This window comes from Vidua chalybeata, chromosome 1 (assembly GCF_026979565.1).
Source record: "Vidua chalybeata isolate OUT-0048 chromosome 1, bVidCha1 merged haplotype, whole genome shotgun sequence".
NCBI classification, from domain to species: Eukaryota; Metazoa; Chordata; class Aves; order Passeriformes; family Viduidae; genus Vidua; species Vidua chalybeata.
This window is the reverse complement of record NC_071530.1, coordinates 2,383,207-2,444,154: the sequence shown is the minus strand read 5'-3', so window position 1 is coordinate 2,444,154 and position 60,948 is coordinate 2,383,207. Positions and strand designations below refer to the sequence as shown.

General features: G+C 50.2%; 4 protein-coding genes and 1 long non-coding RNA gene across 9 annotated transcripts; 3 read left to right on the top strand and 2 right to left on the bottom strand.

Annotated features, from left to right (window-relative positions):
- Positions 1–872: 872 nt before the first annotated feature.
- On the bottom strand, positions 873–10,593 carry GUK1 (guanylate kinase 1). 3 transcript variants are annotated; one of them, XM_053959599.1, is made up of 9 exons: positions 10,493–10,576; positions 9,329–9,389; positions 5,316–5,429; positions 4,564–4,605; positions 3,755–3,851; positions 2,771–2,909; positions 1,859–1,943; positions 1,467–1,552; positions 873–1,049 (listed from the first exon to the last, which is right to left on the bottom strand). In XM_053959599.1, the coding sequence occupies exons 3-9, from the start codon at positions 5,425–5,427 to the stop codon at positions 1,014–1,016; spliced, it is 597 nt and encodes a 198-aa protein (XP_053815574.1). In that variant the 5' UTR covers positions 5,428–5,429; positions 9,329–9,389; positions 10,493–10,576; the 3' UTR covers positions 873–1,013. The 3 variants fall into 3 exon arrangements, with proteins under 3 accessions (XP_053815574.1, XP_053815567.1, XP_053815581.1); XM_053959592.1 differs by lacking the exon at positions 9,329–9,389 and having other exon boundaries at positions 10,493–10,592; XM_053959606.1 differs by lacking the exons at positions 873–1,049; positions 1,467–1,552; positions 9,329–9,389 and adding an exon at positions 2,157–2,282 and having other exon boundaries at positions 1,857–1,943; positions 10,493–10,593.
- Positions 10,594–11,179: 586 nt separating this feature from the next.
- MRPL55 (mitochondrial ribosomal protein L55) lies at positions 11,180–11,995 on the top strand. The gene is made up of 3 exons (XM_053952657.1): positions 11,180–11,231; positions 11,396–11,561; positions 11,798–11,995. Exons 1-3 carry the CDS (start codon positions 11,209–11,211, stop codon positions 11,939–11,941), a joined length of 333 nt encoding a protein of 110 aa, XP_053808632.1. The 5' UTR covers positions 11,180–11,208; the 3' UTR covers positions 11,942–11,995.
- Positions 11,996–12,112: 117 nt separating this feature from the next.
- C1H1orf35 (chromosome 1 C1orf35 homolog) lies at positions 12,113–15,481 on the top strand. 2 transcript variants are annotated; one of them, XM_053935497.1, is made up of 9 exons: positions 12,113–12,132; positions 13,010–13,145; positions 13,249–13,402; positions 13,482–13,527; positions 13,604–13,686; positions 13,777–13,849; positions 14,186–14,265; positions 14,531–14,689; positions 14,883–15,481. In XM_053935497.1, the coding sequence occupies exons 2-9, from the start codon at positions 13,052–13,054 to the stop codon at positions 15,127–15,129; spliced, it is 936 nt and encodes a 311-aa protein (XP_053791472.1). In that variant the 5' UTR covers positions 12,113–12,132; positions 13,010–13,051; the 3' UTR covers positions 15,130–15,481. The 2 variants fall into 2 exon arrangements, with proteins under 2 accessions (XP_053791472.1, XP_053791466.1); XM_053935491.1 differs by lacking the exon at positions 12,113–12,132 and adding an exon at positions 12,173–12,360.
- A 1,690-nt stretch (positions 15,482–17,171) lies between these two features.
- On the bottom strand, positions 17,172–31,566 carry ARF1 (ADP ribosylation factor 1). Of its 2 annotated transcripts, none has more exons than XM_053935514.1 (5): positions 31,436–31,566; positions 21,733–21,912; positions 20,995–21,105; positions 20,309–20,433; positions 17,172–17,360 (listed from the first exon to the last, which is right to left on the bottom strand). In XM_053935514.1, the coding sequence occupies exons 2-5, from the start codon at positions 21,878–21,880 to the stop codon at positions 17,322–17,324; spliced, it is 423 nt and encodes a 140-aa protein (XP_053791489.1). In that variant the 5' UTR covers positions 21,881–21,912; positions 31,436–31,566; the 3' UTR covers positions 17,172–17,321. The 2 variants fall into 2 exon arrangements, with proteins under 2 accessions (XP_053791489.1, XP_053791480.1); XM_053935505.1 differs by lacking the exon at positions 17,172–17,360 and adding an exon at positions 17,727–19,330 and having other exon boundaries at positions 31,436–31,563.
- A 626-nt stretch (positions 31,567–32,192) lies between these two features.
- Positions 32,193–36,044, top strand: LOC128791611 (uncharacterized). Its single transcript, XR_008432087.1, has 3 exons — positions 32,193–33,254; positions 33,374–33,751; positions 34,020–36,044. It is a non-coding gene; the product is annotated as an uncharacterized LOC128791611 (long non-coding RNA).
- Positions 36,045–60,948: the final 24,904 nt, after the last annotated feature.

Below are 60,948 nucleotides of genomic sequence, written 5' to 3'. Positions count from 1 at the left end.
GGTGTGGTTTGGGTGAGAAAATATCCCAGCCCGGCACTGCAGGGCCCAGCTGCTCCTGGGCTGTGTGGTTTGGGGGCACAGCAGCTGAAGCCACCACCTGTGGGACAGGAGCTCTGACACGCTGGTCATTCCATGGAATGGAATCACACAAGGGATTGGAAGGGACCTCAAAGCCCATCCTGTTCCAATTCCTGCCAGGGGCAGGGACACCTTCTACTGTCCAAGGCTGCTCCAAGCCCCATCCAACCTGGCCTTGGGCTCTTGCAGGGATCCAGGGGCAGCCACAGCTGCTCTGGGAATTCCATCCCAGCCAGGAATTCCCAATTCCCAATCTCCCATCCATCCCTGCCCTCTGGCAGTGGGAGCCATTCCCTGTGTCCTGTCCCTCCATCCCTTGTCCCCAGTCCCTCTCCAGCTCTCCTGGAGCCCCTTCAGGCCCTGCAAGGGGCTCTGAGCTCTCCCTGGAGCCTTCTCTTCTCCAGGAGAACATTCCCAGCTCTCCAGCTTATCCCCACAGTTTTCACAGTGTGAGAAACCAACCCAAAACCACTCCCTATGTCCTGCTGGAGGGAAAAAGGGTTTGGAAGTTTCACAAAAACATCAATGTTAAAGCTAAAGAAAACTTGGGAAATGAAGTGCAAATCTCTCCAGGTCTCAGAAGAGAGACCTGTACAAGCAACAGTTACTGGATGCAGTGGATTCCCCCTAGGAAAAGGGATTTATTGCTGCCTTCAAGCACATCAGCCCAACAGCTTCTCTCCAGCCCTTCCAGAAGGGCTCAGCTCTTTGGCAGCTCCCAAAGAACCCGGAGGTACAAACCTGGGGGAGCACGTGCTGAGCATGCAGTGAACAGAAGCACAAGCATGAGCAGGTTTCCTTTTCCTTGCTTTTAATATAAAGATCCTAGGGTAAGTTGGGGGTAGGAGCAGCCTAAAGGGAATGTCTTTTGGAATAAAACGCTGTGACGTGCTTCGGGAATGATGTGCAAAATTGAAAGGCCCAAGCAGGGCAGCTCAGGACTTCCTGGATTCTTCGGTCTTCTTGATTTCCTGCAAGGAGATCAGGAAAGAGACTGAGAATCTGCCACTCTTTGGGAAACAACTTGTGGTTTCACAGCTTAGGAGACCAGGAGTGACCAACAGCTCAGACCAGTTCCACAACATTACAGGACCAAGCCCTGAGTTCACCTTTAGAGACATGGCAAGGTTTGACTTGGAAGCTCCAGAAATAGGAATCCCCTTCTCTGCTACACAGGGATGAATATTTCTTTTGCCCCAACTCAGGATTGTGTTGGATTCATTTCCCACTCTCAGGCCACTGATCCATCATCATTTGTATTCAATCTGTCCCTCAGCAGCTCAAAGCAGACCAAGTGTGGGATGAGGCGACATTTCTGTGGCTGCCTGAGAACAGACCCTCACCTATGTGGCCCAGGAACGAGGTGGAAAAAATCCCCAAGGACTCACCTCCAGCAGCACCTCCTTCAATTCGGAATAGGCCTTTTCTAAATCATCATTAATGATGACCAGGTCGAACAGCCCAGGCTCTTTACCTGGGGAAGGAGATGAGGACAGAGTTAGAGGACAATTTTTCTTCCCTGTGTCAGCTCTCGTGCACAGAGTCCCGTGGCATTTTAATATGATTTTTTAGTTTTATTATTAGATCAGCTGCTGCTAATGAACTGCTCTGCCAACTGCCCCCAAGGAACTGCAGTGGGAAATGCAGCAGTGATCCAACTCAGCTCATGGCCAGCCCTGCCAGCACTGCTGGAGAGCACAAATCAGACATTCCCACAAAAACCAGCTCCCAAATCACCCAGGCAACCTCTCTCCCTGCACACACCACTCCAAGGACTTACTGAGCTCCAGGTCCACGCGGGCTGCAGTCAAACGCTTCTGTAAACTCTCCTCTGTCTCAGTCTTTCGGTCCCGTAGTCGTTTCTCCTAAACCCAGGGACAAAGACATTAAAGAAATGAGTGCTCTGAAAGCTGCAGGCACAAACCACCCCCACCCTCAGGTCAGTGCTGTCTGTGACCAGGGGCACGTGAGAACACCCTGCAAAGGGCGAGGGGCCTCACTTACAGCCCAGTGCAAGCTGTGGCCAAACTGGCCTTGAGATCTCCTACCCACAGTTCAGGGCCCCAGGTTTCTTTTACCTCCCTCTCATTTATTTATTTTTCCAGGTACTGCTGGAAATGAGATCTCTCTGCTGGGCTCTGGCATCTGGTGCTGCTGGCTTCCTCCTCCACAAACTCAACGAGAAACAGAGCCTGCCTGATGTACTGAGAGCAAGAGGGGAGAGTCAGGAGTTGTCCTCACGTGTCCTCATCCCTCTCTGAACCATGACAGTGATTCCACTGCTGCAAGAGTCCCACTGCAATCACTTACATAGGGTAAGACCAGGGGGGCACAGAATTTAAGGTCCTGCACAGAACCAGCCTCCCTGGGTTTAATTTTAACTGCGGAGGCAAAACTAGCACAGCATGAAGCACAATTAATGCACTTAAAGACCGGCCATGCTGCGATGGAGTCCATAACCACAGCGTGCAAAACACTGAGGAAGGACTCACAAAACAAAGCAGGAAGATTTATCCCTGAGAGCCAGAGGCTGGGGAGCTGGGCTGGGTGGAGATACGCTTGGGAATGTCCTCCCCAGCTAGTGCAGGGCCCTGAGGAACACCGAGGTGGCCGAGGAAGGGGGAGCCCGTGGCTGCAGAGCCGGACGCTGATTACCTCTAACTGCTAACGGCAAAGCAAGGCGGGCGCTCACCAGGATCTCGATGGACGGCGGCTGCACAGAGATGTAGATGGGCTTCAGCTCGGTCTTCTTGATGTTCTTCACGCCCTGGATGTCCACGTCGAGGACACAGATCTGGTTCTGGGCCTGCACGGCCTGCACGGCTCCTTTGCTGGGGACACAGCACACAGGGGAGGGGTCAGAGCACCCAGGGGCGTTGGGGTGTCCCCCTCCAGCAGTGGGGGAGCCTCACAGGGCTCCCCTGTGCCCAAGCCATGGCAGGAAAGGACAGAGCCTGCTCTGCTCTTGATAAAGAGCTTCTCCAAGTGTCACTGCTCTGGGTGGAGCAGGGAGTTGCTCTCTCCTGCTAGAGAGGCTGGCAAAGCCATGCTGGAAGGCATGGGAAGGGATCATGTGTGACTATCCCACAGGATGGGGGGGGGATGTCAATAAACTCCTGCCTGGGCAGAGCTTCACCACCTGGAGGGAAGATCCCTGCTCACGGCAGGAGGTTGGAACTCAATGATGTTAAAGGTCCCTTCCAACCCAAACCATCCTGGGATTCTGGGACAAACATGGAAATAACCTTCACTGAAGAGCAAAACCACTGAGAACTCCCCTTCTCCAGAGATCCACTGACTCCACACGCTCTCCTGAAGGATGCTGGATGGACATGGATGCTCCATCTGGGTCACAAGATGCACTTAATTTTCCACTTAATTTTTCAAGTGGTAGCTTTTATATGCTGTAAAGACAATTTCTCTTCCCCAACACAGGGAATTGCCCCAAGCTTTTTAATCATTTATTATAATTCACTGATGAGACTTAGCAGAAAGGATTGGTGAGAACTTCAACTCTTCTGCTAAGCATGAGGGACTCTCCATTTTCTGACATCCTCAGGGGCTTGGAGAGATTGTCTATTTATTTTCTAGAATCCCAGAATAGCTTGGATTGGAAAGGATCTTCAAGACCATCTAATTCCAGCCCCTGTGGCAGAGGCAGGGACACCTGACCTACCTTGTCCCGTACATATTCCCGGAGAATTCCGCGTGCTCAATAAATTCACCAGCATCAATTTCTTTCTGCATTTCCTCTCTGGTCACAAAGTGATAATCTGGAGAAGGGGAAATGGGAAAAAATGGAGAGAAATTAACATTCTGAAGTTCATGGTCAAAATTACACCCACGAGTTTCTGAGGAGGAAGACACTAAAAATCTGTTTTAGACAATGATTCACTTCCTACTTCCACACCACTTGTCCAAACAGCTGCTCAAAACATTCTGGAGTTTTCTGTGTGGCCAAAAACATTTTTCATATCCTTTCCCATTCTTGGTGCAGTGGGAACATCTCCCCACTTGCCTACAGGTGTGGGACACATTACAGCAGGAATGGTAAGGCCTTTCATTGGAAAGGATTTCTAATTAAAGACCAGGATGGGATGAGAGAGAGGGAGATAAAAGGGAACATCAAAACCAAACTAACTACAAAGGAATATTTCTCTGTCTTCTGTTGAAATTTGTTCCTGTCACTTCAGAGGGAAAACTGCCATTGGAAACTAAGAACAAACCTTATTTGATTGTTTCTTAAATATGCAAATACATGAGAAAACAGCTGGGCATGAGGTATTAACACAGCTAAAACCATCTCATTAAGCAGCTGCACTTCCCAAAGCGGTGGCCATTGGAGTTATCTCCTCAGAACTACCTGGAACTTTGGAAAATCAAATCACCCAAGTTCAGAGCACAGCAGCTAAAATGAGAGCCCAGCTTTGAAAACCTGAAATATTTGGAGAGTCCAATGAGACAGACCCACTGCAACAGGCTCACCTTTGCCATTCACTTCTCCAGGTCTTGGCTGTCTTGTGGTATCTGCAGGAAAAAAAAAAAAAAAAAAAGAAAAACCAGCCTTATAAATTCTGTGCATCACCCATGGGTGTTGCAGGATCAAAGGAATGCCAAGGTCTAAGTGGCATGTGGATCTCTAGGAAAAAAATCTCTACCAAGAGGCAGTTTGGGAGAAAATAAAGTTTAGTTTGGAGTGAGATGAGAGATGCAGTTGAATAAGGAGCATAGAAATGGATAATTTTAAGTTTTTTTCTCCTCCCAGAGCATTAGATTTTTAAACAACCAGTGTTTGTTCTTTCATGGTGGAGTGAATCCAGATCTCAAAGAACAGATTTCACCTGAAGTACGCAAAGTGCTGGGACATTAAAACACATTTTGGAAATGGACCTAAAAACACCTTACAAAGCTTCATGGAAAAATCAAACGGCTTTTGAAGCAGAAATGTGGGGGGATTGCTACTTTCACAGTCAAGAATCACTCAGAAGAACCTTGTTTCCTCTCTGAGTTGTGTTTAGAGATGTGGGGAGTCACTAAACCTGGGAAGGTGCTACTCCAGACAAAGCTTAGACTCACCACTCAATACCAGGAGTAAGAGGTGCCCTGAATTATTTAAACATCCCCAAGAGCCCACAGGCAGACTGGGACACAGCCAAACCATTATTTGGGGTATAAATAGAGGCAGGCTCTGAGCTGGCACTGCTGAGCTCCCCCACAGCCCATCCCTGGATACTCACGGGAGACGCTGAAGCCGAAGATGTTCTCATAATCTTTGAACAATTTCTTTAACAAAGTGCTTTTCCCTGCACCTGATGGGCCACTCAGAACCACTGGCCTTGGTCCCTGCATGACTGGGGAGAGACAGAAAAATGTGTCTGGTTAGAAACACCCATGGAAATGCGGCTGTGGATTCACAGGAGTGCTCAGCCCCTCAAAACAGCACCAATCCTTTACCCCTGGGTACAAACTTCTGCAGGAAAATCTGAAATGATGCCGAATCACAAGCTTAGAGCTGATAAAAAGTACTGGGAGTGCAGAAACATTTGTCAAGAGACTGAGGTTAAACTCATAGGATGTAACCCAAAGAAGGAGGAAACTGGGATTTAGCTGCCACTAAACTGGGATGATTCAAGCCAGCTGTTTTCCCTCACAGCTGGGTCTCACTGGGACCAAAATCCTAAGGAAAACTCTCTCTAAAAGGGAAAAAAATCCTGGTTTTGGATGCCTGGTGGCATTTGGAATCATGGGACAGAGGTACAGTCCCAGCCCCTTCCCTCTCACAGGGAGAAAGGAGCTTCAAGGAGAGTTTGCAGATAAAAGTTTGTATCACCAACCCCCAAACCCTTGCAACAGCATCTGAACTCAGGTGCAATCACTGCCATGAACATGCCCAGGTGTTCATTCCCAGTATTTCCTGAAGCACCAACTCCATCTGCAGGTGGTTCACGGCAAGAAAGAGATCCCAGAGATCAGTTCCTGGTACAGGTGGAAAAATGCAGCCTGGGGCCACACAGAACTTGCTGCAGTTGTTTCTTCATACAGAAAGAAAGAAAGAAGGAAAAATATGTGTTTTCATGTTCATGTGTCTCTGGAGAGGAGGAAAAGTTAATTATCCACATCCATCTTTTTCATGTGAAAAAGATGAAATGTTATATAAAAGTGCAGGGGGTACCACTGCAGACCTTCATCCACCTTCATCCAGCAGCTTCCAAACCAGAAGTGATGGCAAGAGTGTAACAAATCAAACGAGTTCTTCCTATTTAAAAAGTTACATTCAGCAAGAAATGAAATAATTTCCTGAGCCTCCCAGGCTGGGTGTGGCCTGGGGAGCCAGCAGCCAAGAGGCAGATAATGCCTTTCCATTTTAAATTAGCTCATAGCAATGTCACCCTGACCTCACACATCACTTTTCAAACAGCCTTAAGCCAAATGCTGTCTCACCAGAGCGGCCGCGGGCTAATCCCGCCGGGCTCCCTGTCCCTGACCCCGCCCGCAGAGCGGGACGCATCCTCAGCCCTAAATCCCTCCTCCCTGGGGCAGCACGACAGCCGGGGAATTACACAACTTTTCCCTCTGCTCCCCGAGGGTACTTGTCTGAGCGCAGCTCATCCCAGGGGTATTAATACGCAAAGGCTGAGAGGTGCCAACAGCGGCAACGTGGGCGGTGAAAACCCACGGTCAATAATCGTCCGTAAGGAAATTCCTTTTTTCCTTCTTTTTTTTTTTGCTTAGTGCCCTCCGAGTGCTGCAGCCTTAGAGATCCAAGAGATGGAATCTTAACAGGACCAGTCTCATCACCACAGTGCTGGATCAGGCTCCATCATCCCAAAACCAGAAGGCTGAACAAACTCTAGGAAGTCCTTTGGGGACTTTCCTACCATTCCCTTGGTCCTTACACTTCTGTAATTTCCAAGATCCACAGGTTTTGCCTGGATGTTCAACACCAAAAGAAAGCACCAGGGAAATGCTACTCAGTGCTTGCAGCAAGGGAGCAGAGCAGTCACCCAAAGCACTTCCCTCTCTGTCCCTCACAGTTCTTCTCTCCCACATAATTCAGCAGGCGAGCCCCAAGCATTCCTTGGAAAACACAAATTCACCGCCCTTCAGACCTCCCAAAATGCTTCACAACACATCTGTCCCCAAACAATGCTGCTCCATCACACAGCAGCTTCCACAAGCACCCCAAAAACCCCACAGGTGACATCGGGCTGCCAGATGGATTTCCAGGCATTCCAGGTTCCCTTGCAGGATCCTGCTGTGCCAACACGAATTGTGCTGGATGCACAAATCCCAGCCAGAAGGAAAAGAGCTTTCCCCTCATCTCCCTCAAAATTTCATCTGCTCTTAGCAAACACCAGCAGAAATTTAAATCACTTCCAATCATTCCCAGACAAACTGGGAAGGGGGCAGAGGAATGGGCTGGGAGCAGGCTCCAACACATCCTTACCTTTTCCTTGTGCTCCCTTCCAGCCAAGGAACAGCAGTGCAGCCCTGGCAGTAGCACGGGCTCCTGGGGACAGAGCTGGGCTATTTGTGAGCTCCTAAAGCCTTAATTAACGAGCTGCAATTTGAAGGTGGCCAATGAGAACAACGGCGCTGAGCTTTAATCTCCCGCAGGGTTCCTCCTCCATTCCCTGCTCTCCTGGCTGGCAAAGCTGCAGCCAACACCCCCAAAAGGCTGAGGGGTGCCAGCCCCTGCTGGGCTGGGATTATGGGAAACAGCAAAGCTGTCCCTGTCCCTGCAGTCACAAGGAGTTTGTCTGTGTGGAATCCTGGAATGGTTTGTGTTGGAAGGGACCTTCCAGACCATCTAATTCCACACCCCTGCCATGAGCAAGGACAATTTCCACTGGGCCAGGCTGCTCCTCCAAGCTCCATCCAACCTGGAACACTTCCAGGCACTTTTCTTCTCCAGGAACACTGCTTTTCCTTTGGATCAAATCCACACAGCTTCACCTCAGGTCCAGGACCACAAAGGTGACAGAAAACTCCTTCTCCTGCTCACAGATCCAAACCACTCCCACACTGGGACCCCTCCTTCACTTCACTCCCTTTTCTTTCCCCAAAACACTCCTAACTAAGAGAAAAGACATCTGGGTTGTGCTCACATCTCACTTCTTTCAAAACAGCTAAAAATAAACCTAAACACTTGCAGGTGTTTCCTCCTGCCTCCCTCGTGAATCCCTTCTCTTGCTGCAGATCTGCAGAGGAAAACTGAGAGGGAACAAAAGCTCCCATGGAACCCCATCACGGGGCTGGGCCCTCACAGGAGGAATGATGGCAAACTGGGAATTTCATAGAATTCCAGAATGCTTTGGTTGGAAGTGACCTTAAAGCTCATCTTGTTCCACCTCTGCTATGGCAAACCCCACAGGTAAAGCAACAAGAAACCCCAAAACCCCAGATCTGGTGGAGATGGGGCTTTTTTCTCTCTCCTGTTTGGCTCCAGGAATGCATTGGTGCATCACATTTCCAAGCTGGCTGCAGCAGGAATGTCACAAAGATGTATTTATTTTAGGCAGAAGCTCGATTTTTTTATTCCCCCTTTTGTCAGATTTTGGCATTTTCAGAGCAGCCAATCTGCAAATATCCAGCACAGAGGGTTTCCTAAAAATGGGTTGGGATCCAGCCTAATCCACCAAAACCACTGCAGTGTTGATCAGCAAGAGAACAGCCCAACTAATTAACAACATTAATTATCTGCCACTCCTGGGCTCGAGGACAAACAGCCACACAAACCCCTCTGGGCTGCAAAAGGACAAGGTGGTCACAGGAGGTCATCCCCAAGGCAAGGAATGGTTCCTGGTCTGCTTGTGCTGCTAAATTCACCCTGGATTTTACCTCACAGGTGGCAAAATAACCAGGGAAGCAAAGGACAGACATCACAAGAGTTAAACAAATTAAAACTGATTAGCAGAGAGGCTTTACAGGGAAGGCAAAGCCCCCTTATGAAGAAGAAAAGAAGATTAAAGCACGGTTTCCCTGGAGCCTTGAGAAAGGTCTCCTGGATTAGGATTATAATCCCACCCCCTATTTTTAGCAGGTTTGTTATGAAGGTGCCAGCCCCACCTTTGTAAGATTTGGGACAGGTTCCAAAAAGAGAGAGAGCTCCTGCTGTGACACACAGGGAATTATCTGCAGGGAGGTTCCAACCTTCCAATTTTACCCATCTTGTGATTCTGTAAGGAGCACAGCACCCCACAGCAGTACAGAGCTGGAGCTCAGCCACCTTTCTCCTGGAAATAATTACCTACAAAGCACTAATTAGCCTCTCCACTGGCTGCACTCCTGGCTTGCAGGGAGCGGTGATGCTGCAGACAGAACACAAAGCACTTGCTCAAGGTCACTGCAGAAATCAGGGAGGTCCAAACCCATTATTCCCAGACCAGTTTAACTCACTGTGAGGATGAAACCAGTTTACCCACCTGGGGAAACCTCTAGAGAGGTGAAGAGAGGGAAACCTCTAGAGAGGTGAAGCTCACACAGGTGTGGTTTTACCATCCACCTCCCCACACGGGTTTGTTTTAGGATACCTGAGGGATGCTCAATCCCTGAAGCCCTCTTACCTCACCGTACCCCACAAACACGTCCCCGTCTGGCTCATGTAACCAGGGAAATCTGGGAGCCACCCTGGAGCAGCTCAGCGATGGGTGGATGTGGGGAAGGGCACGCAGCCAGCCCGGGGACAGCCCCGCGGGGCTGTGACCTGTCCCACCCCACCCCCGGCCATCCCACACGGTAACACAGGACATGCAGGGCAGGGCAGGGGCAGCTCAGCCTCCCCGGGGCCGGCTGTGGGGATCACAGGGTCCTGGGGGATCAGCAGCCCCAGGTCGGTACCTCAGTGTGCCGGCACCCCCCAGCCCAGGCACTGAGCACCCCCATGAGGCGCTCAGCAGCCGGGGGCCAGCTGGGCCCCCCAGCCCAGGGCTCCCAGGAGGGGCTGAGGGCCCTCAGTCCAGGACCCTGTGAGCAGCCGAGCATCCTGGGGCCGGCTGGAACCCCTGAGCCCAAGGCCAGGCAGGACTCCTCAATCCAGGGCCCCCAAGAGGGGCTGAGCACCCCGGGACCCCGTGAGGAGCTCGGCACCCCAGGGCAGGTTGGGCCCCCTCAGCCAAGGGCTTTTGTGAGGGGCTGAGAACCCCGGAGCCAGCCAGGATTCCTCATTCCAGGCCCACCGTGAGGGGCCGAGAACCCCGGAGCCAGCCAGGATTCCTCATTCCAGGCCCTCTATGAGGGGCCGAACGCCCCGAGGCCACTCAGCCGAGGACCCCTGTGAGTGACGGAGCTCCTCGGCCTGGTGGGACCCGCTCCGTCCACAGCCCCTGTGGGGGTCTCGGCACCCCGTGGCCGGCTGCGCCCCTCAGCCTGCGGTCCCGGTGAGGCTGCGAGCCCCGGCCCCATCCCCGCTCACCCGCCCGGGCGATGCCCGCCCCGCGCATCCGCCCGAGGATCATGAGGGGATTGGGGAGGGGGGGGGGGGCGGTCCCGGCAGCCCCCGCGCGCGCCCGCCGCCACCGCCGCGCGCCTGACGTCACCGCGGGGGCGGGGCCCTGCGGAGCGCGCGGTGACGTGAGTGCGGGGCGGCGGGACGGACCACGCGGAGGGACGGGCGGGGGGGGGACGGGGTGAGCGCGGCTGGGGTTGAACCATGATTTTGGGGGGGCAGCCCCGGCAGGGCCGTGATGGGCGGGGGGAGTTGGGGGAGAACGGAGGGGGCAACGTGGGCTGAACCACGGTGGGGCGGCGGGAGTCATAGTGGGGTTGAACCATGCTTGGAGAGAGGGGGGGAGGGCTGAACCAAGCTGTGTGCGGGAGGGGGGGGAGGCATGATGGGGTTGAACCATGACGGGGAGAGGGGGGAACTATCATGGAACTGACCCAAGGCTGGGCAGGGGGAGGTGTGGTCGGGCTAAACCATTGCGGGAGTGGGGGGAGCCATAGTGGGGTGAACCATTGCGGGGGCGGGGGGAGCCGTTCCATGGCCGGAGCTGCCGTGGTGGGGCTGCGGGAGCTCCGCGGTGATGGCGACACGGCGGTGTCGCCCCGCGGCCACGCCAGGACCTTCCCTTGTGCCCAGCGTGTCCCCAGGCTGCGTGCGCTGGACTCGCCCCTGCCAGCCGGGCTGAGATGGCGGCGAGCCGTGCGCTGAGGTGAGCGCGGAGTGCCCGTGACCCGGCGGGGCAGCGCCGGCCCTGCCGCTGCCAGCGGCCCCGGTGCAGCTGCTGTGACACCGGCCCCGGTGCAGCTGCTGTGACACCGGCCCCGGTGCAGCTGCTGTGACACCGGCCCCATGCCACCCTTCCCTCCCCGCCAGGGCCCTGCGCCTCCCGGCCGCGTCCTGCGCCCGCGGCAACTCCAACCGCGCCGCCGTCGGCCACCTGCACCGGCAGCTCTACGGCCGCCGCTACCCCGTGCTGCTGGTCAACACCGACGGCTCCACCGTCCGCCTGCGCTACAGCGAGCCCAAGAGGATCCTCATGGTACGGGCGCAGCGACGGGCCCGGGAGCCTGGGTGTCCCCAGGGCTCGTGTTGTGTCCCCCGGGGGGTTCACGCCCTGTCCCCGGGCCCGATGCTGCGTCCTGGGAGCTCGCAGCGTGTCCCCGGGGTCGTGCCTGGTCCCAGGGCTCCACGCCGTGTCCCTGGGGTCTCACACCGTGTGCCAAGGGTTTCGTGCCATGTCCCGGGGGTCTCACCCCGTGTCCCCCGTGTCCCCAGATGCCCCTGGACAGCAACACGCTGCCCGAAGCCGAGCGCAAGGCTCGTCTGCGCCGGCACTTCCCCAGCAAGCCTAAGGCCAAGGAGGAGGAAACCTTCGAGGGCATCGACCTGGACACCTACAAGAAGTTCTGGAAGAAGTGAAGCGCTGAACCCAGAATTGTATAAATCCATAAATAAAAATAATACACGAGTACAGCCGTGTGCCGGCGGTGCGGCTCCGCGGGGTTCCCCCCTCGCTGGGCGGCGCGGTGGTTCCGTCCGTTCCCCCCCCCCCCCCCCCGGCGGTGCCCGCGGTGGTAGCGGCGGGGCGCGCGCGCGCTCGGCGGCCGGAGGTGCGTGAGGGGAGCGGGTTTGGGATTTGGGAATTTGGGGGCTCCGCGTGTGATCCTGCGGGTCCGGCACTCCCGGTCCTCGCCACTCCTCAGCCCGGAGGGGCCCGGGCTGCAGGGAACCGCCCCGAGCTGCTCCCACACGCCTCGGGGACGAGCAAACTCTCACCTCAGGCCTTGCAGCTTCCCCCGGCCCTGAACCCCTTCCCAGACCCTGAAACTCTCCCCCAGGTAATGTCCTGCCCTCGGCCGTGCAGCCTCTTCTCGGGCTGTACAATCTCCCATCCAGGCCGTGTAGTGCCTGCCGCCTCCAGGCCGTGACCCCCTCTTCCAGCTCTCTTCCCATCCAGGCTGTGAACCCCCTTCTAGACCCTGAAACCACCCCCCAGGCCGTGAACCCTCCCCTTTGGAGCCCAGAACCCCCATGCGGGCATTAAATTTCTCCATTAACCCTGCAGCCTTCTCCCAGACCCAGAGCCTTCCCACTTCTAGTCCTGAACTCTGCCCGCACAGGCTGCGGGTCCCCCCTCGCTCTGCAAGCAGACCCTGAAACCCCCAAGCTGTGACTGCCCCACTGCTTGAGGCTCTGAACCTCCCTCAGACTCTGAACCCCCCAAGGCCACGAACCCCCTTGGGGCTGCCCTGAGCCCCTCTCCTCACCCAGCAACCTCCCCCCAGGCTGGGACCCTCCCCAAGCCGTGCACCCCCTCCCACCTCTGCGTTATAAACCCCCTTTCCAGCCTGTAACACCCCCACAAAGGCCTTTGGTTACTCTACTGATCCCTGGGGGGCCAAATTTGCTTCCCTGCACCTTCAGGAGCCCCCCCCGAGTTGCATGGAGGATCTGAAGTGGGTAAAGCCAGGGCTGATCTCTTTGCAGGTCACCAGAATCCCCCGAATCTGTGGGGTGGGGTGCGGCGCCATGTTCGGCTCCTCCCGGGGCGGGGTCCGGGGGGGCCAGGACCAGTTCAGCTGGGAGGATGTCAAGACAGACAAACAGCGTGAGAATTACCTGGGTAAGGGCTGATCCTGCTCCAGTCCCACCCTCCCTGTCCCCTCTGCCACGGTTTTGGGGTGTGATGATGTTGGAGTGGGCGGGGGGGTCATTGTTCCTCACAGGGAACTCCCTGATGGCGCCGGTGGGGCGGTGGCAGAAGGGCAAGGACCTGACCTGGTATGCCAAGGGCAAGAAGGACACGGGCCCCCCGTTATCCCGGGAGGAAGAGCTGGCTGCTGTCCGCCTGGCCGAGCAGGAGGCCATGATGGCAGCACTGTGAGTCCACACCCCACAAAAACCCCAAAACGCAGCAGGTGCGTGTCCCCGCACCTATCCCCTGTTCTTGTTTTTACAGGGGCTACAAGAGCTTGAAGAGGCAGCCCACGGGCCTCAGCAAAGAGGTAACAGGGGCACCACACAGTCCCCTGGGCTGTAATTTTGGGGACACACACAGGACACTGTCCCCCCTCCCCACAGGACCTGGCTGAGGTGTGCAAGAGGGACGGCGCCGAGCGCGACGAGAAGGACGTGGATCGGGTGGTGGGTCTGGGCAGCTCCAGGTAAGGAGAGAGGGAAGGATCCCACACCAATTTCAGAACGATTTGTTTGATTTCAGTGTTTTTATGCTTTTTTCTGTGGTCTCTCTGCAGTGGCAGTGCTGGCCGGGTGATGCTCTCCAAGGAGGACAGAGAGGCGGCCAAGATGGGGCTCTCGGTCTTCACGGTACGGTGCCAGTGACATTGTCCTTGGAAGGTTCAAAAATAGATGGAAAAAGGCAAAAAGCAGTGCCCCTCACTTGGAATATTTTATTTAAAAAAACACCTGGGTATTGTAGCACAGAGACCTGCAGGAGTTTCCTCTGTCCTGTTGGCACAGAGGTCATCTGTGAGGCTTTAATTTGGAAGCAGCACTTAAGGGTATTCTAATTTTTCCCCAAATGTAATTTAATTTTTTTTTTTCCAAGCTTAATTTTTAAAGGGAGAAAAAACCCTTTGTCTTGTAATTACAAGCTATGGGCTCATGGATTCACTCTGTATTTTTCCCCCTCTCCAACTCTAGCACCAGAAAGTCTCCAGCAGCCCAGAAACATCTGTCTCCAAGAAGAAGCAGGAAAAGGAGGAGAAGGTGGAGGAGGAACGGTGAGGATTTTTCCCACTTTGGTGGGAAAACACCAGAAATGCCCTGGTTTTTATGGGAAATATTTTACAAAATGTTTCCATGGCTCTGTTTGGCACTGGGCTTGTTTTGCATCTCTGTGAATCATCCCCAAAAGCCTCTGTGGGCTTCTCTTTGGCAAAGGAGGGATGTGGTGGGATGTGCCTGGAAAAAGGGATGGGGATGAGGTTTTGGAGCCAGAGGGATGCACAGTGCAGGGACTCTCATTGGTTGATCTCTTCCCTGCAGACCTGACAGCAGCAAAAAATCCAAAAAGGAGAAGAAGAAGGAGAAAAAGAACAAGAAAAAGAAGAAACATAAGAAGGAGAAGAAGAAGGACAAGGAGAAGCATTCCAAGAAGGATGCTGCTGCATCATCCTCCGATTCTTCCCCGGATCGGGATAAGAGGTAGCTGGGCTGGGATGGGGCATCATCAGTAGAAAACGAGAGGAAGGATTCAGGAGAGCCACGTGGTCATGGCTGGCATCAGGATGCTCCGTTGGCATCTCCTGGCTTTCCAAAATCCCTTTTTCACCCCCAGGATCACCTTGTTGGCGCTCCCACTCTGTGATCGCTGTCACTTCCCCCCCTGTCCCCGCAGGCACCACCGCAGGAAAGCGCAGCAGCGCTCGGAGGCGCCGCGGCACGGCAGCCGGCGGCGGCACGACACGGAATCCTCGGCCAGCAGCGGCAGCCGCGGCCGGAGCCCCGCCCGCCGGCGCAGCCGGAGCAGGGACGGCCGCGGCCGCCACCCATCCCCGCGGCGGAAGGGCAGGAAGAGGAGCAGGTCCCGCTCCCCGCCGGCCCGCGGGGCCCGGCAGCGCCACGACACCGACTCGGAGGACTGAGAGGGAGCCTGGGGCTGTTTCAGGGACATCTTCCATAGATTTATATTTTTTAAGGTGATTAAATTAAAAACGCTGCAGCCCCGCGGGTGCCAGGGCTGTCTGGCAAAGGGCATTAAGGTGCCAGCGGCCCCTTCCCTGCCCGCCCAGGGGCAGCAGCAGCGGGTGTGGGGGACAGCAGGGCCTGGGCACCCTTCTCCTCGCTCCCTGAAATCCATCCAGGCAGGATTGAGCACGGAGCATGCTGTGGGTGAGGGCTGGTGCTGGGGTGGTTCTGGCTGTGGTGCTGAAAATGCTGTGGATACCTCGTGTGTATGGATAGAGACTTTGGAAGAGATTATTATTATTATTATTATTATGGGTTTTTGTCTTCTTTCCCTGCCCTTGAGTGCTTGCCAGTGCAGTGGCTGAAGAGTTTCTTTCTTTAAAGGTTCCCTAAGTTCATCAACTGCATGGATGGGAGCTTAAAGCTCATCTAGCTGCACCTTCCCCTGGGCCAGGTCGCTCCAAGCCCTGTCCAACCTGGCCTTGGACACCTAAATAATTCCTCAGCTTTTGGGGAGAAAGTGGATGGGACCAGGTGTCTTCCATAGGCTTTTGCCCTGGCCACATCCAGCCACGCCAGGGAGCAGCAAACCCCATTCCACCCAGGACTGAAACCCTCAGCACACGATTATTTGTTTTCTTGGCACAGTGAAAGAAGGGAATTTTACACCAATCAATAGAAATATTGATCCGAATGGAAAGGGGGTGTCCCGAGCAGCTCCGGAGCATCGCTGCCAAGCACAAGGGCCTCATTTGTGTAATTAATGATGCAATTGAAGACAGGGAGGGTTTGTGTGTCTTGGTGGACAAAAGCCCAGTGGGACCGTGCTCAGGAGCTCACAAAGCCCTTCTGTGCCAGCGTGCTCGGCCCCAGCAGCAGGAGATGCTGCCGAGCCTTCAGTGATCCCCACCCCAGCGTGATTTTTGGGGCTGACAGCCCCTTGGCACGAGGGCTGCTCCTCGTGCTCTGAGCAGCTGCAGCTCCTGATCCATCCCAGGGATCCCCAGGGCACAGCTGGGGTGCCCCAAGCCCGAGCACTCCCCGGGCCAGGAGCTCTGCCCCTGCTGGTGCTCACCAGGCTGAGCTTGGGGTCACCTCCATGGGATTTTGGGATCCAAACTGTGGCTGGAGCCTGCTGGGAACCTCCCAGAGCAGGACTGTGCCTAATGGGAACTGGACAACAGGCTGAAAAGGGAGCACAGCAAGCAGAGAAAAAAACCCACAAAGCCCAGTGCTCCCATGTCCCATCTTCAATTCCCAAGCTTTGGGATGGATGCTGTGGCAGGGCTGGGATCTGCACCCCCAGCTCCTCAGCAAAGGCAGAGGGTGTTGGTGTGCCCAGCACCGTGGCAGAGGGGCCAGGCACTGCTGGCCCAGCTCCGTTCAGCTCTCCTGGGCTTTCTCCTGCTCTCCCCCGTTCCTGTTCCACACTCAAAACCAGGATCTGAGGAAATCAGTTTGAGAAACACGGGAAGCCAAAACTGAGGGGGAGGGGGGTCAAGGAGCCCAGCCCCATCCCTGTCCCAGGGCTGCTCCCCACAAAGCCTCCCTGTCCAGCTGCTGCAAAGCTCCTGGGGCACTGGGCAGGATCCTTTGCCCTGGGCCTGAGCCACCTCCTGCCCAGCTGCTGGGTGGCCAAAATTCCAGGCCAAGAGCCTGGGACAGAGCAAAGCCTGTGCTGCCCAGAGCAGAGGGAGAACACAGCTCCCACAGCTCTGATAACATCACCACATTCCCTGTTTTCCACAGCAAATTCTGTATGCAGAGGAACAGCATCCTAACCCAGCTGGCCCTTCAAGTTCAATTCCCTCCCAGAACAGGAAAAAAGGGCTGTCCTGCTCTATTAGGGATGCAAAGATCCTGATTCACAGCTTGGTGGATTTCTGACTCGCAGGTTTGTGATCCCAGTTTGCCCAGTGCTGTTTACCCTGTACTCCAGCCACAGCCAGTCCCTGTTCCCCACCCTGAATCCCAGGTTTCCCCACAGGGAATTTGCTCTCTAACCTGCAGGACAGACCTTTCATGCTGCAGCTTTCCAGCCTGTGTAATGGGGGATCTGCTGCAGCTCCAGCCAGGAAAACAGCCGGGAGCTGGCAGGCAGCCTGAGCCTGGGGAGGAGAAGCTGCAGCTGACAGGGAAGGCAGGAGGATCACCCGGAGGAGGAGCTCTGTCCTGGATCCAGAGGGAACTGCAGAAAGGGAAAATGCAAAACAAAGCACTTAGGAAGGTGGAATTCCTATTTTTTCCCCCACAAAACTGCTAATTCACAGATCCTGTAATTAACTGGGATCAGCAGGAGGAACAGCCTGTTGTGGGACGTGATGGGGCTACTCAAGAAGCTCAAGCTGTGTTGCCCTAGAGGCAACAAAGTGACTCCAGTAGAACCCAGCAAGCATCACCCACCATTTCAGCTGCAGGGTTCCAACCAGGAATGATACATTTCTTGGAAAATACAGGAGATAGCCTCAAATTTTTGTGCAAATCATGATGTGGCAAAAAGCTGCCTGGATTTGGATGCCCTGCCCAGAGATGATACAAACCAACACGATACCAGTGCAAGTTTCATGAAACTTTTTATTCAACAAGTATTTAATTATGATTCTGCCAAGATGATCGAATGAACAGCAAGGCATAAAAAACATGAAATAGTTAAGAGATTTTATTCTAATAGCTTTAATTACAGTGCTTGTTTGTCGAAATGAAAACTGAAAACAAGTATACAAAACAGTTGATTACTAGTTGTGTATTGAAAGCAATAAAGGTTTCCACAACACTAAATAAACCAGTTCTGATAGTTCCTCGAGTTAAAGTTTAACAGCTCCAGCTTCTTCAGTGTTTATCAAAATACAAAAGAAAAGTAAAGAGGTCTTTTTTTTATTTTTCTGATGGCAAATCTGAACCTTGCAGTATGAGGGATGCCAAGGGTTTTCACACATATACAGATATGGGATTGTTCCAAAATGGGATTGAATACTTGTAGAGTGGAATGACTCTCCAAACTCTCATGCTTTTTGTTTTTTTTTTCCCTAGACACTATACATAGATGTTTGGTGTTTTTCATGGCAATTCTTACGTTAAGTACAGTACTTTCTGCCTATAGAGCTTAGGACTGGGACAGGCTGTGCTTCCTGTGGAAAGGTTTTGCCTTCTGGAGTGGTTTACGCACAAGAAAAGTACAAAACACTTTTTGACAAATATGACAGGCTAAAAATGTCGACTTCTGGAAATGATTCAAGTTCAATGGAAACGAGAAATCTCACCTGAACCAAAAGTCAGATGTTTAGCATGAGTCTGAAAAGCTCATCTAAACCAGGCCCAGCAAATCTTTGAACGGTTGTGAACGAAGATGAGCACAGACTACGAGCTACAGAAAGAGCCAGAGATCTACTACTTATGATCTGTTCGTTAAGCAGATGAAGCTAATTGGGTGTCAGTCATTGCTTCACCCTTCCAAAAGAATCAAGAGTCACCACGTTAGAGCTGGAGCAGCAGAAGCGATGTCAAACGTTTGTGTGTTTTAAGTGTTTTTACTTTTCCTTGTCTATTTAAAAAAATACAGAATTCAGGTTAAAAACCAACCACCAAAATGGATCTCACAGATCTCACAACCCAACCAAGATCGAATCCAGCTCTACTGCACAAGGACCACTGGCAACCCTTACGTTATTAACCCACTGAATTCCCTTCCAGGTACTAAACAGTGACTCGATTCTTTACAATAAAAAAGCTGAGTAATATTGCATAGGAGTACCAGAAACTGCCTCATTGGAAACAAAAACTATTTACATTAAATAAGAAACCTAACTGTTTTCAGGCTTGTATTTGCCACATTTACAGCATGATGCAATATATACTGTGACAAAAAGAAATGAAAACAGCTTCCGGCACTCAATACCACAAAGTAGCACAGTTTGCCACATTAGAGTAAAGCGAAGGGCGAATAGGAGGAAATAAGAGGGAGGGGTGGAAAAAGAGGGAAGAGGAAGGTTTATGGTTTCATTTCTGGTTTCGGAGCTGATTGGACAACCAGTCCAGTCCTTCATAGAGACCGTCTCCACTAGTGGCACAGGTTGCCTGGATGTACCAGTTCCTGTGACGAAGAGAATGCAGTCCAAGTTTGTCTGTGATTTCTGCTGCATTCATGGCGTTCGGCAGGTCCTGAGGGAAGCAACAACAGTCATTCCCCACTCTTTCATCACCAGCTTTAAAGGCATTACAGGAAAGTTAAGAGCTCTCAGAACTCCTCTTCCAGAAAAACCCAGTGGATTACCTTGATATTCAAGCTATTTCCCCAACACTGACAAAAGCCTCAAAAGTTTAACAAGCTAATCTAAATCAACATTATGGAATATTCCATAGGAAAGAGAGACAGCTGATGCCTGGAGCCAGTCATTCCCCCAGCACTGATACTGCTCACAATTCCAAGTCTGTTTCCACTCAGGAGTATCCTTTCTGTCACTGCAGGTATGACTTAAGATCAACTTTTATCACCCCATACTGCTCTGCTGGGCACAGCTTGTTTAGAGCCCACCTTTCCTGCTCCTGGACATGACTTATGGCACCTTCACCCTTCCCAGCTGAGGCTGTGCAATCAGTGGAGCAGGATGTTATTCCCTCTTTACATTTCCTGATCACATTTCAGGCCCTTGACATTTGGGGTTAAGCTGCTAAGACTTCCAAAAGCAATAAAAGGCAGAACTCTCAGCTAACTCTGAGGCCTGGGAGAGCCCAGCTCACAGATCAACACAAGCACATTAAAACTCCAGTGCTTCCACCAACACCAGCAGTGCCCTCAAACACCCTAAATGAGGAATTCAGGGAGGTTCTGCCATTCCAGCATTCCTCTCTGGAGGAAATTTGGGCAGGTGCTGTAATTGAACTATACCAACCTTAAAAATCAAACTGTTTTTCACTAAAACTGAAAAATCTCTTAGCCAAGACTGTTTAGAAGGATGCTTCTTTTAGATGAGAATTTAATCTATGGTTTTCTCCCTTCAACATACCTAAATGGCCATTTACTGTGATTTATCTACCATTACACTGAAAATATAAAAATCAAGGTCAAGATCTGGCACCCACAAGGACGTTGGAAGTTTTCAATGGTTCTGACAGACAAGACACCTTTCTTGGGCATACCTGTTTGTTAGCAAACACTAATAAAACAGCATCTCTGAGCTCATCTTCTGCCAACATTCTCATAAGCTCTTCTCTGGCCTCGTTCACACGTTCTCTGTCATTGCTGTCAACCACAAAAATCAGACCTAGAAATAAGCAAACAAGAATAAACATAAACTTGAAATCTCACGTCTGAGAGAAAGTCTGTTCTTGCTGAAAGTTGGTGAAAACCGGTGTTGGTTTGCATTTGTTTTTGCAACTTGGGTACTCTTTCTACAAAACCACTTGGCATTTTCCAGGGAGCAGCAGCTCCTGAAATGCTGCAACAGGACTCACAGACACGCACATGAAAAAGGCCCAGCAGTGACAGAAGTGACAAACTCCCAGGTTCGTGGGGCTGCAGAGCTTTAAGTAAAGACTCTGCTTTGAAGTGAGGGCAGAGCTGTGATGCTGACAGAAGAAAAAACAAACTCCTGAAACTCACTCTGAGTCAGAAGGACAAGGAAGACTGGTTTCTGGAATTCTTCCCATCCCTCTTTGAACCTGCAGTGGCTTAAGAGAAAAGCCAGCGCAGCACACAAACACACCCTTTTACAATAATAAATATTTCCACTCCCCTCCAAGAAACTTGCAAAATTAACTTAGTGAAGACAGTCAGAAAGCTCTCTTAGACTCTGGAACGCTGGGAATCAGGAGTGTGGACTCACCTTGTGTGTTCTGGAAGTAGTGGCGCCACAGTGGTCTGATCTTGTCCTGACCGCCCACGTCCCACACTGTGAAGCTGATGTTCTTGTATTCTACTGTTTCCACATTGAAACCTAAAAAAAGAGATTGTGGCACAAATCTCACTTAAACATAACATAACTGTTATATTTAGCAAGTCACACTCAGACTGTGATCATTTAAAAAAGTTCACTTAAAATTGGCATTACTCTAAACCAGCAGAATTCTGTGCTGAAGCTCTCGAAGCAAACACAGCTTGTCCTCCTCCCACCATCACCCCAATGAACAAATCTAATTGCTACCTGAGCAGCTACAAAAAACAATGCTGCCTTAAAAAAAAAAAACAAACAAAAAACAAACAACCCCCCCCAACCAAACAAACAAAAAACCTCCCAACCTCCCCTGGTTTTAAGAACTGCAAATCTCAATACCCTCCAATAAAAAGAGGAAAAAAAAAAAAAAGGTGAACCCTCTGCTACTCAGTCTGACTGAAATGATGTCACAACAGCCTGGGAGACAAATTGCCTTTCTATGGCCCACAAAGGCTCATTCCACAAGTGACTGACAGAGGGAGAGGAGGAAGAAAAGAGTCACAATCTCCTCCCATGGCAGAATATTTGGCTTGCCACCTTTAGCAAGTGCTTGTTCTGACAGACAAATCACTTAAATCAGCTGAGACCCAAATCTCAAAGCCATCAGTTAGAGAAACATAAAACTCTTACCTATGGTAGGAATAGTAGTTACTATTTCACCAAGTTTAAGTTTGTACAAAATAGTTGTCTTTCCTGCAGCATCCAGGCCAACCATTAGAATACGCATTTCTTTTTTGCCAAAAAGGCCTTTGAAGAGGTTAGCAAAAATATTTCCCATGGTTGAGATATGTTCTCACTGGCCAGTGAAGTCTGGAGGAAAAAAGATCAGAGTATCACTCATGAGTTCCCAACAGTTGTGTTCTGACCATAACATAAAAAAAAAACCACAAAAAAAAGCAAAGTTAGAGATAACGTGAATCATTTATAGACACCCCAGCCACCACTGAACATTTTCCCCCCATTGAAGCAACACAAAGATGAACAGATGTGCCAAAACTCGGTGCTCATGAAATGACTCGGGCTTTAAGTGCTTGCAATGCTTCAAATATTATTTTACAGATTTTAGCATTAATTGCTGTCCTTAAACTTTTGTTTGCAAGATTCATGCAGCTGACCACTTCAGGTACTTTGCTCCCCATTGTTATGGGATAGTTTATCTGCAGAAAAGTGTCACCGTTAAAGAAACTTTTCCCAATTGACCTGCAGATAACAAGTTTTTGCTTAGCACAGCAATAGCTGGTCCTTCTTTTGGGAAGGAAGCTTTGAATACAGCTTGGATTTTCTCCTACTCAGAACAGTTTCCTTCCTCTCCATCCCCGAGGAAATGGTCTGTGAACAGCACATAAACAGAGCAGTTGCTTTCATTAACAGTGGAGGGAGACCTTCTGTAGGAAGCAAATCCACATTTAATCAAAGTTTACTACGGAGAATTAACAGCCACATTAAAAGAGCACGTTCAGAGATGAGCACTTCCTTCACAGCCAACACTCCTGCCTGGGTGATTAAAGTGATTAACGTCAGCAGGAGCTTCCTGTTTAGGAACTGCAGGAGCTGCCTCTGCACTCCAGCCTCACACACTTCCCCGTGCCCTTGGGACCTGACCCATCCCACCACAAACTCCCCCCCCCTTTCCAAACTTGCTCCTGCACACTTTACAGCAGGATTGAAATCCCCAGGAGAACTATTGCTGTGCTCATAGAAGGCATGGAAGAGCAGCCTGGGAGCTTCACAAACAAGTTACAGAGTGACAGGGGCAATTCACACCCTCCCTGATGCTGGCCATAGAAGCTCTCAGGTGTCAGTTTAAAAAGAGATAGAGCCCAGCTGAAAATTCAAGTTTCAGACGAGATGTACAAACAGCCAATACATTCAAAGCATGAATTTCCTGTAAACCAAACCAAATTTACAGCATAACATGAAGTTTGAATCATGTCTGGAAATGTTCTGTATTTCACAATGAAGCTGTACCTGAAGCAAAACTCTCCCTAGAAAGAGAATAGAAGATCTATACAGAATATCTATTCTATCTTTACAGGATATCTATTTAAGAGCATTAAAGCAAGATCTGGATTGACAAGCACACCACAACACAGTCCGTTCAGTGATGTCCTGGTCATGTCTGAATGCTGGCTTCCCCACTCTGCACTGGGAAAGGGCTCAGCAGTTCTGTCCTCTTCAGGAAGCTTTGCTGGATACAATTTTTAACCCGAAAGTTAAACTCTGTAACATTAACCACCTCACGTGTCTAAGCACCCCCAGCTCCACAGGGAAGTTCAGAGTCCACTCCAGAGCTCCTGAAGGACGTCAACCCCACACACCAACTCGCTGAAGCAACTCGAGTCAAAGATTTATTTATTTTATATGACTGAAGCTTTAAAACTGAACTCCTCTACAAACCAGACTGGGCAGCCTGGGGATTAAAACCAAAGGGGAGGTTTAAAAGCTCCATTATTCCACCATTTCCTTTTGTATTTCTGCAACACGACCATGGATATTTTCCACCCCCACTGGAACATATGAAGGCTATATAAACAGGAAGGTTAATTAGGAAGCAGAGAAAACAGTTTTGCTGCAGCCCCCATTTCTCCACAGCAGGAAATCCCCCATCCCAGCCCACAGCACAGCTCCCAGCGGCCTGGAGGGCAGGGAGGCTGTAAAGCTTCCCTTTGTCTGGCTGCTCATGCCACCTCTATCTCCTGCTTCATCTGGAAAGCAGCAGCCAGGGCTGAACTGTGACCTTTTACCAGAGCTCACAGAAACTGACTGCAAGAACTTTCACAGCAAGACTACCTTGGAAGCCTGCACAAAGAATGCTTTTCTTTGGCTTGCACACGTTTAAAAGCACAATGGGTTATCAAATGCTTGGACTGATTACATTAATCAGTAAAAAGAACAGAATCCTATCATTTACATCCACGGCAGCTTTCCACACAGTGGAGAAGCGCTGAACAAGTTGCTTGTACTTGGCACTAGCAGCAGTGAATCCCGTTAGATCCTTGTTTTCCTGGCAGCTATTTCCAGGTCAAGCCTGCCCTTTGCCATTGAAGCTGCTTTTATACCACCCATCCTCCCTATTTTTACTTTTTTGTAAAGATTAAGAAGTTAAGATCCATTTGAGCACTTGGTTTCCATTTCCCCTCTTGTTCTCTTCCACATCCCTCCTATCCAAACCGAGCCTGTAACTTTATTTGGTACTTCAGGGTAGGTGGCATTACAAAAAGTCACATTGATTTTTATAGTTTACAGCCCACTCCTGCAAGAAGAGTGTGTTTACAAGTTGACTAAAAAGTATCTGCATCCTTGCTGTCTAAAAGCAGAAAAAAACCCAGGAGAGATCCATCTGCAGAACTCCCACAAACTGTTTTGGTTCCCATCAGGGTTTTGTTGGATGGGGCTGGGACAGGGTCCCTGTGTTCCCCACGGCTGGGACCATCCCCTGAGCAGAAGTTCCTCACGTTCATCTCTTCCCACAGGAAGGAACTGACACTCCACGGGTTGTACTGCCCACTCCTCTCCCTGCACTGCCACAGGAACTGCCTGGGTTAATACAGCTCAGCTGAGGGATCACGGGACTGCTCCCTCTGCACTCCGGGACTCAGCTTTAAGTCCCATCCCAGCCCATTACTTGCACCATGAGAAGGTGCACGGCTTGAAAAGCCTTCAATCTCCTCATATATTAAGTTAAACAAAAAAAATCCAAACAAACAAACAAACAAAAAAAACCACCCTTCTCTTTCAGGCATCATCACCCCTTGCAATGCATATCCTGACTCACCAGTATCTGACCTGTATTCCTTACTGAAGTTTAACTTCTTCCTTCCCTCCACCCGAATGTTGTCAGTAATTGCTACACGGATCGTTTTAGGAGCACAAGTTGGATAAAATTCCTGAAAACATAAAAGACTGCAGCTCGTGAGCTGCTTGTAGTGCTTGAGCACATCTTCAAAAGAGGGATCCATCAGGCTAAGTGGGAAGATTTGAGTATGAAAGGGAACGATTTGAATAAACAGCAGACTGTTTTCGCAGAGCTCCGTGTGTGTTTTCCCTCAGCACAACTCCAGCTTCTGGAAACGGCAGCTCAGCATCCCTGAGCAGACCCAAATCACCCCAGCACTGAAGTGTCCGTCTGTCTGTCCCTGCCCATGGAAGTCCTACAGCACTTCAACACACTGCACTCCACCTGAGCGGCACCAAAAACCCGTCAGGCAGGTTCGCCTAAGACACAATGTGCCATTAGCAGGCAGCAGCGCTGACGTTCAATGGGGAAGTTGCAGTTTCGTTTCATGAAACAAAAGAATTTTCAGCCGCCTGTTTTCTAGTAAGCGATACATTCAGATAAGCCATTAGGAGAACAGACAGCCTTTTGCAGAGAGGCTCGGAGTGAGGAGTTAAAAATGAATGAGTGTCTGCAACAGCAGCAACCCGGTGGTTGTTAAAGTGATATGGCCCATGAGGAAGAAGCAGAATCTGCTTTTATTAATTGTAGGTGGTTAGAATAAGAGCTCTGAGGAATATCTCAAGGCCAAAGAGCACTAAACACTCCATCACTCTGCAGAAGTTTACATTTAAACGTACGTTAATGCATTTGAACATCATTTCATTCGGGCTGCTTATCATGAGAAGTCCAATCTGCTGCTTGACCTCCAAACTCCGTGGGTGAGCTTGGTGAACAACCCCACGGGTGTCTGACCAGAAGGGTGTGCAGGCCATCAAAGAGAGCAAAACACACCTTGAAATTCCCACAGAACCTCAGTTTCACACCTCTGCAAAAGTTCTTTTTGGCCACACAGAGATTAAACTTCCCTGAGACAGGAACTGCATTTAATTTAGGTTTACACCTTTTCTTTAAACATACCAGAGACAAAATGAGAGGCCGAGGCAGAGGATGCCATATGCATTACTGACTCAAACTATAGTGCAGTACAGAAATTCATTCATTTCACTTCTATAGACCAGCACTTACCACATGAGGCTCCCACAGTGAATAAATAAGGCTCCAGACTTCGCAAGTGTTAAAATCAAGCTTGCTGGGCCTGTAATTTTGGCAATCTGAAAATCCCAGCAGCAATGAATATGGCAGGGGGTTGGAACCGGCAGAGCTTCAAGGTCCCTTCCAACCCAAACCATTCTAGGATTTTATGGTTCTGATAACATCAGTCAAGGAAAGTTCAAGCCTCTGTCCCTCCCCTACCCAGCAAGCTGGGACAGAGTTTCAGAGGGCATTTGCTGTCTCTGGGATATTTGCTGTTCCTCTCCTGTTTAAATGCCCATTGATAAACACCAATGACACGCTGAGCTATACACAGCTACAATCAGACAAAATATTAAACACAGGTAAAACCCCCAACAGCTGCAGCTTTACCAAAAAGCTCCTTCCTGCACACCTTGTTCCATTTGCTTGGGCACCTTGGCAAAGTAAAACTGGCCTGTTCACAAAGGCAGTGGATTCACTACCAAAATTCCATCCCCATTTAAAGGAAAATCTACTTGGTATTGGCCTAAGCTTTAGCTCCATGTCTACAACAATTAGAAAACCCCCAAATCCATAATTCCTAACCACGTATGAACATACTGGTTCTATCAGTCACAGGGGAACAAAAATGGATCAATTTGTTGCTTACCAGAAATATTGATTTGAAATTCAGCCAGTTAACACTAATTGGCCTGGACCACTCTTTCTCATTTACAGCATTCTAGAATGTTTTAAATTAAATTATCAAGAGAAGCAAAATATTCACGCAAGAGATCACCAAACCAATGTGCAAGTAAGAGGTGAGAATGCATTTTTTAAAAAACCCATGCAACTCCAACAGCTGTTACTGGTGTAACGAGCAAGAACAACTGGCAAATAAAGTGCAAATCTAACCCGACAGCAGCTTGTTATTAACAATATAAAGTGTGATTTAAAGGAGAATGTGAGAAGAGATCCAACAAGAATAGAACAGTGCTAAAATTCAGGATTAATCTACAGCCCCAGTGTTTCACACCCCCACTCAGCAGGGAACAGTACTGATGTGTTCTCTTGAACTTGAAATAATTTCTTTACAGATTAAAGTGTTCTGTTACAGCAAATTTTGGAAACACCTCTTTATATATAGCCAGGGTGGCCCAATACTATTCCAGTACAGTTGCATTCAACTATTTTTAGAAACTGTTTACTGCCCTTCCACATCTGCTAACCTGAGAGATGACAATTTATCAACTCAAACCCTTTAACTCTGGGGCCTTAACACTGAAATTTGGCTCGGATAATTTTGATTTGAGCTCCTTCAGACCATATCAGTATCAGTAGGCATGGATTACGTGTAACATGTGAGAGCAGCCAACAAGCAGGCCGGGTCCTTTGTTCACCAGGTGATTCATTATCCTGCACAAACAGCACTGTAATAAAGGCCATGGCAACAACATCCTCCCAGAGCTCTTCATTAATATTAGTCCTAACTCTTTTATCATTTTAATCATTAGACCCAGAGGAGTATTAGCAGTGGAGATCAACACTGAGCACAGGCACCATTTCCCCCCAGTTCACACTGGGGTGCTTCTGCCAAGCCTGGCATGGAAAAGGTGTCCTGGAGGATCATAACCTGGTTATTTGAGGGAAAAGGCAGCAGCACTGAAATCAAGTCAAAGATACATAACTGTTGGATTTGGCCACCAAAGGCTGGCAGGGTTCAACTAAAAAGGGCTCCAAAAGCACTGTGCATGTCCAAGGCAGATGGAGGACAAGCCAAGCACAGGTGAGGCTCCAGGTGAGAGGAAATCTCCTTGTCCAGCACCTTTGTTTACCCCAAGGAGGTTGAACACCCCCTGTCTACACATCCTACCCAGACAGGACATTTCCCACATGCTGGGACATTCTCTTGAGAGCACTGGGCTTGGAGTGGCAGAAAACAGAAAATAGTTTCACTTACAAGAGCAAAACAAGGACAAAAGAGAGAAAATTTTCTTTGGGGTCATGCCTATTTCTCAGACATGAGAACAAGTCACTCCTAAAATAACAGCCAGAATAAAAAAGAGTCAGTATCAAAGAGAGTGGGTTGCTTGACTTGATATACAAACCCCAAATCAGAATTATTCCCTAATTCTCACCTTCAAGCAGGGAAAGCAAAGTGCTGCTGTTTCACAACAGAACCTCCAACTGTTTTAAAGATTTATCCACTTGAGAGCACACAAACCAACCCAGAGGAGAAACAGGTGAGTTTCCTCACCCTTTCACCCAGTGCAATTATTCCAACAGGGAGAGCAGCCCAGCAGGGCCCTCCAGCACTGCAGACATGTTTGTAGCAGAGAAAATCAGTGGCATCAAACCACCCCCAAAAACTTTCCTTTCAGAGAATCCCTTTATCCATAAGGCTGTGTTCCTATTTTATTCCATTATAAACCCCATGAATAAAAGCAAAATAAAAACAAGTACGTGGTCTGAAAAATACCTTATTTAAAGGATAGGCTGACAGGTGAAAAGCACAGAGGGAGCTGCATCCATGCACCCCCTGCTCAGGAAATATTGTGGTGCCAATAATGCAGTTGTGAACCCCAAGAATGGCCTTTGGCTTTCTGCTCACCAGCTCAGCACTGGGTACACTGGTGTGAGAACTGGGGGCTACAAAGAATTTCTTTTCAGATAAGCAGTGCACAGTTGGGGTGGGTTTTTTTTTTGTTTTTGAGGCTGAATTGTTCCTGAGCTCAAAATCTTCAATTTTAAGCCAAATATCCTGTTATTCATTCCTGGGAACTGGGCACTAAGTCAACATTTACACTCCTAGTAGAAATGGCAAGAACTCACACGAGAGCTCCATCCAGCAATGAAATTGGCATTTGGTTTGGGGGAAATGTCAAGGCAGAGCCTCTGAGTTGTGAGGTAGAGGAGCAGTGGCTGAACAAGAGCTGTGTTAGACACGAGGGTTTTCTTAGAACTGAAACATCAGCAGAAGCTCCACCACAGCCCCTCCGATGTTTGCATGTGTTAAAAATAAGGAATAAAATCGGATACTCGCAAGCAGAAAGAAAAAAAAATGCTGAATTACACAGAAAAAACAGCTGCTGTAGTAGGAAGCTGATTCTGAACTTCTTTACTCATCAGTTAAAGAAAGGGAATGGCTGAGGATGGCGCCGGCTCTAACACAAGCTTGTAGCATTCCAGGAGCAGAACTTCCAAGAGATTTCTAAAAAAAGAATCAGAACTATTCCTTTTCAGATAAAGTTAGCTCACATTCACCAAATTTATCCACTGTAAAGCAAGCTGGATGCTTGGGAAGGGCTGTTGAAATCCGTAAGAATTGTTGCTTGAAAGCCAATCTTTAAAAAGAAGATGTTTTAGAAACAAAAGCCTCTGGGATGTGTAAACGTGGTTCTTTAAATTTCACCACTGCCATTTCAGCTGGAATCCTGGGTTCTGAGCTTTTCCTCCTTCCACCAATTCATGCCATCAATGCCTTGCTTAGCTGATAATTATCTGTAGAAATGCTCCTGCTCGAAGCAGCTGGAGCACAGCACAGTTTGGTGAATTCCCAGGAGCAGAATCCAGCCCCGACTCCCACACATGCTCGAAAAGCTGTGCCTGGTCCTCCCCCCACTTGGTCAGCATGACTAACACTCACAGGGAACTCTGTGCACAGCTCCTGCCAGGCCCTTCCACATTCCAGCTATTTCACAACCAAGGAAATGCTCCGAGAAACCGACCCGAGGCCCTCGGACCGTTTACACCGAGGGGTTTGTCTTTCCACAGGATTTACATGACAAACACAAAGCTGTTCTGAGGGGAGGGCGGCTCTGCTTGAGCCATTTTAATTCCTGATGCTCCATCACAGGAAGCACCGACAAACTTGGCAAAGCTGTGGAGTTGGAGCTGCAGAGGTTCAATCGAGGTGAGTTTCCTCACCCTTTCACCCAGTGCAATTATTCCAACAGGGAGAGCAGCCCAGCAGGGCCCTCCAGCACTTGCAGACATGTTTGTAGCAGAGAAAAATCAGTGGCATCAAACCACCCCCAAAAACTTTCCTTTCAGAGAACCCCTTTATCCCTAAGGCTGTGTTCCTATTTTATTCCATTATAAACCCCATGAATAAAAGCAAAATAGCAATCCTCCACTTCAGCCACACTTCCTTTTTTTTTTTTTCCCTAGAAGCGCTCTAAATCAGCAGCAAAAATAGCAATAAAGATTGCTGAATGACCTTGGAAAAATCCACTTTGCCTCGGCTTCTCCGCCTGGAAAATAAGGTCAATGGAATACCCTGCAAAGGGGTGCTGCGTGCCTCGCAAGACAGAGCTCAAAGTATTAAATAAATACTTGGAATTTTAGCTATTGACAAAGCTACAATTTCAACACCAGACCTCTGGTCGCGACTCTAATCAACCTGTGGAATTTGCTTTGGCAGGAGCAGAGCGGCGAAGCCACAAGGTCAATGTCAAACACGACAACATTTGGGGCAGTTTTCATGGCCCGGCAGAGTTTTGGTCTCGCTGTGCTGGGGCAGAGCCGGGCTATCACTTCATCACACCGAGCTTTATCAGCCCCGAAGTATCACGTTCGCCCCGCACGATGGAGTATTTTCAGACAGAATATAATATCCTCCCACCGGGAGCTGCTCCGCCAAGGAAAGCTGATCTCCCACACCACCAAACCCAAGGCGATGGACGGCAAACAAGAGTTGTTTGCTCCACGATAAAGCCCAACTCCTCTGCTCAGCAAAAAAAAAAAAAAAAAAAAAAAACAAAAAAAACCACCAACTCAGCAGCCAAGGGCTTAGGGAGAAACAACCTCTGCCCCACGAGCTTCATCCCAGCCTCGCTTCCCCCACCCCACGAGGGTTTTCGGGGGGAGAGGAGAAGGAGGAAATGCCTCTCCCTCCTCGGAGCCGTCCGCGGGCGGGGCAGAGGCCGGAACGAGCGAGTTTGGGGAAGGGAGGACAAACCCATCCCGTCTAATCCCATCGCTAGAGGGAGCGGAGCGGGGCCTTGTGCAGCTGCTGGCGAGCTGGAGCGATTCCCCTTTCCCAGCCCTGCCTGTCCCACCCCATCCCACCCACAAGCGGGGAAGCGAAAGGCCCGAACCCCCCCACCCGCCCCAAAGACGTGGAGGGAGGGACGGATGGAGCAGCGCCGCTCCCGGAGGCCTCTGGTTCTGTGGGGGAAAAGGAATAAGTAGGGATAAGATGGAGTGAGAAGGAATTAAAAGGAACGAGGAGGAAAGAACAGCCCGGCCCCGCTGCCTCAGCGCCCGCCGCGCCTCAGCGCCAAGGCCGCGGGATGCGGGCGGAGGCGCGGCGCGGCGGGGCGGACGGGGGGGAAAAAAAAGGCTCGAAGGGAGGGAAGAAGAAGGTGTCGGCAAACCCACCGGCGTCGTCGGGAGGCGCGGGCCGTGGGTCTGGCTGCGCTCGGAGGGTCCCGCTCGGAGCCCGCTCGCCCCGGCCGCGATCCGCCCTGGAGCACAAGATGGCGGCGCGATGCGGCCACGTCAGTGCCCGCCCCGCGCGAGGCACCACGGGGAAGCGAGGAGGGAGCGGGGGGCGTGGCCTGCGCCGAGGGGGCGTGGCCAAGGCGGGCTGCCGCAGGGCCGGTGCGCGCGGGGGGCGTGGCGCATATGCGCAGTGGGCGTGGCTATGGCGGGAGTGACAGCTCTGTACGGACAGGGGCGTGGCCTGAATCAGTGGGCGTGGCCACGCAGGGAGCAGCTGCACCTGGACGGCGCGGGGGCGTGGCCTGAGGGTTGGCCACGCCCACTCCGCAGCGTGACCGGCCCGATCCCCCGGGACTGCGGGAATGGGATGGGATTGATGGGATGGGATGGGATGGGATCCATGGGATGGGATGGGATGGGATGGGATGGGATGGGATGGGATGGGATGGGATGGGATGGGATCCATGGGATGGGGTGGGATGGGATGGGATGGGATGGGATGGGATGGGATGGGATGGGATGGGATCCATGGGATGGGATCCATGGGATGGGGCTCGTGGGGACCGTGCCTGCCCTTCCTGCACAGCTCCCCTTTCACTGCACTCTGCCCTCCCCTTTCCATGCACCGTTCTCCTGTTCCCGCTTCCCTTCACCGTTCTTTTCCCCCTTCCCTGCCCTGTTCCCCTTTCCCTGCACCATTCCTCCCCTTTCCCTGCACCATTCTCCTTTTCCTGCTCTGTTCCCACTTCCCTGCACCCTTCCTTTCCCTGCAGCGTTCCTTCACCTTCTCTGCACCATTCCTTCCCTCTTCCCTGCTCTGTTTCCCCTTTCCTTTCATCATTCCCCCTTTCCCTGCAGTGTTCCCCTTTCCCTGCTCTGTTCCCTCTTCCCTTCACTGTTCTTTCCTCATTCCCTGCACCTCTCACCATTCCCCCTTTTCCCTGCACCATTCCCCTTTCCCTGCACCATTCCCCCTTTTCCCTGCACCATTCCCCTTTTCCCTGCACCATTCCCCCTTTTCCCTGCACCATTCCCCCTTTTCCCTGCACCATTCCCCTTTCCCTGCACCATTCCCTTTTCCCTGCACCATTCCCTTTTCCCTGCACCATTCCCAAAGCAGCCAGCGATCCTCTCTGAGCTCTCACACCCTGGCTGCTGCTCCAGCCTCTCTGTGCCTCAGTTTCCCCCGCACAGGGAAAAATTCCTTTAATTTTTTTTTTTTTTTTTTTTACCTCAGCAATTAATTTTCCCTATTTAAACTAGTATCACTTCGTTTTACCTCACACAGCACAGAGGGAACAGGTCAGCACAGCAGGGTCTTAAATCCACGCAGAAAGAGAAAAACGCACATGGTTCCAAAGCTCAAGAGGCCGGTGTAGAAACAACTGTGCACAAAAAACTCAGGCTTATCTCCTTTCTGTTTTGGGTTAACTTTGAGACAAATCGAGGTCGTGTGCTGTCCCAGGCATACTTTGTTGACGAGAAGTTCTGAAACACAGCAGGAAGCCACCAAAACTGCTTATTCCCAGATTTCCCCCTGATGCTCATAGGAAATGCGTACCTCTAAGACCTCCATCCCATCCCCTGTCAAACAGGGTTGAAATCACCCAGCATTACACAGAGAAGGCAGACAGGCAGATGGGCATGAGCCCAAAAGCTTATTTTCCTAAAAAAAAAAAAAACCAAAACTGGGTCACACGCAGAAGAAATGGCAGCAACAGGGCTGAGAAGTGCCAGGAGGGAGCCTGGGCAGGAGGTAAGATCATCCCTGTGCTTCTTCCAGGGAGGCACCACCCCCGTGCAGAGCAGGTTTAAATTAGTATTATTATTATTTTGCTTAAGAAATCCCCTGAATTGCATCAAATCTCCCCCCAGAGGGTCACTCAGCAGCAGCAGCACTGATGGGCTAAGAAAGTGACGGCAAGGACACGCTGAAAAAAATCCAATGAATCCTGTTTTCCTGCGCTGTGGAAGCTGAGCTGGCTGAAATGGGGGGGGTTGCAGGAAGAGGAGAACTGTTCCAGGGGACAGATTGTCACCCAGGCACGGACAGCTCCCACTGGGATCACAGATGTCCCTGTCCCCTCGGTGCAGCCCTGCCTTTGTGACCTGTTTGGGACACAGCAGCCTCCAGGACCCGGCTTAAGAGAGACCGAGTTGAACCAAAGATACCAAATGAGATTTCAGGAGAATAAAGGAGACTTTGCACTTGCTCAGGGGAGGATCTGCCTCTGTCCTCGCTGGATATTTTGGGTGAGCCCTGGGGCAGGACCTGAGCTGGGTGGCTCTGTGTGATAGGAGGAAGCTGCTTCCAAGTCAACAGCAAAAAACCCGAATTTCTCCCCATCCCCAAATCCCCTCCTGGCCACAGCTGAGCTGAGCAGCCCTTCTTTCACAGCCCTGTCCCCATGCCCAGGCAGTGAACCAGATCAGGGCTGCTCTGAGTTAAAAATAACCCTTCTCTCCTTTTCTTTTCTCTTCTTTTTATTTTTTTTCCCCTTTTGCTTTATTTTTAACCCAGAGCAACTCCTCGTTTTAGCTCCCTCAGGGGAGAAGATGCTCAACCCCAGCACCCCACCGCGGTGAAAATCCAGCTGCAGAGCAAGTCAGAGGAGGTTATCTCGTTATTATCATCCATGGCACATCACCAGGGAGATCTGATTTCATTATTATCATCCTCTGGAGACCTGAGGGGACGCTGAGCTCGAGGTCTCGTCCCTCTGATTCATTCCTGTGATGCAGCTGGAACCCTTTGCCCTGTGACTCACAGCATTTGTGGAAAGAAGAAAGAGGCCTCAGTTTCTTTTTCAGCTGAGGGAGCAGAAGTGCCCCTTTGCTTCCTCCATCCTAAGCAAAACTCCTGTGGGAGAAGGACAAAACAGGGAGGGATCTCTCGGGGGCAGCTCAGCTCATTTTCTGGGTGCTCCTGGGGTTCCAGAAAACCCCCTGGCTTTTCCTGGATGGCCCCTTTGGAGCTGGAGACTTTTCCTCCCTGCTGGGAGCCTCTGATGACAAATCTGCAGCTGAAATACACCCTGTTCTCACTGCCCTTTTGGATTAAAAAAAAAAAAAAAAAATAGAAGTGTTTGTGCAAGGCGATTTCTGAGGTTATAAAAATATCACCCGGAGTCTCAAAGCGCTTCCCAAGCCCTGCTTCTCCTTCTGCATCTTCCCCGAGGGAAAAACACCACAGGCTGGATTTGCTCTTGCTTCAGGGTCCCCCAAAATAATCTTTTCTCCCAAGTGTGGGCAAGTTGTCTTTATTGAGAAGATTCTTGATGAAAATGTTTGGTATAACGGGGTTGTGGAAACCCCTGAGCAGGCGGCAGCGATGTCCAACCATCAAATCCCTCCTGGTGGTGAATGGAAAAGAAATTTTGGGGTGGACACCTACCCCAAAAGGGTGGAAGGGGCTGAAGGACGCGGGGGCCCATCACTGCTCTGATTTCTGCTGCCCTGGAGCTCCTGGCTGCTGTCAGGTTGAGGATTTCTCACCTCTGAGTCTCTCACCTGGAGGTGAGAATTGCAATTACGCACAGGAGCTGAGAAATTACACCACCCTCCACCCCTCCAGCAATTTGCTATGTTGCCTACCAAAAATAGCCGTGATTCCTGGGATTTGTGGTCCTGGGGTCACCTCTAGATGGGCTTGGGCTGTTGAAAAGATGACAGATCTAATGTTGCTGCTCATGTTTCACCATCCTGGAAGAGAAAGGAAGGTGGAAAGAGGAGAAAAGCGAGAAAAACTCTACACAGCTGCATGGAGAGGCAGAAAAATCGAGAATATTCACAGGCAGAGCTTTTATTTTGCTGTGGTTTCTCCTCTCAGAGCTGATTTAGGTGGCAGAAGGATCCACTCAGCTGGAGCACCTTTGAGAGCCCCTCAGCTGTGGCACTGAGGGCTGCAGAGCAGGGGGAGCAGATCAGCTCCGTGCTCCCAACACCGACCCCCAGGGATGTTGGGAAAATTGCCTCAGCTCTCTCGGCCTCATTTTTTCCCCTCCTTCTCTTGGAAGCAGCTGCACTTCATGACTCGGTGGCGTGCAGGGTGACCTGGCAGTGAGGAGATGTTTAACCTCAGCACTGCTGACTGCTGGCACCTCGGGAGGAAGCTGCAGCAGCAGTGGGGTGATGCCTCAGGTTTGAGCTTTTATATTTTCAGATTCTCTGCTGCTTTAGTGTGAGGGTCTGAGCTTCACATCAGGGGATGGTGAGCTCTGTGCACAGAGCAGGGAGACAAAACAATTCCTGCTCCAGCTGGGCACCAAGGACAAATGATCCAAAGCTCAGGCCCAGGAGCACAAACAGCGTGGGCTGGAGAGAGAAAAACAAGCAGGATGGGAGTGCATGGGCTAAAGCTGGAATGGGACAATGAACTGCAAGGTGCAAATGGAGCAGAGCTGATCCCAGTGAGAGCCCCCGGGAGTGCTCGTGCATTTTGGGACCATTTTGGTTCCTCTTGGGTGCAGCCCTGGCTGGGCTCTGGTACTGCCCAAGGTGGATCCATGGAGGAGATCCTTTGAATAAATCCCTGTTTTATTCTTTAGCTCTGTCCAGTCTCTGTTCTAGGTCAGCCTGCACAAGGCATCAGGGTGATGGTGATGCCCTGTTTAGGCAGCCTTGGTGGTGCCTTTTGGTACCCAGGGAAGGTGGCTTGGGCAGGAAAAGTTGATTTTTTGTGCCGTCATAGAATCACAGAATGGGTTGGGTTGGAAGGGACTTCAAATATTCCCCATTCCACCCCTGCCCTGGGCAGGGACACCTCCCACCATCCCAGGCTGCTCCAAGCCCTGTCCAGCCTGGCCTTGGACACTCCCAGGGATCCAGGGGCAGCCACAGCTGCTCTGGGAAATCTCTTCCAGGGCCTGCCCACCCTCAGGTGTCAACGGAGCTAAAGAGGAGGGATTGGGATAAATGGAGATAAAGAGGAGGGATTCACCCATCCTGCTCCAGACATCACCTCCAGCAGCTCCATCACCAGGGGAAATGACCACACTCAGCTGGTGGGATTCCCCCTGGGAGCACAGGCTTGGATTGGCCGTGTCTCCCATATCATTTTGACCCCAAGCATTTAGGGGGTCAGTATTTAGGTTGGACAATGTGCTCTGGCTGGGTGTTTTGCCTGAAAACCCCCCTGTGACCCGCTCAGCCTGCCCTGTGACTCAAACATCTGTGGCCAAGGAGCACTGGCTGGCTGCATCTCCTCCCCAGAGCACTTCAGACGCAGCGGGGTCACCATCAGCCAGAACCACAGCTGGCATCATTTGGGGCACCTGCAGCTTGTCTTAGGTTGGAAACGGGGCTGTGTGTTCTATTTCCCATCTGTCAGAGCTGGGGCAGTTCTCTGCTGTTCATGGGGCAGTTTTCTTTATCTCTCCCACAGCCAATCCTCCCTCCAGGAGATCTCTTCTGTTCATGGGCCATTAATTATTAATTATCTCCTGTCCATGGCCACTGAGTGTCCCTGCATGGCTGAGAAAATTCCATCATCCCATGGGGAGATGCTGCGCCCAGGGGAGGAGCCAAGCATTCCTACCTGGATATAATCTGAGATCCTGGGACACCACAGCAGCCTTTGCCCACTGCATTCCCAGAGGAGCAGCTTTCTTCCCCACTGCATTCCCAGAGGAGCAGCTTTCTTCCCCACTGCATTCCCAGAGGAGCAGCTTTCTTCCCCACTGCATTCCCAGAGGAGCAGCTTTCTGCCCCACTGCATTCCCAGAGGAGCAGCTTTCTTCCCCACTGCATTCCCAGAGGAGCAGCTTTCTTCTCCACTGCATTCCCAGAGGAGCAGCTTTCTTCCCCACTGCATTCCCAGAGGAGCAGCTTTCTTCTCCACTGCATTCCCAGAGGAGCAGCTTTCTTCCCCACTGCATTCCCAGAGGAGCAGCTTTCTTCCCCACTGCATTCCCAGAGGAGCAGCTTTCTGCCCCACTGCATTCCCAGAGGAAAACTCCAGCCTTGTCCAGGATCCTGCTCCAGCAGAAGCACAGCTGGCACTGCAGGAGGGCTGAGCCCCCATGGAATGGGACTGCTGCCACCACCCTGACCCACAGGCTGCCAGGGCCTGCTCTGACTCTGGCAGTGGGGTTTTGCATTACTGCATTTTTATTTTATTTTTTATTTTATTCCCCAATAAAGAGCTGTTATTCCTCCTCCCATATCTTTACCTGAGAGCCCCTTAACTTCAAAATTATAATAATTTGGAGAGAGGGGGTTTACATTTTCCATTTCAGGGGAGGCTCCTGCCTTCCTTAGCAGACACCAGTCTTTTCAAACCAAGGCAGCAGCTGTAGAAACACTGCCCTGAGCACCCATCTCCTTTTCGGGCAGCCAGACCTCCCCTCGAAGGGATGATGAGCTGAATTCACCCGTGTGGGGAGATGCTGAGGCAAATTTCGGCAGGTCCTGAACGTTCCAAGCTTGTGTTTTCAGAGTGAGGAATAATGTCAGTGCTTGAGCCCGGGGTTGTGCAGCTCAAGGGTGATGGTTGGGGCCATGAGCTGTTGGTGCCTCCCTCCACCTTCTCCAGTTTTGGGTTTTTAGAGCTTTAGTGTTGGAGGTAACGTGGCAGCGCTGCTCCGTCAGGTGTCCTGATCCATGGGGCTCAGGTCCACGTGGGGTGGGGACAGCCACCACTGTCCCCTGTCTTTGGGCATCCCCAAAGGACACCAGCCACTCCTCAAGGTCTGCATGGCAGGGCCATGGGGTTGCCCATCGGTATTGAAATAATTTCTATTTTTAGCTTAATAATTAATTATTTAAAGTTTGCAATGTGGATTTTTTTTAATTATAAAAAACTATTTAAAATATTATTTAAAAGTTATTATTAAAACTTTATTTAAATATATTAAATAAATTTAAATATTATTTGAATTTAAATAAATATTATTACAAAATATTATTTAAACTTATTATTTTAAATTTAAAATATTATATAAACCTTATATAAAGAAGAAGGTGAAGAAGAAGGACTAGTCATTGCTTTAAAATTTCAATTTTGTTATATATATATTATTACATTTAAAAACATTACATTTAAGTTTTTTATTTAGTGAAAATGTATTTTTTGAATTAAAAATATTTTTAAATAAATAAATAAATTTATTTATTTTTCATTAAAGCATATATATTTTAATTAAACTATATAAATAATATATAATAGACACATTATATATAATATATATAATATATAAATATAATATATACTACATATTATATAGTGTATATATAATATATAATATATAATATGTTATATGTTATATATAATATATAATATATAATATATAATATAGTATTAGTATATAGTATATTATTATATATAATATAATATAATATAATATAATATAATATAATATAATATAATATATAAAAACATACACTTTTAAATTAAAAGTATATATTTTTAATTGACTATATATTTGTAATTTTAGTGTTATTAATTAATTTTTGATGGGATCAGGTCCTTAGGGATATCCTGGGATGTTTGCTCCTGTTCCCTGGAATCCTTGAGCTGCTGTGGGGATTAGAAATGCCCTCAACTGGGGATTCACCTGGACATCCCCCAGCCTCTCCCGTTTGGTGGCTGTGGGCTGGAGGCAGCTGCTTGCCTGATTTATGATCCTGTAGGCTGTGCTGAGTTTGGCTGGGCTCTGGGGTGGGCAGTGCAGCAAATCCCGGAGGGAATTCCCTGCTCTGCTCCTACCCCCAGCCCAGCAGGCACTGCTGGAGCTGCTTTGTGGGGGGGAGATTCTCTCTGAGTGTGGAGACAGAAGGTGGGAGCGTTAAAACCAAAGGTGGGAGCGTTAAAACCAAAGGTGGGAGCATTAAAACCAAAGGTGGGAGCATTAAAACCAAAGGTGGGAGCGCTAAAACCAAAGGTGAGAGCGCTAAAACCAAAGGTGAGAGCGTTAAAATGAAAAGTGGGAGCATTAAAATCAAAGGTGGGAGCATTAAAACCAAAGTGGGAACATTAAAACCAAAGTGGGAGCGTTAAAACCAAAGATGGCAGAATTAAAACCAAAAGTGAGAGCATTAAAACCAAAATGGGAGCATTAAAACCAAAGGTGGGAGCATTAAAACCAAAAGTGGGAGCATTAAAACCAAAGTGGGAGCGTTAAAACCAAAGGTGGGAACATCAAAAACAAAGGTGAGAGCGTTAAAACCAAAGGTGGGAGCATTAAAACCAAAAGTAGGAATATTAAAACCAAAGTGGGAGCGTTAAAACCAAAGGTGGGAGCGTTAAAACCAAAAGTGGGAGCATTAAAACCAAAGGTGGGAATATTAAAACCAAAAGTGGGAGCATTAAAACCAAAGGTGGGAGCATTAAAACCAAAAGTGGGAGCATTAAAACCAAAGGTGAGAGCATTAAAATCAAAAGTAGGAATATTAAAACCAAAAGTGGGAGTGTTAAAACCAAAAGTGGGAGCATTAAAACCAATGGTGAGAGTATTAAAACCAAAAGTGGCAACATCAAAACCAAAGGTGGGAGCGTTAAAACCAAAAGTGGGAGCATTAAAACCAAAGGTGGGAGCATTAAAACCAAAGGTGGGAGCATTAAAACCAAAAGTGGGAGTATTAAAACCAAAGGTGGGAGCATTAAAATCAAAAGTAGGAATATTAAAACCAAAGGTGGGAGCATTAAAATCAAAAGTAGGAATATTAAAACCAAAAGTGGGAGCGTTAAAACCAAAAGTGGGAGTATTAAAACCAAAAGTGGGAATATTAAAACCAAAGTGGGAGCGTTAAAACCAAAGGTGGGAGCATTAAAACATCCCATGTGGAGAGCTCTGTGCAGTTTCACAGAACTCCATCCGGGAAAGCTCTCTGACCATCACCAGGCCACCACGCTGCTGTGCAGCATTTCTTGTGGCATGAATCCTCCTGCTTTTGATGAGCACTGACAGAAAATCTGGGTTTTTAAAGCTCAGCTGAAATATTTGCCCTCCATCAGCAGAGTGCTCTGAAACTCCAGCAAAAGCTGCCACCTCAGAAACTCCTAATGCTGCATCCTGTCACTCAGGACACTTTTCCAGCCGGGATTCCTTGTGAAAAAAAAAAGGAGAAAGGCTCCTCCTTTCCCTATGAAGTCACTGCTCTGGAAGAAAACATCACACCAGAGGGAGCAAAGTTATTGCCACGGGGTTTGCCTGGGTGGGGATGAAATCTCACCCGCCCTCCATCATCAAAACCTCATTAAGCTGTGCAGCCACTAATTGATAAGCCCGAACCTGACAAGGAGGAGATGGTGGCTGCCCTGGGACCTGCCAATCAATGTCACAGCCGTCCCTGGCCCTGGGTGAACTCTGACCGCCGGCAAGAATGCCGGCAATTGTTCTGCTCGGGCGGGGAGAGATGGAGGCCAGCCTAATTATAACATCAATGTCAGGTCACAGCCCCGCACTGGACACCTGCCTGATGGAGAGGGGGAAAAAAAAAAAAACCCAGACAGTGGTGATTGGGGTCCAGCTTCTGTTTCCAGGCTGGAGAAATGTCACCTTGAAGGGTTTTGTTCAGGCAGCATAGTTTTTTGTTGGAAGGCTGAGGATGCAGGAGGGAGGAATTCCAGCGTGGAAGGGTTGGTTTGCAAGGCAGGAGGAGTTGGAGGCTGCTGGAGGAAGGGCCGTGGAGAAGCTGATTAATCTGTATATGTTGCTATTTATAACTTCACTTTTGCTACATTCATGTACTCAGCTTTCTTCTTAATACAAAAGTCGCAGGAATCCGTGCCTCCGTCGTAAATCACGAAGTTTTCCTTGCAGAATTAATGAATCACTGATTATGTGCTAATGAGTCAACTTATGCAAACCCTCAAATGGAGAAGGGTTTGTGGAGGTCAAAAAGTGGTGAATGTCTCACTCACAGCAGGCCAGGGTCATTTAATCTCATTTTGTGTCTCTGGGAGCAATCCCCTGACAAGTTAATTCCCTGTGAATTGTAGGAAAATGCAATAGTTTGGGTCGGAAGGGTCTTTAAAGAACATTTGTGTCCAGCCTGCAGTGAGCAGGGACACCTTCAAGCAGATCAGGCTGCTCAGAGCCCTGTCCATCATGACCCTGAGTGTTTCCAGGGCTGGGCCAGCTCCATCCTCCTTTTACAGATCTCTGTGCCAGGAGAAGAAGGAGAATGACCAGAGGCATGAGAGAGGCCCTGGGCTGACTCTCTCCTTGCAGGTGAGATCTGAGGGGTCTCAGAGCTGCTCCCAGGAGCAGAGATCCCTCTCTCTGTTCTGAAGTCCCTGCACCTTCCCACAAACCTGAAGCTGGGGACATTTTTCCCTTCTTCCCCTGGGATCTGCCTGGCTGGCAGGGGTGTGGTTGGCTCACTCAGCAGCCCCCAGCACCTGCTTGGAGCTGAAATCAGCAGATTTTGCTCCTGGGCTCCCACGGGCTGGATCAGGAAGATTTTCTCTGACCAAAGATAAATCTGCTGAAGTCAAAGGCAAATTCAGGTGTGAAATAACCAGGACTCTTAGTTTGTATGGTGCAGTAGAGCCTGATCATCCTCCCATTTACTGCAGGTGAGGGTGGAATCTGCCAGTGCTGAAAGTTCCCTGAGATCCATCAGAATTCCCAGGAGGAAAAAGCCCTCAAGGACAGCAGCTGGCCATAACATTTATCAATAGCTCCATGTGACACCTACAAACATCACAAATGAGGACCTTGGGAGGCCTCTGTGGTTCAGGAATCACCTGCCAGGACATCTCCTTGCCCAAAACCACAGGGCAGAGGGGAAGGACTTGACCCCTCAGCAAGGACTGGTCGAGGGACAACCTTGTGGTCCTGGAGTGTCTTTTTTCTCCCACCTCAGGGTTTCAGGGTAAAACCTAAAATCTGTCCCCTGGGTTTCTTCCATCCCTTGGAAAAGCACTCATTTTCTTGACATTTTCAGGGCTTGTGCCACACTCATCTCTAGGGAAACAGCTGGGATTTATCCTCGAGAAATAAATTGCAATTAACATTTAAGCCTGTGCCCGTGATGCAGCTACAAAAGCAATATAATGAATCAGGTTTTTAATCATGAACTCATCCTGGTGGGAGCTGGGCACACCACTGAAAATGCTACCACTGATTCCAGAGCTGCCAGAACAGCTCCACCTTTCCCTGATCCACTGGCCAGGCTCTGAGGAGCGTGTGCTGGTCACTAATTACAATGGATGTGACAATAAACTTGTCAAAATAGAGGCTGGTCCCCTGTTTTATTCTGCAGGGGTGGATGTGAGCTCACCACGGGGGTTAGGTGCTGGGATGGAGAGGCTGGAGGGGAACAAACAATTCTTCCCATCAGTGTGTGAGAGGTAGGCACGGGAAAATGGGGGGGGAAATGGAGATTTGAGGCCCTGAATTGGAGAGCAGCTCTCCTAATCCACTGACAGCCAGCATCCAGGACCTGAAGCCATGGATTTCTGGAGGTGTGAAACCTGGAATTGCAACCAGGGAAGGAAAACACAAATTCCAGGTGGATTTTGGGCATGGCACGAGCGTGGTGGGGACGTGGCTTTGGGATGGGTGCCTTGGCTGCTGCCTGGAGGTGAAGCTCAGGTGGGGACATCTTTTCTTCACAGAATTCCCAGAATGACCAGGTTGGAAGAGACCTTCAAGACCAAGAGGGGCAGGACATCACTCAGGTGGGCCTTGCAGGCTCACTCTGCCCTTTGCTTTATTCCTGATGCCAGTGATGGGAATGTGGATGGGGGAATTGCTCTCACATGGCAGGTGGTGACCAGCATCAGGATTTTGGGCTCCAGGTGTTTGGCAGTGCTGCATCATCACTTCTCACTCTAGAAATCACAGAATCACAGAATTCCCAGAATGACCAGGTGGGAAGAGACCTTCAAGATCATCGAGTCCAACCCAGCCCCAACAGCTCAACTCAACCCTGGCACCCAGTGCCACATCCAGGCTTTGTTAAACACACCCAGGGATGGGGACTGCACCACCTCCCCGGGCAGCCATTCCAGAACTTTATCACCTTTCTGTGAAAAACTTTTTCCTGATATCCAACCTAAACTTCCCTTGGTGCAGCTCGAGGCTGTGTGCTCTGGTTCTGTCAGTTCCTGGAGAAAGAGCCCAAGCCCAGCTGAGCACAGGCACCTTCCAGGAGCTGTGGAGAGTGCTGAGCTCAGCCCTGAGTCTCCTTTTCTCCAGGCTGAGCACCCCCAGCTCCCTCAGCCGTTCCTCACAGGGTTTGTGTTCCCAGCCCCTCTCCAGCCTCGTTGCCTCCTCTGGACGCGCTCGAGCGTCCCAACGTCCTTCCCAAACCTCGAGGACGCGGCACTCGAGGTGTGCCCTCACCTGTGCCAGGTGCAGGGGCAGAATGACCTCCCTGGGGTGTCGGGGTGTTCTCCTCCTGGTTTGGTGGCTTCAGCTGGCAAGACGTGGGTTTGGGATGTGCCACCGGGAATTTCTTTAGCGGTAAAACGCTCAATCCCAGCCTCTAGTGCCCTGCAAGGCCTTTCTCCTTGGGGGCAGAGTTTTGGTGAGGGAAAGTCCCCTCTGGCCATCACAGGAGCAGCTGCTGATCCGTGAACTCCAGAGTCTGAGTCACCCTGGAAGCTCCTCCACCCCTCTGGCTCCTGCTCCAGCTCACACTGACTCCAGTGGAGGAGTCTGGGCCCAAATTCTCATTTTCCAAGGAACAAACTACAGCAGTGAGTTTCCTTGGCTGGAAATCCCTCCAGCAGCTGCTGCAAGAACTCCTGGATTAAAGAGCTTTCCAGAACATCTCCTAAACCGGGAACCATCATCCTGATTTTTCTGCTGGTACCCCAAAAAAATCCCAAATCCAGCTTTTTCCCTGTTTGCAGGGAACTACAAGCTGTGCTGGGATGATTTTGGCTGCTCCCCTCATTTTAAGGAGATCATAAATATTTTTCAACATTTGGTCCATCCCCAGCTGCTCTTTGCATTAGAGCAGGACAAGAGCAGGACTTGCTCTTCTCTGAGAAGCTTTTCGTGGTTTCATTTCTTCTTCTTTTTTTTTTTTTTTCTTTCTTTCTTTTATTCCCTTTCCAGCTGAAATGAAAGCAAAAGCAAAACTCTCCAGATAAAATTTAAATTTGGGGGCCAAATAATAACGACTGGCAGCTCTTTGCAATGCCAGAGGGCACATTCTGGTCCCTGGCTTGAGATCAAGTAGGAAACCATGGAAAACTGGGGGGAAAAAAGGGGAAAAAGTAAAACAAATGGGCAGTTAAGAAAAAAACCAAAAAAAGTCAAATTGGAATGTTTTGACCACTCTTCTCCAGGGAGAAACAGCATCAAAGGTGGCCTTTTTCTGCTCTTTTTGCTTTCCACGAGTTGCAGCCTCACAGGGGAGGATTTATCCCATTGGAAAGTGTCTGTACTTCCTCCCGGAGGGGGAGTGGGTGATATTTGAATGCACCAAAAAGAATAAACATGCAGTACTTTGGCTGTGGTAGCCCATTCACAACGGGGCTGACGCTGAAATCAGCTGTGGGGATCCGTGCTTTTGTCAGCCTGGAGCCTCCCTGCAGGTAAACTGAGGCACTGGCACCCGCCCAGCTGTGACAGCAGCAGGATTGGCTCGGGAAAGGTTTTCCAGCCCCAGTTTTGGCTCCCGGGGAGGTCTCTCGCAGCAGATGGCAGCAGTGGGTTGGAGAAGCCACCAGGTCCCGGCAGCTCCCGCATCCAACGCCGGGATTCCAGCAGGGATTTCAGGAGGGAAATGTCCCACCCGTGGTCCCACAACCTCCGCATCCCACAGCCAAGCATCAAACCCCAGCTGCTGGTGTGTGGGGGGTTCTCTGTGTCCCACAGAGGGCTTGAGCAGCTCCTCCTCTCCTGGAATTCCCGGTGCTGGGGTTGGATGTGGGGGCTGCTGAGCAGATGTTCCCCCAGACAGTAAATTCTCATTCCAGTGATCCCAGAAACCTCCGTGTGTTCCATATGGGAGCCAAATGCCCTCCTGCACTGGTTTGGAGCTGGAGTGGACAGGAACACAGAGAGAACCCGGCCACTTTATCCTTATTTCCCTGCAGTGGGGATTCCTCTGGGAATCTCAGCCAATCTTTTAATAATCTCGTCTTCCTAATGAACATGTTTTCCCTCCTTTTTCTGATTCTTTTTTTAGCTAACTTTCTGAAATCAAGGAGGGATCTGATGTCATCGGTGTGTCCCCTCCACAGGATTCCTGTTCTCTGGGCTGATTTCAGCCCAGATAAGGAAAATGCTCCTCCCAAATTCAGAACAAAATCCCTGTGGGAGCAGCCATCCAGCTTGGATCCACCAGACCATGCCTGCTGTAAATATGGGAGGGTGACAGGGACGAGTGACATGGCCCAGGGATGTGGCTCAGGGGTGGGGCTCAGGGGTGGGGCTCAGGGATGTGGCTCAGGGATGTGGCTCAGGGGACATCATTCAGAGATGTCACTCAGGGATGTCACTCAGGGATGTGGCTCAGGGATGGGGCTCAGGGATGTAGCTCAGGGATGTGACTTAGGGATGTGGCTCAGGAATGTGTCTCAGGGATGGGGCTCAGGGATGGGGCTCAGGGGACATGGCCCAGGGATGTGGTCCAGGGATGTGGCTCAGGGATGTAACTCAGGAATGTGGCTCAGGGATGGGGCTCAGGGGACATCATTCAGAGATGTCACTCAGAGATGTCACTCAGGGATGTGGCTCAGGGATGTCACTCAGGAATGTAGCTCAGGGATGTGGCTCAGGGATGTGGCTCAGGGATGGGGCTCAGGGATTGGGCTCAGGGATGTAGCCCAGGGATGGGGCTCAGGGATGTAACTCAGGAATGTGGCTCAGGGATGGGGCTCAGAGGACATCATTCAGAGATGTGGCTCAGGGATGTCACTCAGGGATGTGGCTCAGGGATGTGGCTCAGGGATGGGGCTCAGGGATTGGGCTCAGGGATGTAGCCCAGGGATGGGGCTCAGGGATGTCACTCAGGGATGTAGCCCAGGGATGGGGCTCAGGGATATCACTCAGGGATGGGGCTCAGGGATATCACTCAGGGATGGGGCTCAGGGATGTCACTCAGGGATGGGGCTCAGGGATGTCACCCAGGGGATGTGCCTCAGCCCTTCTCCAGGTTTGTTTCTGCCACAATTAATTTAGATTTCTGGGCAGCTGCTATTTGTGGGGTCAGGGAGCTGATGTCTGAGCATGACCCGTTCCAGGGGACAAGAGGATGGGAGAAGGGGAGACTGTCCAGTCCCATTCCATGCAAGTAGAAACCAGATAATAGCTGTAAAGAAAGGATTGATTTTTTTCCCCCCTTAACATATATTTCTACGGATTTATATGCATAGATTTGCATGCCTGAGCTGGCAAACGCCTCTGCAGCTGATGCACGAGCACAGCAGTGGGGAAGAGGTGGCAAAGAGGGGGTGGCTACCTCTGTGCACCCCTAAAAATCGAATCCCTCTGCCCCCCAGCCTTTGCTCAAACCCCATAGCGAGCACAACATCCCTTTCTGCACGTGCCTCATCCCTGTGGGATGCTCGGGGGCTCCGACCCGCATCCCTGCATCCCAAAGCGGGGGGGACCGGAGCAGCAGCGTCCCTCCCCACGGCCCCAGGTCGGCTCTGCCCCTCGCAGCGGGCGCCGGGGTGGCTTTGTCCCGCCGGCGCCTGGGTGGTCCCCCCCCGGCATCGGCGAGTGAAAAGGGTTCTCTGAATCGCTGCGTTGCTTTATGGCAATAACTGCGGGGAGTTATTCTCCCCAGAATTAAGTCCATGACTGGTGGAAGGGCGTTAAGGTAGCGCTTCGCAGCTCCAATTATCTCGGCCCCCTTGGAACAAAAAAGCAGATTGTGCTGCCAGACAAAAGGCGTTCTCTGTGTAACTTCTTGTCTCGGAGCATTCAGAGTGTGTAATGCCGAGAGAAATACCCGAGGGCTGGGCGATCTCATGTCCTGGGCAAACCTCCCATTCAAAATAACCATTTGCTGGGAAATTGTATTCAGGGGGGAAGCCAAAAGCGCATTCAGCTCCTCCTGATACGTCCCTGGCTTTAAGGTACGATCTGATTAAACTCCCCGGTGGCGCTGGGGCAGCTGTGGCAGGAGCTGTGCGAGGCTGAGCAGGGACATGGGATGGGCAGAGAGGTTTGTGCTCCCTGCCAGCTCCTGTTCCTGCAGCTTTCCTCTCTTTCTCGAGCTGCACCAAGGGAAATTCAGGTTGGATATCAGGAAAAAGTTTTTTACAGAAAGGTGATAAAGTTCTGGAATGGCTGCCCGGGGAGGTGGTGCAGTCACCATCCCTGGGTGTGTTTAACAAAGCCTGGATGTGGCACTGGGTGCCAGGGTTGAGTTGAGGTGTTGGGGCTGGGTTGGACTCGATGATCTTGAAGGTCTCTTCCCACCTGGTCACTCTGGTAATTCTGTGATTCTGTGATTTCTAGAGTGAGAAGTGATGATGCGACACTGCCAAACACCTGGAGCCCAAAATCCTGACGCTGGTCACCACCTGCCATGTGAGAGCAATTCCCCCATCCACATTCCCTTCAGTGGGAATAAAGCAAAGGACAGAGCGAGCCTGCAAGACCCACCTGGGGGATGTCCTGCCCCCCTCGGTCTGACCCAACCCCTTATGTTTTGGGTGAGAGGCTGCACTGGAGCGCCCCTGAGATTCCCTTCCCGCCTGAGTTATCCTCCAGCCCCCAGACATGAGGGATCCCTGCTCCTGTCCTGTCTGTCCGTGTGTTTGGAGGCTTTTCTTGTTCCTCTGGTGGCTGGAGGGGCTCATTGCTGCTACTGGACACAAAATGAGTACACAGAAGCTTGGTAAGTTCAAAAGAGAAAGAAAGAGAGTGTTTTATTAGAGCAGCTGGTATTTATAGAATTCCAAAGGTGATTGGAGGATGGAATTGCCACCTCTCCAACCACACTGGTCAAACCAACAGTCCATCAATTCTCTCCTCTCACAAAGAAGAACACAAAACAATCATTATGTACATGAATAGTGCATGAGAACTCCAGTAGAAATATGTAAATATTATCAGAAGGCTGAAGAAGTTTTATGAGAACTTTAAAACTTTCAAAAGAACTGTAAAAGAAAACTTAGCACTTTTAAAAATCAGAGCAACAGTTCATCAAAGCCAAGAGCTGTCACTCCTGGGTCTGTCCTGGCAGCTGGGACCCCACTGGATTTTCTGAAGGAGAATCCCAGAATGGTTTGGGTTGGAAGGGACATCAAAGATCATCCAGTTCCACCCTCTGCCATGGGCAGGGACACCTTCCACCATCCCAGGCTGCTCCAAGCCCTGTCCAACCTGGCCTTGGGCACTGCCAGGGATCCAGGGGCAGCCACAGCTCCTCTGGGCACCTGTGCCAGGGCCCCAGCACCCTCACAGGAAAGGATTTATTCCAAATATCTCATTTAAATCTCACCTCTTTTAGTTTAAAACTATTCCTCCTTGTACTGTCACTGCCTGCCTGTGTAAAAACTCACTGTCCCTCTTTTTTTTTTTAAGCCTCCTTTCAGTACTGGAAGGCTCTGTCAAGGTCCTGAAGGTTCTGTTCTGGCATCAACCCAGATCCATGTGTGGTGCTTCCCAAATAACTAAAAATTCTCTCCTACTTCAGCATTTTTAAAATTTCACTTTTCTGTCACAGACATTTCAACAAAACAATTTGGAAGCAATCAGTGTTATTTGCAAGCTAAGAAAAAAAAAATCAGTTTTACTTTGGGAGCATGACTGCTTCAGATAATTATTTGGGAGGAGGGGGTGGTTGGTTTTTTTATTTTTATTTATTTTTATTATTTTTTAGAAATGCTCCAATAAAATTTTAAAAATTTCACTTCTCTGTCACAGACATTTCAACAAAACAATTTGGAAGCAACCAGTGTTATTTGCAAGCTAAGAAAAAAAAAATCAATTTTATTTTGGGAGCATGACTGCTTCAGATAATTATTTGGGGGGAGGGGGTGGTTGTTTTTTTATTATTTTTAATTTTTTTTTTTTTTTTTTAAGAAATGCTCCAATAGCATCACTTTTCTCCAGGGATATCAAACCAGAGCTGTGCCCAGAGCTGCCCCAACAGAGCCCATCTCACTCTGCTGACTGGGGGAGGCACTTTTGGTCCCCCACATCAGCTCTGCAGTTTGGCTGCCCCCATGGTGTGACCTTCTCCTGCTTCCCCAGGAGCAGGATCAAACCCCTCCAGCTTTCTGAAAATATTGGATAAGGGCCTCCTTTCCTCCCTTTCCCACAGCCCGTGGGTTTTTGCAGGGATGGTGACCCGGGGATTTTAGACCCAGCTGAGTCACAAATGGTCATTTTGGGCTATTTTTGCAAAAGGAGCCAATTTCCTCTGTTTCACCCCCAAAAACTTGAGGCTGTCTCGAGCCCAGGCTGCTCTGAGATAAATGCAGGGTTTACAGAGAGGTTGCAAACCATCTTTCCTGCTCACACACCTTGGCTGCCTTGCCAAAACGAGGAAGTCTTTACTCTGAACCCTGCTGATGGCGTTTTTTTTGTGTCACCGTCAGTTCTTCCCCTTGGTGCTGGCAGCCCTTGCCAGAGGGTTTTCCTGATTTCCCCTGAACCTAAAGCTTCATTTGGGGGTCGAGGTGTCACAGTTGAGATCTGGGAACAAAGTGACCACCCACACTTGAGCGCCCGGGTTTGATCCGACTCTCCAGCTCCTTCCACGGCATTTTTGGAGATCACCTAGCAATGTTTTTGGGATGTGTAAGAGAAAAGAGACACATCCTCCGGGCAATAAAAAAAAAAAAAAAACAAACCCAAAAAACAAAACAAAACCCCAACTAACCAACAAACAAATCAAAAAACCCAAAACCAAAAAAGGAACTAATTAAAAAAAACCCCAGGAAACCAAACAGAATAAAGCCACCAGGACTTTGTGCTCCTCCAAAAACTTTTCCGGGCTTCCCATCTGTCCCTTCCCGGCTGCTGGAGGGACGCTTCCAACACTAGATGGAGCAGTGACCCTAGACATGAAGGAACAAAAACACCCTGCTCGTGGTTCATCCGCTCCATCCTCGCCTTCCACCTCGGCCCCCGAAGGATTCGGGACAGATTGGGAAGGATTTGGGGCAGAGCAGCTCTTTTCCAGCACTCAAACAAGTCGCCTCTCCTTGGATTCTCGGTGTTCTACGCTGGGGACCATCCCTCCATGACCTGCCCGATGGGAATAAATCCCATGGTGGAAAAAATCATGGTGGGAAAAGCCCCTTCTTTATTCACATAACTCCTTTTTATTCAGTTTTTCAGACCTCGTGTGGGACTCCAATTGGTCAGTAGCTTTCTTGCCAATTATTTTTATTGGTTGGTCACAAGTTGTTATTCTGTACCGATTGCTCACTCAAACTCTCGGTGTGTACGTGCAGGAAAAGTTGTTTGTGAGAGATAGTTTTCATTTTTACATCTAACGGTGCAAAAACCAATTTATGCCAGGTGCAAGTTTTTTTTTTTTTTTTTTTTTTAACCCAGGAATAGATTGGTATAGAATGTGCTTTTACCCAGGAACAGATTGTTAACGAACTGCTCACACCAGGATTGCTTTCACACAGGAACTTGCAAAATCACAGAATAATGAGGTTGGAAGAGACCTCTAAGATCATCAAGTCCAACCTATGCCCTAACACCTCAACCAGACTGTAGCACCAAGTGCCACATCCAGTCTTTTTTTAAACACATCCAGAGATGGTGATTCCACCACCTCTCTGGGAAGACAATTCCAGTGCTTTATTATTCTTTCGGTGAAAAATGCCAGCTTTGACAAGTCCAGCCACCGAATCCAGGCTGGATTTTATGAAGCCTTTCCCTATGACTTTTCTACCTTACTGCAGCCCTGCCCGGCCAGGGGGATTAGGGGCTGGGACATCGCCCATCCCGGGAGGGGGAGCAGGGATCAGGGGGATCAGGCTCGGGGTCATTTCCGTGTTGCCTCGGCGCGGGCGTGCTCCCTCGGCCGCACAAAGGCGGGAGGTCAGAGGTTGGGGATTAGAAGGTGATGGACGGGCCTTTGGGGCCGGACACGGAGCGCTCACTCGGGGCTGCCCTCCTGCCTCATGGCTGCAAGGACCTGCTGGGCTTTCTCCAGGGATGAGGAACCTTCAGGCTCTTCTCGTTCCACCCCCTGCCACGTGCAGGGACACCTCCCATTATCCCAGGTTGCTCCAAGCTCTGTCCAACCCGGCCTTGGGCACTGCCAGGGATCCAGGGGCAGCCACAGCTGCTCTGGGCACCCTGTGCCAGGGTCTCTCAGGGCTGCAGTTGACCCCTGAAAGAATTTTCTACCAAGGTCGTTGACACAGAAAGCAAGAAAGAAAGCAGGATAAATAAGAAAATAAGAGGAACCTGCAACTGCCTGTTCCAATGAGCATTTTGCTTGTCTGTGGGGATGAATGAATAAAGTGTAAATTCATGAGTTTTGTAAGAATGTATAAAAAGCGTGCATGCCAGAATAAAACCAGTTTGAAGCCTTCTGAGGATGGAGTGTGCTGCTTTGTATGGTCTCCATCTCAACTACGAGAGATCTGGAGAATCCCTCTCCATAAGCACGGTGCTGATGGGATTTGTCTGCACCACAGTCCCTCTGTGTCCTGACACAGGGCATCCTTGGATCTCTCATCCGAGCCCACTGTGCTGGCACAGGGCTGTTCTGGCTTGTCCCCACCTGCTCTGGGTGCTCTGAAAGCACAGAGCAAAGCAGAAAACACTGCTGCATGCTTCTCCTTCCCTGGCACATTGCCCATCCCTCATCCACGGGGGATACCTGTGTTTGGACCTCATGGGATAGATTTAGGCACCAAAGTGCTTTTTTGCCAGCGATTCAAGGGGACATTCAGGCTGTGGTCCCTCAGTTGTGACTGTAGGAAATACCTTCTGTGGCAGATGAGCAGGAGCCTCCAGGATGGAGCTTCCCACAGGCTGGTGCCTCAGTTTACCTCAGAATAGAATGGTTTGGGTTGGAAGGAACCTTAAGGCTCTTCTCGTTCCACCCCCTGCCATGTGCAAGGACACCTCCCACCATCCCAGGCTGCTCTAAGACCTGTCCAACCTGGCCTTGGGCACTTCCAGGGATGCAGGGGCAGCCACAGCTGCTCTGGGCACCCCATGCCAGGGTGTCTCAGGGCTGCTGTGCCCCGTGTGGTGTGCTGTGCCCTCACCTGGGTGGTGTCTCTGTGCAGCTGTGAATTAGAGCAGAGCCTTCCCATCAGGCTCAGTTTTGGATCCCCCCTTGCTGGATGTCAGGCCCTTGGCCGCTGGGCCTGGGATTCCAATTCCATGGAATTCTGCAGCTCACATGGACTGTTTGGAGTCCAGAGGTGCCTGGGCTCCAAAAAAATGTCCAATTCCCAACTGAGGCAGCTCAGCCAAACTCCTGCTCTTCGCCGGGTGCATCTGGGCATTGATGTAGCTTTGAATTATCTTCACAGGTGATTATGGGAGCACATCGAGGAGCAGTGGGTTCAGTGCAGGACCTTGTGTCCATGTCCCACACCATCCCCACGTCAGGACAAACCCACACCGAGCCCCAAGACCTCACACCTTCCACCCCCAGCCGAGAAGCATCAGGCTGGCCCTAAAGGAGATGCTGTTGCTGCTGCTTTTCCAAGCTGGACCTGAAAGATGTGGGTCTGCTTTCTCTGTCCTGGCCCCAGCACCAAAGAAAAACTCCCTCTGGTGTCACAGCACATATTTGGATCATCCCTTGTAGGCTTCTCCATGACTCCAGGATGCCTGGGATGGGGGAAACCATGCCATAGCCAGGGGTGGTGGGAACTTGAGCGCTCCACTGAGGATTTCCAAAGTCCCTCCCAGTGCTGGGAAGGTGACTTAGCTCAGGAATGACCAAATTCTCAAATACCTGAGGCCTGAGTCACGGGCTAGGGGAGGAAATGTGTGCAAACAAGCTGCAAGCTCCACGAGGTGGTGGTCAGGGGGTTGGAATTTCGGGCCATAGCAGAACAATCCAAAGCATCAGGTTTGGGTGATAATCTCAGCACCTCGGGCTGTGCTGGGAGCTGAGCCCAGTGCAGATTTAGGCTGAACTGCTGAGGAACACCCAGGCTGCTGGAGCCACGCTGCCAGCTCTCGTTTTTTGGTGAAATCACAGCGCTCTCCTTGGATTTCTGCTGGGATGGGGGGGGATCAAAGCAGAGTTCATCCCATGGGAAGTGGAGAAACTGAGGCAGAGAGCATTCAGGAGTTGGCAGCTCGTGTTTCTGATGTTTCTGAGTCCACGAGTAGCCCCCATTTCTCTTGGGATCAGAAAATAAACAGCCCCAAATCTCAGAAAATAAATAGCCCCAAATCTCAGAAAATAAACAGCCCCAAATCTCAGCTATCAGGTCTGGACCCCAACGGGGCTTTTCACATCAGACCCTTCTGAATTCCCCCTCCAGCTTGAGGTGTGAAGGTAAAGAAATTTCTCCCAGGGAAGCTGAAGAATCTCCACAGGCAATTCCAGCCCATTTTCAGGCCTGGTCACTCGCCCAGAGAATGGATGTCACCCTGTTTCTTTTTTGCCTCAGTTTCCTCTGCAAAATGAGACCAATCAAACCAACCCAACAGGGACGATGGCTAAACTGACAAAGGAGATTTCTAATTAGTTATTAGGAAGAAATTCCTCAATGTCAGGGTGATGAAGGGCTGGCACAGGGTGCCCAGAGCAGCTGTGGCTGCCCCTGCATCCCTGGAAGTGTCCAAGGCCAGGCTGGACAGGGCTTGGAGAAACCTGGGATAATGGGAGGTGTCCCTGCCCATGGCAGGGGTTGGAATTAATGGTCTTTAAAGTTCCTTCCAGCCCAAACCACTCTGAGATACGTGCTGAACACGATTCCTACATTCTGAAATGTTCTCTGCCAAGTATCCAGCAAAAAAAGAGGGAAAACCCAATTTGGTGCTGGGGGGTGGGTGGAGGAGACCTGGGGATGATGGAGAGCTGTGAAAGTCGATCATCGCTGGTGCCCATTGGCCGTGGGGTGAGCAGGGACAGCCCCGTGCTGTGGGCTGAGGCTGAGCTGTTTCCCCCCTCATTAATATTGAGTTGTTTCCATCTCTGCAAGCCCTGAGCCAGCAGGATCCCTTCATGCAGGTGCCCAGGTGGCTGATAAAGAGCCGAGGAGTGACGGACACGCACGGCGCTTATCTCTCTGCTGGCATTTCCCATTTTCTCTGGCAGAGCAATTCACACACAGCAGAGACATTGTCCCTGTTCCACGGGAGGGTGGGAAAACACCCTCCCTCCCCAGGCTGGCTCTGCCTGTGCCTCTGCTCCATAAATCAAGTGGATTTGTGCAGCTCCTCGGTCAAGTATGGGCATTAGCGCGGCTGCACGGCGCAGAGTCATTCCAGTAATGTGCGCCCAGGAATGTGCTTTATCTGATTTCCCTCCTGGATTTTCTCTTTCCCCAGCCCTGCAAACCAAGGCTCAGCCTCCCCTCCGGGCTCCCAGACCCAGACATCCCAAGGGAGCATCACTGAGGTGCCGATGGGATTCACTGGAATCTTCCCAGAGAGAGTGGATCCAGGAACGTGCCCCAAAAGAGGGAACAGCCTCTGTCTTTTGGACACCAGAAAGTTCCCCAGCCTGGACAAGGGCCATCCCATGTCGTTCAGGGAAGGGACTGAGATGATGACAGCCCTCCCAAGGGGAAAATTCAACCCCTTCCCTTCATGTTTCAAAACAAGGCAAGGATGGAAAAGTTACTCTGGGAGCTCAAATATAACCAGGTCACCTCACAAACAGATCCCCTTCAGGATTTTTGGGGATGGGGAGCTTTCCATGCTGGATTTCTTTTGAAAAAGCCTTTTTTTCCTTCATGGGAGCAGGAGGGGGCCGGCGGCCAGGGGAAACACGCCTGGAATGTGACAAGCCTGTTCTCCTGCTTGTTTGTGTAAACGAGTTGGGTCTATTCCCTTCCTCTTCAAGTGCACGTTTTTCAGCCTCCTTGCAAAGCAAATTTACTTTCAGAGCACATGGATGCCAGCACGGGGGTGAGGCGTGGTGGCTGGTGGCAATAACAGTTAACAATATTAATTATTGAGAAGAATAAAGTGAAGGGTGAATATTAAAGTGGTGGGTGGTGAACGAGGGCTCCATCCAACAGCGGCCACCACCTCCATGCCTGTGTCACTTCTCACCTGTCTCCTGTGAGAGCAGCTGGCCATTCCCAGCTGGGAATTTCCTCAGGAGGTGCTTTTCCATCAGGAAAAGCTCAGGTGCCTGCAGCTGACCTGTTTTGGACATCTGCGTTGCAACCTCAGCTCCTGAGTCTCAGCTGCAGCCAAGGGCTGCAGAGCAGAGCACAGAGAAACTGATAATTCACTGTAAAGTTCACCTCAACATCCCTGGTGGGTGGCAACATCCCTGCTGGGTGAGGGAATTGCTCAGGTCCAGGAGGATGCTCAGTATGGCCTTGCTGCTGTCCTGGGAAGAGCATCTTTGATTTCTCCCACTGATGTAAGGCTTTGAGATGTCCCTGTGAGGCAGATCAGGGGACAAAACTCACTGGTTTTGTCTTGAGAAGTTTCCTGCTCCACCCCCTCCACTGCCACCTTCAGTAATAACTTAGAGCAGTGACTGGTAGCAATATTTTAATAATAATTATTATTAATAATACTAATATTATTATTAATAATACTAATTTTAAAAATATGGTGGCGGTGATCTGGGCTCAGCTACAACATCCCTGTGAATGCCACTGTCTGAGGAGATGCCAGTAAGTGCCTGGGGACTGACCTCCACTCAAGTGGTGTGCAAACCTCCTAAAACATCCCCTCTCACTCACCACCCCGGTCACCAGGAGGGACAAGCAACTTTTGGGAGTTTTACCCACTAAAACAGTCCCTGGAGCAGGGAATTGGGTTTTGCTGGGCGTGGTGAGGATCTGTGGACCACCCCTGCTCCTCCCTCCCCTCCCCTATGTAACTGGACAGTGCAGATAAAACCCATGGACATCCCCGGTGCCTTCCCTGCTCCCAGGGCAGGCAGCCAGCCGCAATTCTCCTCTCTCCCTGTCGTTCCTGGCTGTCAAACCAGCTTCTTGCTGCTGGGCAGGCTGGCAAACAGCCTTGACATCACCTTATCGCGTCCTGCCGAGCAGCGTTTCAGCTGAAGCTGTGCAGGCGAGGACAGATATGTGAAAAAAACTCCTCCAACCGCTCCGAACAGCGCGAGCAGGGGGAAACTGAGGATGTCAGAGGCAGCTTGGATGTGGCAGTTTGGAACAGAAGCCTCATCCCTTGTGTCCAGACCCTACGGAGCACCCGGGTGTATTTTCCAGGCCGGGTTAACCCTGACTTCCCCCTGGGCCTGGGCAGAGCAAGGAGGTCACTCTCTCTCTCCACCTCTCCCTTTGGATCCTGCAGATTTTCCAGGCTCCAGGCTCTGCCTGCAGCACCATCAGCCTCACTCCATGTGCACAAGGGCCTTTCCCACTCCTTGAGCTGGTCTTTTGACAGGATCTCTGTGGGAGAGGCTTTACAGTGACTTCTGTGAGCCAGAGAGGAGTTTGATAAGAGGATCCACATTTAGCCCTGAAAGATTTTTCTATCAAGGTCGTTGACACAGAAACCAAGAAAGAAAGAAAGATAAATAAGAGGAACCTGCAACTGCCTGTTCCAATGAGCATTTTGTTTGTCTCTGGTGATGAATTAATAAAGTGTAAATTTATTAGTTTGGTAAGAATGTATAAACAGCGTGCATGCCAGAATAAAACCAGTTTGAAGCCTTCTGAAGATGGAGTGTGCTGCTTTGTATGGTCTCCATCTCAACTGCGACAGATCTGGAGAATCCCTCTCCATAAGCACCGTGCTGATGGGATTTGTCTGCACCACAGTCCCTCTGTGTCCTGACACTGCTGGGATGGACCCAGCGCAGTCCCTGGGCACGTCTGTGGTGGCCATCAGGGCCGCAAGGCCAGTGGGACAGTTTGTGTCCTCCTCTGCAAAGCCAGTTGGGACCATCCCCACCTTTCCCCCATGAAAAAAAAAAGATGACTTAGGGCTTCCTGAGGAAATTTGGGCACAAGGACACCGAGGGCTGGTTATTTGGGAATATCGCTGATTTTGTGAGGAAGGATTAAGTTCTGACATGTTCCTCATCTGGCGCCCAAATCCCAAAATTTTCCTGCAGGCTGATGTTGGAGTGCCATTTTGACTTGGGTTGGGGCTCATTTTGGTCCCTGTGGGAGTGCTGGGTGTGCTTGACGTGGCCCTGGCCAGTGAGATCCTAACATAAACTTCCTTTAGTGCAATTCCCAGGCTTGGATCCATTGGGCCTTGAGGAAAAACCATCCTGTGGGTTCCTCTTGTTTTGTATTCCCAGCTCTTTTCCTCCCAAGGTGTGGGAACCCAGGACATCCCTCTGGCTGTCTCAAGACCCTGGCAGGGGGCTCAGAGACCTTGGCACGAAGTCAGAAACACCTGTGGCTTCGATTTTAGCCCGTGGAAAAAACTGCCAACTTTGTGTGAAGATTTACAGGTCACAAGGGTTTGAGTTAATGTAACACAGGGTGAAAAAGTAGAATTTTGGGGTTTTTTACAATGGGGTTCAGGAGGCAAGATGGAGGAATTTGGGTGTGTCTTGTCCTTCTTCTCCTTCTTCTTGTCCTCCATCTTTCACTGTGATGGTGACACTTTTTATTGGTTTAGAGTAGAGACACACTAACATAGGTGATAGGTATTGGGAATTAATCATAAATAAAATACAAGTAGTTTTTAGTAAAAATGTAAACACCGTCCTGGAAGGCAGAGAGAATGCCACGATCCGACTTGCTAGACAGAACTTAGCAGGTCAGAGAAAGTATGTTGTAGATAAGAGAAAATAAACAACCTTGAGAAGCAAAACCCAGTGCACTGGACTTCCTTTTTGGCTGCAGGGCTGGGAGGAAAAGACTTTTTACGATCTCAGGGTCATCTTGACCACAGAACCCCAAGACCAAGGCGACCTGTTCCACCAAATCTGAGATGTTCCCACCTGAGCAGCTGTCATGACCAACAGAGGCACCTTCTCAGGGCAGCTTATCCCACCAAATCTCCCTCCTGGAGATGTTCCCGCCTTGGGCAGCAGCGCTCCAACATGGTCCTCCGAGCCCTTGAACAGCCTGGGACTGGCTCGTTCTGGGTTGGGCCCTTTTCTCATGCAACATTTGGTTTCTCCACTGCAACTCCCCAGGTTTGAACAGACTCCTGTCCACTCCAGGCCTCTCCATCTCCCCAGCAATGCTGTGGAGCGTGTCAGGCGTCGAGTTCCGTGTCAGGACAAGTCCCAGGCACTGAGCTCCAAATGCCACGTGAGGATTGGGAACATTTTTGTGGCAAGCTGCCATCTTCCCCCGGATTGTTTTCCTCTTGAGTGACAAAGCTGGCTCTGAAATGCCTCTAAATGCTTTGCTCTGCTGTGGCTTCTCTCCGACCTTATCTAATTACGGCCCTCCCTGGAGCAAAACGGGGCAATTCCTGGCATTTCCAGCGTGCTTGTGTTCGTGTCACATGGAGCCAATCCAAGCAGATGGATAATCCCAAGCGCTGCTGAGGCTTCAGTCTGCCTCTTTGCAGGCTGCTGCCTCCTCAGGTGAGGATCGGGAAGGGAATCTGAAGGTGGAGCGGAGGTTCTCTGTGGGAACCCAGGACATCCCTCTGGCTGCCCTGGCTGTCTCGAGACCCTGGCAGGGGGCTCGGAGACCTTGGCACGAAGTCAAAAACACCTGTGGCTTCGATTTTAGCCCATGGAAAAAACTGACAACTCTGTGTGAGGAATTACAAGCCACAGGGGTTTGAGTAGTGTGATATTTGAACTAACACAGGGTGGAAAAGTAGAATTTTGGGGCTTTTTAGAATGGGGTTCAAGGGGACAAGATTTGGGCGTGTCCTGACCTTCTTCTTCTCCTCCATGTCTTGCTGTGATGGTGACACTTTTCTATTGGTTTAAGGTAGAGACACACTGCCCAACATAAAAGATAGATATTGGCACGTTATTGTAAACACAGCACACGTAGCTTTTAGTACAAAATGTAAACACTGCCTTAGGGCACACAGAATGCCATGGCCGAGCTGCTGGACAGAGCTCAGCAGGTCAGAGAAAGAATGTTATAGATAAGAGAAAATAAACAACCTTGAGAAGCCGACCCTGCACATTCAGACTTCTTTTTTGGCTGCACGGGCTGGGAAGCCAGGACTTTTACATTCTCGAGATCACCTTGATCTCCAGATCCCGAGAGTTCTCAACAGGTCTTTGCTCAGGAGCTCAGGTCCTTGTGGAAAAACATCTTTCAGATTGAATTCTTTGAGGTTTAAGTGCCTGGATCTTCGCCCTTTCCTCTGGAGAGCTCAAACACCAGGTGCCTAAGAAGACATTTTGTATGAACACCTCAATTTGGGAGACTTAATTTCTCTGCTGACTTTCATCCCTATCATTAGGTGGGATGAATCCCACTGCAGCTGCAATTAGAAGAGGTGGGACCACGCTCCAATTCCTCACTAGAGATTCTCTCCTCATTTCCTTCTCACACAAACCCAGCCTGGCCACGTGGGCTCCATGTGGGGCGGGAAATATCACACCAGCTCTGTGGTCTGGGGTTATTTCCCTTCATCTCCCACCCAGGATTTCAACCTCACTCCTGCAGCTGTCACTCGACACAGTTATTTAGACTTTAAACCAGTTGTTGATTTTTTTTCCCCCTCTTTTATTTTGCTTCCCCACCCCTTTTGGCCAATACACTTGGATGATTTTCTGGTGCAGATCTGCCGGATTAAGTCACGGATTCAATGCCTCTTGAGTGCCAAGAAAGAAATGCTCTGCGTTAAAATAAATAAAAAATGTGCCAGGAGATCTAGCCCTAAGTACTATTTAAGGGCTTCTGAAAAAGCTGCTTTGACACTGGCAGGGCCACCCAGGCTCCTGTTCCTGTGTCCCCTTCTCCGGTGCCTTGGGAAGATCCTGCACAAGGACGAGAATGGGTTTTTATTCCCATCCATTCCAGGGCCCTGCGGGTTGTGCGGGGTCCAATAGGTCCCTTCGTGCTTGAACAGGGTGAGGAATTATTGTAATAAAAGGATTTTTCCCGTTCCTCAGCGAGGTGAGACCCAGGCCACCAAGAAAAGGACAAAGAGCAGCTCTGTGTGAGGATCATAAGGTCAGAGATCCAAGTTCAACCTTCTCCTTCCCTCTGCCTTGCCCTTATCTCAAAATCCTCAAGGAAGGGAGTGATTGGATGGTGCAACTCATTAATTTCTCATTAGAGTGGGTATGAACTGTTCTTGCAATATTTTTCCTTTCCTTTTAATCAGAAAGTCTGGGACAAAATAATGTTTCCTGGCCAGTTTGGTGGGAAATGGGATGTGCCTAAGATTTATTAATTTATGAAATAAAGAACACTTCAAAAATTGTCCAAAACACCAACTCACACTCAGCTGCTCTGAATAGCATTTTTGGTGGCCTAAATCGGGTGATAATTTTATCCTGGTAGGCCCAAGTGGAACAAACTAGCAAAATAGTACAAA

Coding starts and splice junctions, on each gene's coding strand:
- GUK1 (XM_053959592.1), bottom strand. CDS start 10,535: ATGATCCTCGGGCGGATGCGCGGGGCGGGCATCGCCCGGGCGG. Junction 1,944..2,770: donor CGCCGTCCATCGAGATCCTG/GTGAGCGCCCGC, acceptor CCCTGGGTTTAG/GAGAAACGACTACGGGACCG. Junction 1,050..1,466: donor TGAAGGAGGTGCTGCTGGAG/GTGAGTCCTTGG, acceptor ATCTCCTTGCAG/GAAATCAAGAAGACCGAAGA.
- MRPL55 (XM_053952657.1), top strand. CDS start 11,209: ATGGCGGCGAGCCGTGCGCTGAG. Junction 11,232..11,395: donor GCGGCGAGCCGTGCGCTGAG/GTGAGCGCGGAG, acceptor CCTCCCCGCCAG/GGCCCTGCGCCTCCCGGCCG. Junction 11,562..11,797: donor AGCCCAAGAGGATCCTCATG/GTACGGGCGCAG, acceptor CCGTGTCCCCAG/ATGCCCCTGGACAGCAACAC.
- C1H1orf35 (XM_053935497.1), top strand. CDS start 13,052: ATGTTCGGCTCCTCCCGGGGCGGGGTCCGGGGGGGCCAGGACCAGTTC. Junction 13,403..13,481: donor GAGGCCATGATGGCAGCACT/GTGAGTCCACAC, acceptor TTGTTTTTACAG/GGGCTACAAGAGCTTGAAGA. Junction 14,690..14,882: donor TCCCCGGATCGGGATAAGAG/GTAGCTGGGCTG, acceptor CTGTCCCCGCAG/GCACCACCGCAGGAAAGCGC.
- ARF1 (XM_053935505.1), bottom strand. CDS start 21,880: ATGGGAAATATTTTTGCTAACCTCTTCAAAGGCCTTTTTGGCAAAAAA. Junction 21,106..21,732: donor AACTACTATTCCTACCATAG/GTAAGAGTTTTA, acceptor CTCTTTTTTTAG/GTTTCAATGTGGAAACAGTA. Junction 20,434..20,994: donor CTACTTCCAGAACACACAAG/GTGAGTCCACAC, acceptor GCTTATTTCTAG/GTCTGATTTTTGTGGTTGAC.